Raw genomic sequence first — 71837 nt, forward strand, 5'->3', positions numbered from 1 at the left:
CTAATAGTAATAGCAATGTTTTTGATAGGACATAACTAGTGGGAAGCAAAATGTGTGATCAGGAGAGCAGGCTGTGCAACTTAAACATCACGTTTGCTCTAAAGAGCATAAAAATGCTTTAAAGGAGGTGAAGTCATCTGCAGAAGTGACAGAGTACTCAGCAATGCTAGCTTTATTATATTTCAAAAAATATTTCAATCTCCAAAAATTGAACAATGCAAACTTCTAGGTTAGAATGTATGTGGCGATCTTCATTTCTACTTCAGATGTATGCTAAAAGCAACTTTTAACCTTTTAAGGGCTCTGCAAGTCCTTCAGTGGTTTACTAAGTAATTATACTTACTAAATAAATGTTTAAAATTATTTAATTTTTTGATTAGAAACATTTATAAAGATCTATTGTATATGAAGGCGTATGTCAAGTTTTGATTATATACATGCCACTTTTAAAAACAAAATTGGCCACCCTTTTATAGATAAATACTGCTCTGGTGTGCGTAGTATTTAAATATTCAAAACAAGAATTTAAGTATGCACAATTAATTTCCACATCACCAAGATGCAAAGAAATCTCAGTACAGCAGATCACATCAATAACCCTGAACTAGGAAGGTAACTCAGTACAGATATGAAGTAAAGGGTAAAAGCAGCAGCTCTCTAACCAGTAATCGTAATTTTGCACATTTTCTACAAGCTAGTATGCATGTGTACCATTGTGCCTGGAATGATTCTTTATAAAACTCAGATTAAAAAAAAAACTTTACAGTGAAGCCATATTGATTATATTAACAAAATTTTATATATAAACTTATTTTTCAAGAATTTTCTCAAACAAAACTTTATATATAAACTTATTTTTCAATAATTTTCTCAGACTTTCATCAATGTTCTTACCATTTGCTCAGCACTATAGGACTAAAACCAACTTGCCAGCATCAGCTCACTACTATTACATTTTTTAATCCAGTGCTACAAAAAAAAAAAAAAAAAAGTGAGTTAGGTCCCACAGGAATACAGACCTATATTCTACAGCACCAATACAGTCCATTGAAGAGCAGAAGAACGAAGAGCTGAAAATAAGGGCTTTCAAAACTACTCTTTACTTCAGGTACCAAAAGTGTAAAACCTCTAGTGCCATACTGCTTTAAAAATTGATTTTTTTGGTACTTTTTCAGTACCAGAATACCACAAAACCCTAATTTTGTGGTAAGTGAAGTTCATCCTTTGGTTGCTGTTTTTAAAAATGGGGCATCACTCTGCTCTGACATTCTCAAGGAACTGCCCCGATCTTCCATGTAATGCTGAAGTACAGTATGTGTTCACCAGGATTCATCACAATATGTTGTAATTTCAACCTTTATGGTGGGATCTTACAGCTGCCTCACACCTGATCTCTTAAACTGATTCGACTCTGACTGCATGTCCCTTACCTCTTGCAAGGCACAGGAAAAGCTTTTAGGATGTCATAGTTGAACTCATCCCACATCTCTATTGCTTCTGTTAGTCATTCCCAGTACAAAGTGATCGGTCTGCAACAATGAAAGGTTCTCCTGAAAGATATAGGTCTTTACATTTAAAATTTAACAGCGAAGAACTGCTTGAACAGCATGCTCAAGTTGACTTAATTATAGTATATACTAAGTACAGAAATAGAAATCAATCAAAAAGAGAATGACTTTTAAAATCAGAGAATATTATTGGCCAGGTTTGTCACTAAATTAGCTACACTCTCCCCCTATCTCATCTAGTCACTTTTTAAACAACAATGCAATATCTGATTCATATTGTAAGGTTTCTAAACTCTTTTGGGACTCCCCCAATGGGATGACACGCTGAAGTGCGTCCCGAATTGTAACATAGTTTATCATTTGTCGGGGTAACCACGAGCTTCCAATGCTGTGGCAGCTTGCAGCTAAAGCAGTTCCAAGTCTATTGCCAACTCGCTATAAGCGCTTGCCATCGATGGATGATGGAAGAAACATTATAAATGCAGGGAACAGGATTATTTGGCCAATAACCTGGCCACGACCCTGCCTGATTGATATGTCTCTGTATAGGAGAGCGGTAGATCCCATTACAATAAATAACCGTGCTGTTCCTGTTTCAAGCTGAATAAAGTTGCTTTTGCTAAAGTACTTAGACTCAGCCTCTTGTTTTGGGGTGCAAGACAGGGACTCGCACATCACAATATGTATAATTTTAAATGTTGTTTGTATCCCAGTACCCATTTCATTATGTTTATTCATGCTTTGGGAAGTTTTGTTACCTTTCATCAAGTCTATACCTTGTCTTTTTTGTTCAAGATTGACATTAAGCATCTTTGCTTTCTGTAGAGTATATTAGGCTCTTTAGATCAGCATCTTCATTCTCTTCATGGAGAGATAAATAGTGTAAAATACTGTCTCTTGGCCACATATTTTTTAAATACTTGAGTCATCATATGTAGACATAAAAACACTGGCATAGAATGAATAAAAAATATCTAAGCATAGTTCAAAACAAGCAAACCCCAGTAGAATAAGTACGTACGACACATAGACAAATGCAGGTTAAATTATGAAAATCTAAATGCTGATGTGATCTAATAGATGAGCTCATTATCCAGTCTTTTTGCATTTGCACCCCCTCGTGACTAATCATTCACTTTTTTTGTACTGCAGCCAAGACCCACTTTGACTTTGTCACAAGGTGGTCAGCCTTCCAGTACTTCAAGGACTCCTAGCATCATCAAAATGCCAAACTCCATCACTCTACCCATGCAGACACTTGTCTCTGCTCGACCGTCAACTTCTACCCAGCCATCTCCCCCACCCACCAAGTTTATTGTGATGTCATCAAGTTCGGGTAGTTCATCCACCCAGCAGGTAAGGATAATGCTGCGCACTGAAGGGGTTAAAGTAGGTGTCTTGACTCACTAGCTCTTTGAGAGAAGAATCAATCATTACCATGCTAACCATTGACTCACCCATATTTGTCTCTTTGCAGGTTATCACGTTAAGCAGTGCGCAGTCTGCACCAACCAGCACATCCCCTGTAACCACAACTGTGCCCAGTCTACAGCCGCTAGTCAAACTGGAGCCTGGAGGGTCACAAGGAACTGGAAATGCTGTGACAGTAGGGAGTGGGGTCTCCCGCACAGTACAAAAATACATTGTTGTTTCTTTGCCATCTGCTGCTGATGGCAAATCTCAGAACACAATGGGTCAACACCAGCTGTCACCATCATCCAGTGCTGCACTGGAGGCAAATGCTGTGGGATCTTTGAACAATGCAGTCACAGTCAAGCTGGAAAGACCAGAAAGCCCAAGCAATGGAAACCAGTCTCCACAGCCTTCTCATTGACAGGCGGACATTGATTTTGAGTAGAGGGCTAACGTGACTTCCTTAAAGCATCAAAGCTTTGCATTCTATTTCTCGCTTTTTTTTTTTTTATTAAAGTATGCTGTGTTTTTATTTGCCTTGCATCTTTCTACCTCCTGCATGAATATGACAAATGTCTTAACATGATGTTTTAAAGTATAAAGGCTCCAGCTCCCAGTTACAATAGAACAGAAAATGCTTATTGAAAAGGGTGGTTGATATGTTGAGCACCAGTAACTAAATTAATCCAAGACCATCACCGTCAACGATATGTTTTTTTTGGAAGTGGGCATGTGCTGTATGTGAGTTAAAGCGTTTAAATACTATGATATCTATTTATTAACTTCCCAGATTTCAGTGAGTTGAAAATTTTAATCAAGTGCAAAAGTATAGGCACTTGCTTCAATAATTTAGTTCAAGTTCAGTCTAATCTGGAGGTTGTGTTGCTTGAACAAACAACTTAACTAATATATGCCTTCAGGTTGGATATAACATTCTGAAAAATCAAAGGAAATAATTTGACCACAAGAAAAGGTAAGGATGACAAAACTGTTTCATTCCTGGTAAAAAAAAAAATGAAAAATCGTAACTACACTTCTTAATACTAGACAAAACTAGAATACTAGAACTAGAATTGTCCTCATATACAGTGTTATGCTGCAGGTTTACGGGGGTACCTTGCATTGAAGTGTTGTTAGAATCTGAGACTAGGAAGTTAAATGTGAATGACTGTCTTAATTTGGAATTACAAGGTAGAAATACTTATTGTGACATTTCATAATTGGCTTCTTGAATTACTTCAGTGCAGCATAGGTGCTAATGATATAATGGTCTATTTTAAAGGGAATCAAACATTTACTGTATTAATGTGGCTTATTTCCTCTTTATTATCACATGTAAAGTGATAGAAACCTAGTGAAATACCCTTTTGAAGCATAAAGAAGAAAAAATATATATTTTTTGATTCCTTATTTATATGTATAGTAATTCTGAGCACAAAGATGCCATTCTAACAAACACAAAAACACTGTAGTAGTCTCCTCTCTAAATTAGTATAGTATAAAAATTAGGTTCCTCAGCTTAGCCAAAGCAGATTTCACAATAAAGTAAAAAATTACCAATAATCATGCAGTGTTACAATGTAAAAGGCCAAGTAACACTGTTTTTTCCTTCAGTATTTTGTGCAAATTATAGCTGTGTCTTAGCATATACAGTATTGTGTTGTTTAGAAGTTCAATAATAAATACCTGATTGTACTATAAAGACCGTTTTTGACAAAGGTGTTGTCCAGAAAAGCCTTTCAAAAAGATACTAAGGGAGTTTGGTGAGCCAGAAACACGATGGGAGAGTATTTATTTATTTTTAAGTACATGTAAAAACAAATCTTTTAAAATGACTGCATCTCCTCATCAAGCAGAGTGGAATGTTGACAACCACAAAACTTGTAGGATCAGCTTGTTGTCATTTTAAAATGTCTGTAGACTCTTTGAAACACAATCCCTCTAAACTGGGACAGAAAAAAAATCAGAATTGACTATTTGGGTTGTAGAACTATGGGGACGTGGGGCTTCTGACTACGGTCAGGTAGTCCTAGGACATACTGCTTCCTAGGTAAAAGCAGCTCCATCAGTATGTCCGCATTAATAACTGCACTTTGTAATGGCAGTCCACTACAGTGGGTTTCATACAACTTGGAGGACGCTGCCGCCATTTTACTAGTTTCCTGTGGGGGTTTGGTAGGTTTTAGGTGGTTCCACAGAGTGGATTGGATTTCCACTTCACAAATATTCATAGTGTCAGCCAGGCCAGTATGCATCTTGCATAATCTCTGCGCACTTTCCCGATCAGACCTTTGAATTGTGTGCTTGTTTGGCTTCTTACCTGGCATCAGCTGGGTCATGGTGCTTTTTTTCTGTATGGGATAGGCTGACAGTGTCCTTTGTCTTTAGCTCTCCAGTTGTTGTCACCATCTTGCTTAAACCTCTTGGTTTGTAAACGCATAAAAGATAACTGATTTTTGTACAGTACAGATGTTCTACTGTTAACTCATTCATTTCATGTAATATAATATTACATAACACCCCTCACTTAACCTATTACCATTTTACAAAAGCATACCAATAATCAAGCCTGGTGTTTGTACAGTGCATGTTATACCATCATTGGCTCAGAACATTTTATGTAGCAGTACTGTATATGACACAAAACATATTGTTTACTATCACAAAGAGCTTTTCAAATGAACAGAAATGGTCTATAGTGCCTTTTACACAACATGTGTGTAATAAACAAATGAGGAATGAAACACAATTTACCGTTCATCCTGAGCCCTTCAGCAAAGCACAAAGTGTGTGATAAAGTTTTATAACAGAATAAGAAATGTCATTCACAGTAGTCTTCCTGTTTCATATACACGTAAAGTGCTCTGACTCTTTGAGCACCCCGACACTGACTGTGCTGGTGCCTTTTACATTCTTGTAAACATTCTTGTTGTTGTTGTAATGTAAATTTGGATTTCATGGAGACTGCTTGAGCTTCATTTGATCAGAAAATCGTATTTTCTAGGAGTAGCAGCTCTTCATACAATAGTTCTTGAACTCTCTCTGTTTGTATGGTATCCATTACAATACAGAATGATTGATTTTAAAACACATGGGCAGTGGGCTTGTTTGGCATAACACACTACTACTCATCTTTTTATTTCTGGGTCAAACTAATACAAATTTGGGCTAATAACACTGGATGATATTTTTTTTTCCCCCCAAAGGTTTTGCTTCCTGAAAAATTGTTGATTATAATAGACCCGAACCACCCAAACACGGTCCAGGGGACCCACTGTGGCTGCAGGTTTTTGTTCCAACCAGCTTCTGTTATTAATTGGACTCCTGGGCTAATTAAGTCATGTGTTATTTCCCAAGTTCTGTGTTTTGGGAACGTTTTGGGAACAATACAGAAATTAGAAAAAAGTTTGGTAAAATAAAATATTAAAATGTACTAACCAGTTATATGGGAATAATGGGGTTTTTTTTCTTTTTAACAATAGTATTTTCATCTTAATTTTCATTTTATTTTTGTTTAATCCAATTTTTTTCTAATAAGTGAGCCTAATGCTGAAGTAGCTGCAGCCTTTGATTATTCAGTGTTGTTTGCCTGGGTGTCTGCTCTGCTCTGCTCGTTTTTAATTGTCATTATTAAGATACAATGAAGGGTGCAAACTGCACAGAGAAAGGGTAAAATATAATGAAATTAACAAAAGAGTTGAGCATTTAAATCTATAGCGAAAGCAGGAATATTTCTTAATGTCTTATAAATGTAAAAATCACGCTGCTGTGCTTTTCTGAATGTAGAATAAGAGAAAAAAAATCCCAGCTAATTAACTGAGATCCGTGTTATCAGGTGTTGTCACTGATTAGGAATCTGGTTGGAACAAAAACCTGCAGTCACGGGGGTCCCCAGGACCACGTTTGGGAGGCACGGTGATAGACTGTATCATGTAAGAATTTTGAGAAAAATGAAGTTAACTTTTATTGAATTTAGTGTTTTTAACCACTTAATGATGCTGGCACATTGTATTGTTTTAGCTGAGTTAAGAATGTGGCGCAGGCCACCACCACAAAGAAACCGGAAAAAGAAACAGAAAAGAGAGTAGGGGTCAGTACAGATTTTAGAGCCACCATGAATAGTTATTATGATGAATTGAACATACAGAGTATCAGGATTAAGTTAAATTAAGTTAAAGTGAAGTTATAAAAAGGCCATGTTAAAGTAATGTGTTTTCAGCAGTGTTTTAAAGTGCTCCACTGTATCAGCCTGGCGAATTCCAATTGGCAGGCTATTCCAGATTTTAGGTGTATAGCAGCTAAACCATATAGCACACACAACCATATAGCAAGACAGGAAGCACCAGGATGCTAAAGACTTGGACCTTCGTTCTTTTTTATAGATATCCGGAGCACCACACACCCCTTTCCAGCGACCTCATGACCCCCCATGCTCTCCTAATCTATCTACTGACTTCATAGGGAGAGTCACCAGAGACATGAATGTCACTGCCAAGGTAAGTAAACCTCTCAACAAGGTCGACACTGACTCCGCAGACAGACACACTGCTGATGGCTGTGCCCAAGATGTCATTAAAGCCCGTGATCTTGGTTTTTAGTCAGGACACACGCAAGCCCAGACACTCAGACTCCTCACTCAGTCTCTCGAGTGCCCTGATCAGAGCCTCCATTGACTCCGCGAAGATCACAGCATCGTCAGCAAAGTCAAGATCCGTGAATCTTTCTTCACCAACAGATGCCCCACAGATGTTGGTGGGGTCGAGATACTGGAAAAAAAAATGTGCAGGGGCTCCAAGGCTTAAAGACCTCCAGCCCCCACTGGGAATTCTACCTAACATCAATGTACTTAGTTTGTTCCTTATGGTTTTTTAGGCTCCGTCTTAGAGGATTTGATGCAGTGGGTCTCATCGACAGTTGGATTATCTGCTGTCATTCAAGCAGCACAGGCAGCTGCACGGTGCTTTGATCAGTCGGCGTCGTCACCACAGAAAAACTGCAAAAGAAAGCAAAGAAAAGTAGAGGAGATTAATAATGAAGATTATATTGAGTATATGCATGTATATTCTACTAGAAGTAGAATTAAAATGTAGCTACAAAAATAAAAAATAAATAAAAAGTGGATTTTTAGGAGTTTTTGAAAAAGTTCCCCTGTGTTAGCCTGGCATATGTCAGATTTTTGGTGCATAACAGCAAAAGGCCGTCTCAACACTTACTCTATGCTTAACTCGTGGAATAACAAGCAACACAACTGTTAGACACTCCATAATATAGGAAGGAGTTAGATTATTTAAGGCTTTTAGACCATTAGAAGTATTTTAAAATCAATTCAAAAGGCCATGGCTAACCAATATAATGATACTAAAATGGATGGATGGATGAAAACTGGTGAGAGGTGCTCAATTTTTTTTTCTGGTTAAGTTTCTGAACACACTGCAAACGGTTCATTTCTTTAATAGTAGTTCTGTTAGGAGTGCGTTATAGTATCTAGCTGACTAAAAACAAAACAGAATTGTATAGTTTCTCAGACAAGTTAAAAATAAGAGATCTTAGAAAAACCTTCTGCACCTTCAAAGATGCTTTCATGAGAGTTTGTCTCCAGTAGCGAAGGGGCTGCACTGCTCCTCCATGATGATCTAAAAGACAAAAGGATCCCAGCCAGGAAAGACTTCTTGTATTAGATACGCAAGCAGTTCTAGAGATTTTTATTAATTTGTGCTGACATGATTTGAATATTGCTGCATCTGATCCAGCATTACTTTGATTTATTTTAATGAGAAAACATCCCTTGAAATGAAACTGCTGCCTCGCTCATCACACTCTTTATCCGTGTGCTGCAAACACAAAGTTATTCACTGAGCTTTCAAAGAAAGTGTTCTGGTAACAGGTTTGTGTTGAGACATGGCGTTCATTGTACATTAGCACATTATCTCATTATTCATCAGTGAGATTCAATCAAGTAGATCATTCTTCTTCCTCATCACACCCTTTCAGGTGTCTGCGTCTTTGTTTGAGAGTTAAAGTCTTCCAACAGGATGACAGAGTCAGTAGGCGGCGTCCATTAGAGCACCACACCCACGGCTTCTAAGAATGCCTTGATGAGTTGCTGGGCACGTACATATAGACAACAAAGTTTTCCTGTTTGTAAATTACTTTTGTGGTGAGGCAGTCCTTTCACCTGCTAGAACAAACTGACTCTGTACAACACCCAAGCGGGCACTTCAGAGGATCCTTGGACACCTGCCTAGGACTTTCATTTTGGGAAATAACACCAGATTAAAAGGATGACAATCTCACTATAAAGTAGCCTGCTTCTGGAGTCAAAGCTGTACTTTGAGGTGAGTCCAACTAAATTTGGCCTGTACCTTCAGCCTGACATTCACAGTCTGGTTATTATTTCCTTGTCAATAAGGCATCATCTAATGGTTCCAGATCTGTTCTACCGTCTCTGCTAACTGGAAAGTATAAGATGATGCTTTTCTGATCCCTCTCATGGTCAGCCACCATTACAGCTTTATTTGGCTTTATCTATCTATCTATCTATCTATCTATCTATCTATCTATCTATCTATCTATCTATCTATCTATCTGCCTGCCTGCCTGCCTGCCTGCCTGCCTGCCTGCCTGCCTGCCTGCCTGCCTGCCTGCCTGCCTGCCTGCCTGCCTGCCTGCCTGCCTGCCTGCCTGCCTGCCTGCCTGCCTGCCTGCCTGCCTGCCTGCCTGCCTGCCTGCCTGCCTGCCTGCCTGCCCTGCCTGCCTGCCTGCCTGCCTGCCTGCCTGCTTCTTAAGAATGGAGATATATCTAGCAAGGGAAGTATTCTATTGTGCAATGTGTCCTTTTAAAATTGTAGCCATGCTCAAGGCAACATATCCCTGTCATTAATAACCATCATGGCAGAGATATTAAGACAAGGAAATTATGTTACAAAAGAAATGATGTTTAATTTGCTTTTAAATGCTGCATTTAGTACTATTAAGAAAACAAGCCTTTACGACTATACAATTGTTTTACAGAGTTTCAAATTTTGTACCTTAATTTCCATTTCTTGATATGTTTGCAGTGGTTACTGAGGAGGATATACTGTATTGTCTTGAGTACGAGTATAATTTTAAATGAACAAATTCCAAGGGAACTATGTGCTTCTTGCTGGATATAATTTTCATGGTTGTCGAATTGTAGCCACATATTGAGACACTGGCTAAATGTTAACAAAGGAGGGTCCAGCCAAAGTACATGGTGGTTTCACACTAGTCTATGGACCAATGGCTAAATGATTTAGTAAACGTGACACGTCTACATCCTGGTGACAGCTAGAAGAGGAAAGTTACTCCTCTGAAATTTCAAATCAGCGCTATTGAGGCTAGGTGGGAAATGTCGGGAGAAAAGAGCAGAAAACAGCAGGATAACTGGGATGTTCCTGTTGACTACATTACGTGTGTTGGATATAAAAGGTCCAATGGATTTGTAAATCATGGGAAATTAAAGTGAGTTAAAGGGAAAAAAAGTTGCCACTTGAAGAAATTATGTAAAAATGTTTTCTAAAGAATTTGTTAAATTTTAAATGCATTTTAGCATTTGATATCCATAATATAGTGCTGAGCGCACAATCTATCTATTATATAGTGCCTTCTCTAAATATCTATTGTGGAAGACAGCCCGGACACAGACAGGTAGACATCGTGAAATGCACCACAACACGTTTATTTACAAATATATACGATGATGAAACGCACAAACCCAGTGCCACAGCACCAATCACCCCAAAGTCCAGGCCCTCTCACACCCAATGCCTCTTTTCTGGTCCGCCTCCACTCCTCTTCTCCAAGCTCTGTCCTCTTCCACCCGACTCCAGCCATCGAATGGAAAGAGGCAGCCCCTTTTATGCTCACCCAGACATGCTCCACGTGCCTCCCAATAACCTTCCACCAGCTCTCCCCAGTGTGGCAGAAGTACCAGCTGCGCCTCCGGATGCATTCCGGGTGTCCCTGGTCTTCTTCCCCCCAGCACTTCCGGGTGTGGCGGAAGTGCTGAGGACCAGGGCTCCTCAGGCATTTGGGCGCCCCCTGGCGGTGACTACGGACCCCTATAGGGTTGAGCTTCTAAGCTCCGTTCCCATGGTCCCCAAAGCCAGCAGGGCGGTCACCCCCACATGGTCTGGAGGAGATGTAAGTCCTCCTCTGGTCCTCCTGGGTGTCCCGGCTGGGTACAACTCCCAGACACTATCTACTGTGTAATGCTTTTCCTATGTGTAATTCTATTGGTCTACCTCCTGATCTATTATACAGTGCCTTTCATATCTATCTATCTATCTATCTATCTATCTATCTATCTATCTATCTATCTATCTATCATTAAAAGATTTTTCCAAATACATGCAAAGAGTCCGGTATGACTTTATGCAGGGTCTTTAGGATAATTAAACATCATATTATAGGATAAGATTAAAGTATACACTTCATAAATATGATTGTTGTGAGAGGCAGGAGACGGTTCCATCACTGTCAAGCCCAAGGCAAGAATCCATCCTGGTTGGGGTGTCAGTCCATCACAGGATATTTTCACACTCATACCACCACACCATGCACTCACCCATGGAAGGCAGTTAATGTAGCATACAGCTCACTTTATTATTATTATTATCCATCCATTTTCCAACCCGCTGAATCTTAACACAGGGTCACGGGGGTCTGCTGGAGCCAATCCCACTCAACACAGGGTGCAAGGCAGGAACCAATCCCGGGCAGGGCACCAACCCACCGCAGATTATTATTACTATTATTATTATTATTATTATTACTTAGCTGTGTAAGCCTCTGCTGTAAAAGGCCCAGGGTCCTAGAAACTATTGAAATTGTCAGAAAAAAAACTGAAATGTAGAGATATCAGGTAATTGTAAGGAACTACTCTGGGCATCTCTCCCTTTGGAGGATTAATTTTTCCGACGTACTCACTTCGCTTCTGTATTAGCGGCAGGAGGAAAAGTAAAAGGTATACCGTTTTGCTGATGTTAGCGGCTAAGAGACTTTGTCTTTCTTCTGAGGTTTCGTTTTGCCGATGCGCTCGCCTCACTTGTGTTATTAGCGGCTAAGCGAGTTTTCTGTTTCCTCGTAGGTGGAGCCCTTACCCCGACTCCACCTCTCACTTCCGAGCCTGACAGACACACACACTTCCACGTGTAGACGTTTACATATAAGATTATTATTATTATTATGTAACTGATGCCTTTATCCAAGGTGACCTGAAACATTTAAAATACAATCGGTTACATTTCTTTTGGTTTTCCAGGGAAGTGGTTTGCTCATGGTCACACAGTGTCAGTACCAAGATTTGAACTCACAACCTCTTGAAGCACAAACCCTTAACCGTTTCACCACACTGCCTGCATAATTAAGTTGAAAAACCAGAAAAGCCCCTGTACTCTCAGGATGAATGTACAAAATGCTCAGAGGCAGTGACCTGAACTTGGGGGTCAGTAAAGCAGCAATACTAACCGCTACACCACCAGGCCACTGCAACGCCAGCTTAGTTTTATGGGGTACCTTTTTATATGAGTGTCATTAAAAGCAGTATAGTGAAAACAGAGCGTTTCATACTGAAAACCTGCACAGTGCACTCCATAAAAAAAACCCAAAAACATAACAAAGACTCACATTTGTTTTATATCGCACCTTTACACTGAAAAATTTTAAAAAACATTTTTGTAAAACACTGTAAAAATAAACATTTGTGAAAGGACAATTTAGCTTTCTATTCTAATTTAACAAGCATGAAAATGACTTTTCCAAAGGCACACAAAGAATCAGTGCTGACTTCTTGCAGTGTCTTTATGCTGATTAATCATTAAATTACAGTATAAGATGAAACAGGGCACTTCATAAACATACGTATGAGGCTGAGTCAGTAGTCTGCTTCAGGAAATCCATAAGAGTGTAAGTAAGATTAGGCTAACTTAAGCTGAGGGGCTTGAGTCTTTAAGGTTTGTGAGGTTAGTGTGCGTTATAGAAGTGAGGTAACTTCACTTTTCTCGTGAAACTGCTTCTCATTATATTCAGTGACTTCTGGCAAGAAACTGCAATGGCATATGGCTCTGCAGCTCTGCAGCTGGATTCTTCTCAAGGTACTTGCTGTCATGTACAGTACAGCATGTTGTACACTGGCACCCTCTGTAATTAGAAGTGTGTCCAAACAGGTAGTGCAGACATCTTTGGCACAGTGAGATACCTTCTGTATGAACAGGTCAGTGGCTATTGGAATGGCCAAGCTGATATGGCGTTACAATGGGGCTTGTCATCATCATCATCATATCTTATCATGATAATAAGAGTGGCATCATTAACATCCTTAAGATCTTCATTGGTGCATGTAGGGCCTTGGGAACATTCACAGAGAATGTGGTCCATTGTTTGGGTGGGCTCACCACAGGGTGAGGCCCCATCTAAATAGGTTGTCCCTTGTTTTGGCCACCTTTGACCTAGCTCAGTTAAGTGCGACCCAGTCGTTCCTAGAGAGGGTTTCTCCATTCAGTAGGCACTCTTGATGCATTGAAATGACTCGTGTGTTTCTCACGTAACCTGACGCACATGAATGTGGATATTTATGCAGATATACTAGATCTACCTAAGGTGTGACATGAGCTTCAAGTTACAAAGGGTCAGAAACGTCATGGTCCTGTCTAGTTAATTTGAGAAAACCAATGTTAAACTTCTTTCTCTTACACAGTGCCTCCCATACAAGAAGCATCACACTGAAAATCGCGTCATTACACTTGTTTATTAAAGCCAAGTTTTATATTCCAGTTGCTTTAAAATAACTTCTGATGTCAGTATGGTTTTCGGATAAAACAAGCAGTTAAAATATGTGTGCCACAGAATGAAAGGGTTAACATGAAGCCCTGGCATTCAGCAACAAGGTAAACAGTTCTCAGTGCCCTCCGCATCAGGTGTCATTGACACCGAGAGCTGAGCCCTGCCTTCGGCTGCCACAGGAGGCCAGGCTGCAGGCCGCACTTGCAACTGGTGAGCAGAAATGGAGTGCAGAACCAGAGACATCAGGCCCGGCCTAGTCCAGTTTCACAGGCTCTAGCAGTCAGAGGGAAGAGGTAAAGGACAAGGAAAGGAAGATTAAAGATAACAGAGTGACCGGAGAAGCAAACAAACGTGTCTGAAACGTCTCCATGACAGAGACACAGGAGTTGGAAGACAATCCAGAGAAAAGCCATGATCTCCGACAGCCTGACTTGCCTTCTCTCTGCTGTAGGCTGAGACTGTCAGCAGGTGTAATCGCGCACTTTTTATATATAAATGAAAGGTGAAACTGGAGGAAGTGTCACACTAGCCCCCCTCCCATCCCCCACAGGGCTGTGAATAGAGCGTATACTTCAGCTGGGAGGTACAATCAGGAATGACCAGCACCCAAGGTATGCTTCCTAGGTGTGAACAGTATGTGGGTGGGACAAACAGCGAGAGATCCCAGCGAAGCTCTGTGCTGACTGCAAGCCAGTCCTCTCCCAGGGTTCTCTACCATAACAGCCTACATCCCCTCATCCCAAACATTCTCCTGTTTCTCCTGGTAGAATGCGAATCCTGAGACGTGTGGGATCAGGTGAGCTTCTTGAATACATCTTCTCATGGTGGGGAGGGCAGGGATTAGCTGATTTTCATAGTTATGCCTGATGTTCCTGTCCAACCAGTCAGGCAGCAGGTGAGGCTTTGCTGCAAATGAGACTAGTTGAATGCTTTTGCCCATGAACAAGGTACTCTCTTGGAAGCCCCAGTGGATGCTGCCAGTTTGCAAATAAGGGCTTGGCCAGCTCGGGTGACAGCCAGCCAGCAGAGCTGAGGAGCCCAATAATAAATCCTGCAGCGGGGGATGGTAATTATAGTGATAAGATCTGGTGTCAGGCGGCGCGTGGCCGGCCCCACTGCTAAATTAGCCCCTGCATGCCACTGCCCTACTGTGTTTTCTAACTGGTTTAGCATACATTTCACTGATTCCCATCCTGCCCTCCAACAAGTGGCCTACGAGTCCAGAACATCACACTTCAGAATCGCAGTGCCACTCTGAGGCTTGAGGCAATGAACTACAAAAGGTCATGCGGCTGGAAGGTAAGTACATAGACTGAAATGGTTTGGCTAAGGAGTTACAAGGACACAGGAGCTATGGGTATATAGCATAAGTAACCAATAGCATTAATTGGGATGAAACATGAATCCCATCTACATGTTGGAAAGGCCTTAGACGGTAAGAGTTTGTCAAAACTGGTTAAGGTGGGCAAGTGGATAATTGTACTTTTCTTGCACAGCGGTGAGAAAATGCAAGAGCGTGTAAGGCCGTTCAGAAAGCAGAGCTACTACAAGCTAAAGCGCAACTGCCTGAAACATGGGGAGCTGTTTGAAGATCCTCTTTTTCCACCCACTTTGGAGTCCCTGTACTACAAAAGAACTCCACCTAGTGATATCGAGTGGAAACGGCCTTCGGTAAGTCTCTCTGGCTTCTCCCAAAGCTGATTGGTTCTGTCAGCCTAGCAAGGGTCTGTATCGGTCAAGGTAGGCAATGCTGTCTCTTCTATAAGTGGAAGGTCCCTCTGTGATATGGATAACGTGGTTAAGGTGGACATCTGGTTCAGTGGCTTTTTGTTAAAATTAGTGGACAGAAGAAACCTGATCGTGTGAAATCCGGCTGTTTATTTCAGTCCATTGAGTACAAAAACAAATGGGAGTTTTCATTATAATCAGTCTCTTAATCGGGACACACTCGGCATTTCTACTTGTGCACTCTAATTTGTGAATTCTCAATTAGGTGTATGGAACTTAGAAAAGCTCTGCATGAATGTTGTAACAAGCTGCTCTGCACAGATGTGCTTACTCTTAGGGAGGTTAATTTAGTATTTTACTATTCTTATTCTTAACAGCTAGTAGTTTTGTTGAATATGTAGTTCATTTGAAGGGCTCGTTACCTATAAAATTAAATTACGCAGAAAGAGAAAATGACAAGTGCATCAAAATAAAAAAAGAATATATAATTTTGTGAATTTAAAACTCTCTAATAGAACTCAGGTTTTCTAAATGTATAAAATCAAAGCCCAAAGTGTGAACTCTATTAGAGTTTTTAGTCTGAAATCAGAACAAGAAGAACAATTAATCAACAAATTCAGTAAGACTTATTGTGATGCCACAGACTTGGCATCAGCTGTTCCCGGGACATCAATAGTCATGAAGTTGAGACGGACTGATCAGTGTAATGAGGATACACAACAACAAGACAGTGCAGAAGTGCATAGTGCAGTTTATTTAACAAAGTAATGTTCAAGCAAATGCAATGGATATTCTTCTTCAATAAATAAATAATCCATAAAACAAGTGCTCAGTGTGAGTCTAAATCAATTAATAAATAATCCAGAAAAAATGTTAAAATCAAGGTTAAAAACACAGAGATATAAATTGGGATACTTTTCTTTGATTCTCCTGTGAGCTTCAGTACACTCCTCTTGGTTGCCTCCCTGCTTAACCATCAAGTCTTCTCAGTGGGTCGGAGACACGGGCAAGTGCCATCATCCATTGTCCATCTTTTCTCCCAGCCACCTTAGCTGGTCACCCCTGGGCCATCTGAAGTTTGACCCACAAAGCCAATTAGCCTCTGTGATCAACAGGAGCGACCCACCCCTGGAGCTCCATACACCTTGCTCTCCACAGGGCCTCCCAACCACCAAGCCTCCTATTCTCCTGAATCATTCGTTGTTTCTACACAGCCATTTCTCTCTCTCTCTCTCTCGATTTATCCCTGTTTTGATCCCTTTTCATTTTCAGTCCTTCCTCCAATCTTTTCTTATTCTCCTTAAGTTTTTTCTTTTCTTTCTCATTCACTCGTCAGACCTACTCACACTTTTCATATAATGTGTGGGTACAGGTGCTTTGCTTAACAACCTGTGGAGCATCAATGAGGAAGCAGGCTGAGATGACCACATGAACACACAATCAGCCAGTTTCCCCATTGCTCACGCCATGGCCACACAGCCTTGCAGTAGCATTAATTCACACTCAGTAAGTCATAGCCACACTGTTTTTATTTTAAAAATCCTGCACCACCACCGTCCCCTAACATGCTTAACCATGCTCAAGGGTTCTGATGGATTAGTGTTTTGATTAAAAAAAAGAATGATTGCAAGGCTAAGCAGCATCAATGCTTACTTCCTTGGACTTAGTGTAGGGCCCAGGTTCTTAACCCTAATTTGAGGTGTGCACCCAGCTTATGATTTATATTAAATTATATCATCCATTCATTCTTCAGTGATTCATCATGGATATGGCACTCTGGGTTCAAATTCTGTTTGTGCATGTTGCCCATGTAGAGCTTGCATGTTTTCCCCATGTCTATTTGTGCTCTACTTCATGTATTCTTGTTTTCCTCCCACATCCTTAAAAACATGAAGGTTAGGGTTAACTGCTGATTCCAAACTGAGCCTTGCATGAACGTGGGTGTGTGCCCTACAATGGACTGGCACCTCATACAGGGCTGCTTACTGCCTTACATCCAGTGATCTAGCCCTCATGGCGCAGAATTGACTGATGGTATCTGACTAACTTTGATCAACTCCGTGAATTAAAACCAGACAGTTCACAGAGAATATCACCAAATAAGTAAAACTGCAGAGGCATTTTAAGAATTATTAGGAGAGTGGTGAGCAACTACCCAACTTGGACATTGCAAGCATCAAGTGTGATGTCAGAATTTAACCCTGGAAATGCGTCTTCTGTGTAGCCCTGGTTATTTTGTACTTGATCAGTGGAAATTTGGTCCACAAAGTGTTTTTCACTGCATCATTTTAAGAGCACAGATAATGTTTTACACCCGTCTGCTAGAAAGCACTATATAGTGTTAGAAATACATAACATTTCATAGTCCAGAGGTTTTCAAGCTAAGGTCCACTGCCATATTGTACTTAAGGGGTTGATAGTTAAAACTAAAACAAGTTTGTAAATATTGTCTTTAAATGATCGTATATAGTTTTTAAATAAGTATAACTGTAAATGTTCTTAAAGTAGTCCTATATTGATGTAGTTAGAGCTACGGGTTTGCAACCAGTGCAATATACAAGCAGCTCTCAGATGACACACCTACACAAAAAATGAAAACCCTGGTGCAAAATGGCCCTAAGAACACACAGCGGCTAAAGTCATGTCTTGGTGTTTGGCTTTGATTCAGTTCCACCGCTCTGCATCATCTCACAGTGCATCTTCTGCAAGACATCTCGTCCAAGAAACCTCCTCTTCTGTGGTGGGCTATTTCAGGCAAAATTAAATAAATATATATGAGAATAAATAAATGTACTGTGAAGTGTAACAATAAATAAATAATAATGACATAAAATGTGTGTATAATCCATCCATCCTCTTCCGCTTATCCGGGGTCGGGTCGCAGGGGTAGCAGCTTAAGCAGAGAGGCCCAGACTTCCCTCTCCCCGGCCACTTCTTCCAGCTCTTCCGGGAGAATCCCAAGGCGTTCCCAGGCCAGCCGGGAGACATAGTCCCTCCAGCGTGTCCTGGGTCTTCCCCGGGGCCTCCTCCCGGTTGGACGTGCCCAGAACACCTCACCAGGGAGGCGTCCAGGAGACATCCTGATCAGATGCCCGAGCCACCTCATCTACCACTCCTCTCGATGCGGAGGAGCAGCGGCTCTACTCTGAGCCCCTCCCGGATGACTGAGCTTCTCACCCTATCTTTAAGGGAAAGCCCAGACACCCTGCGAAGGAAACTCATTTCAGCAGCTTGTATTCGCAATCTCGTTCTTTCGCTCATTACCCATAGCTCATGACCATAGGTGAGGGTAGGAGCGTAGATCGACTGGTAAATTGAGAGCTTTGCCTTACGGCTCAGCTCCTTTTTCACCACGACAGACCGATGCAGAGCCCGCATCACTGCGGATGCCGCACCAATCCGCCTGTCAATCTCACATGTGTGAGTGTGTATAATTACGCCTCAAAATATATTTTGTGTTGCTTATTTCTTTATGCATTTATAGAATTATTTCTTCACTTATTTATTTATTTCAGTGACTCACATGCTACATAAAGTAAGCCCTGAAATGAAAACTGCCACTTTTACTCATCAAAGTTGGGTCCCCGAAACTACTGCCTTTTAATTGGTGAATCGTTGGTAGTGTGGATGTAGACCATCAAGTGCCATATTTACGGCCAACGCTGAAAATGCAAACTTCAAAAGATACATTTGGAGTTTCTTGAATTAAAGTAGCATCATCTCACAGTAATTCTGGACAACATTCCCTATACTTGCATCCGAAGCGCACAGTCACAACTTTGAGGATGGGCGTGAGCCACAGGATTCCCAAATAAAGTGAAGAACTTGGGTCCACTCTGTCAATGATTCCAATTAAAAAGCCCACCATCTCACCTTTGACAAGTAAAAACGACCATTTTCATTACAGAGTTATTTCACGTTTTGTGCAATATCATTAAAATAAATAAATAAATGTGAAATTTATTTAATAAAGACATAAAGAAATAAGCAAACAATATATATATTTCTTAACACGCAATTATTTAAACTCATATTTCATGTTAGGGCAGTATGGTGGCGCAGTGGTAGCGCTGCTGCCTCAAAGTTAGGAGACCCGGGTTTGCTTCCCGGGTCCTCCCTGTGTGGAGTTTGCATGTTCTCCCCGTGTCTGTGTGGGTTTCCTCCCACAGTCCAAAGACATGCAGGTTAGGTGGTTTGGCGATTCTAAATTGGCCCTAGTGTGTGCTTGGTATGTGGGTGTGTTTAGTGTGTGTCCTGCGGTGGGTTGGCACCCTGCCCAGGATTGGTTCCTGCCCTGTGTTGGCTGGAATTGGCTACAGCAGACCCCCTGTGTTTGGATTCAGCGGGTTGGAAAATGGATGGATATTTCATGTTATTGTTTATTTCTGTGTTGCATTTCACTGTACTTTTATTTATTTGAATATTTATTTCATCTTGTCCAAAATATTCCTCTATCTGGAGTACTTGAGGTGTGACTTAACCCCATACTGTTTGAGTTGATTCATGCTAGGAATGAGACTGGGCTGAAACCATCCATCAAAACCAAGGGATTTTTGTGAAAAAGATCTAGTGCTGTCTTTTTCACCCTCTTCACTCCCCAACAAGAAGTCTGTGCAGTGTGTTCATGTCTCTCTCTCTCTGTCTGATCAGTTCATCAAATATTACAATATTTTTAGTTCTGGACTTTTTTTTAGTATACCTTCAGTTTTGATAAGAGTTGTAGAAATTTTCAGACTAATATATAAGAATATACAATGAGGAATAAAGAGGAATGTTGGCATTTATTAGTAATAAATGTATCTAACAGTTCATTGTACTGTTTCCTAATTTTAATCAACAGTACTAAGACATAGTTGCCAATGTTCAGAAATTTTTTGCCTTTAAAAGTAAATATATGAGCAGGGATAACCCCAAAGTAGAGTTGTTTTTTTCACCTGAAGTAGTGTGTTACTTGTGAATATGTCTGTTGATCTTAATTAATGAAAATTTTAGGCTTTCAGTTTTTTATTGCCATATCCAAACTTTTGTCTTATGTAGGAAAAATTAAAAGACACACACCCACACAAACAAAAAAAATCAGTTTGTTAAAATCTCAAAATACAATATTAGGGATGGGGAATTGTAGAAAGATTGTAGGTGTTTGTGCTTAATACGAGTTCAGAACTTGATCACATTTGTGTTAAAAGTCTTCAGTGGTTACTTTGATCAAGAGGTCTGCTATTACCCAAAGTCATGCAGTCTGAGTCCTATTAGCAGTAACCAAGAATCCAAGACTGTGCACTACAGCAGAGCATTGGCTTTATATTAGTGGTGGTCCTTAACAGATGGTACAACATGTTGGGGGCCTCAGCTTAAAATGCTTGTGAGCAATGACTTAGTCAATTAGGCCTTGTCTCATTTATGGCTTAATCAGTGTAATGTACCTGACAAGACCTTGGTAATATTAAAAATGGTAACTTTTTATTTTGGTCAGTAAAAATCTTGCCCTTTGGGCCTCGCTAATAATTGCTAATATTTGAAATGATGAGATTTGTTCTGATCTTTAAGGCCTTGGTTTGTGTAACCCTTATTATTTTAAACTTGCTCTGTAATACTTTTATTGACTATGCAATGTGAAATTTAGACTTGTAAGTTTTAACTTTGGTCAAAGAGGCCTGGTTATTTGAACACAGTCCACGAGTGAGAAGCTTTGGTTAATGTAAGCCTTATCCACTGTGCCCTGGTAAGTGCCTGTGTTGGTCATTTTAGGCTTGGTCAGAGTTGTGACACGGTAGATTTGTTCATGAAATGGCTAATGTAAAGTCTCCTGCATTTAATAAAGTAAGGGGTGCTGAGTAATGGCTTTTCCTGGACAATATACAGGTGCTTTATTACACATTGCATAAGGCTAACCTTACTGGTTTAGGGTATGACTAGTCTAAAAAAACATTACTCAAATAATTGGTACGTTATTATAGAAATAAAAACAAAAACATTGCATCATTCAATGTAATTAAAAATTATTACAACTATATACAGTATTAAACAATTATTTCTTCATTGGCTCAGATACGTTTTCAGATTGTCATCGATTCATCTGTTCTTAAAAAAAAGAATTATAAGCATCCTATAATAAAATCTCAAATATGATTTTCAGTCCTTCATTAATGGATTGGAGTCCGCCAAAAGGCAAACAGGAACAATCCATAAAAATGAACATCTTCACCACCACAGTTTTATAGAAATATTGTTTAAAGTAATTCTTCACATGCTGAGTTTGATATAAAAGCAACTGGAATGCATTTCAGAATTCCTCAATCCCTTCTTCAGGGCCTAACATTTAGAACTTTATAAATACTTATTAATACTAACAGTCAAATACATTAAGGAAATAACTTTCAAGAGCACAAAGTTAGATGATCCAACCCCTTTAATCCTACAGATCTCACTGTCTTTAATTTGATCGAGAGCTCTTTTTATAGAAAACTGGCTACTTAGATAACCACATTAAGACTGAACTGGGCATGAATTGTTTTATTACTTTGGTGGTCTTAACTGTCCTGAGATGTTTCAGGGAAGGAAGACAGATATTTAAAGTTAAAGTCGTTATACTTGCTAATCTCGTGTTGTGTGTTGATCAACACATGCAAGTTAGAATTTCACTTATCTCTGTAAACCTGACAATAATGTCCCTATCAACCTTTGTATCCTTAAAGTTTCTCTTATATGAAAAAGAGGAAACTCTTCCAACATTGGAGAAAGTGGAGTACTTTTCTTCTAATATAATGTGTTCAATTATGGTTAAACAAGTGGAATATATGAGAGTGAACAGAGTGAGGGACTATTCTGTTCAACTTCCTACTTTTGTGTTTTCTATAAAATATCCCCATGTGATTGTAACACTATTCTTTGCTCTTGTTTTTGTCTAATTTTGTTCATCCACTTTCCAGAAATTACATTTGCATCTTATATGTGTGTATGAAATAGAATGAAATAGAAGAGTGAAAGAACAAACTACCGAACTAATAAACCTAAGTATCATTACAGCAAACAGCAACATTGCAACTCAAATACACACAAGAAATACAAAAAAGAAGAAAGCCTCTGATTTGGCTAAACAGAAGAGAGCAGTCGCAGTGAGGCGATATAAAGGCATAGCACTGTGGGAATGAAGGAACCCCAGTAGTGTTTCTTGACATGCTTCTGTTGAATAATATGTTGCTTCAAAGTACTTAATGATAGTGCGTCAGAGAGAGGACATGCAGCATTGGTCTTCATTGTCTCCTCTCTTACTATCTGCAGCAGGTCCAGAATGCATCCCATATCTGAGTCTGCCTTTATAATCAGCTTGTTGATTTGGGGTGCTTATCTTGAAGTAACATTACAAGCCCAGCACAACATAGTATAAAAAATAAAAAATATCGCCCTTACCCTCACAAAGGTGTAGAATACGTTTAGATGTCACTACCCACATTAGAGGAATGCAGTCCCATAAGATAGGAGGCCCTGCTCTGCCCTTTCCGGCATGTCCCTGATGTGGACTCCCATTATCTGGTGCAGTGAACTACCTCCACACCCACTCTGTGAATAGTGACCAGAAACAGCAGCTCTTTGGTGCAGCGAAATTCAACAATCAGTTCCTTGGTTTTGCTAATGCTAAGCTGCAGATGGGTTTTTTGCACCAAGAAACCAAGTTCCCTATGTGAGTCCTATATTTTGTCTCATCCGAAATATCAATAAACCTCATAAGTTCAGAATCATCAGAGAATTTCTGCAAGTGCCATGACCTGGTGTTATATTTATAATTTGAAGTATTTAAGCTAAACAGAAAACAACCCTCCCTCTTTGAACCTTCTGACATGTATGGACACATTGCAGTACAGTGAGATTATTAACAAGATATTAAGAATGGAAGTTGACGGCATATAATAAAATATTGTTATTTAGTTTCGAAAAGAGTTTAAAATGAAAACCTTAAAATGACGTACCATTACATGTAGGAATTTAACCTGGTCAGGAGAATAATTCAATGCAATTTTTAAATGAACATCCTAGTACAGGGGTCCTCAAACCCAGTCCTGGAGAGCCGCAGTGGCTGCAGGTTTTTGTTCTGACCTGGTTGCTTAATTAGAAAGCAATTCTTGCCAATAAAGCACTAACAAACTATGAAATGAAATTAACTCTGCTATGTCAGGTCATTCTCATATCCTAGATTTTCTTTCCCTTTCTGTCATGCAAATGATTTGAAGACTAAAATGGACGAGTAATTCTCAGTCCTTCACTTTTTTCTCTTCATTTTTCTTCCAAGTATTTAATTAAACCCAATAGTGCAGATAAATACACACAGGTGTAAATGTAAATAAGCTAAATGGAGAAATGCTGCTCTCTCTTGTCATTTGCATGTTATTGATAATAAGGAGCAATTAAAATAGCTGTTTAAGACAAAATTAAGCAATAAGGGCTCAAAATCACTAAAGTGAAGCAGAAGTGTTACTTTAGCAATAAGTGCTTTTTATTAAGCAACTGGGTTGGAGCAAAAACCTGCAGCCACTGCGGCTCTCCAGGACCGTGATTGAGGACCCCTGTCCTAGTAAAATCTGTTGACTGTCCATTTCTTCTTCTTTCGGCTGCCCCCATTTAGTGGTTACCACAGCAGATTATCCGTCTCCATCTAACCCTGTCTTTTATATCATTTTCTGCCACACCATATCCATAGGCCTCCTCTTTGGCTTTACTCTTTCCCTCTGGCCTGGTGGTTCCATCCTCACCATTCTTTTCCTGATGTACCCCCTCACCTCTCCTCTGCATGTGCCCAAAGCATCTCAAGCAAGCCTCTCTCATTTGGTCACCAAACCGTCATGCATGTGTTGCCCCCTAATATCCTCATGTCTAATCCTGCCTACCCTCGTTATTCTGAGTGAAAAATCCCAGCATCTTCAACTCTCCCACTCCAGCTCGGCCTGTCTTTTCATTAGTGCCTCCATCTCCATACCACACAACAGTACCTTTATATAGACCCTCCCTTTCACTCTGGCAGTTTCCCTTCTATCACAAATCACTCCTGTCACTCTTCTTCACCCTGTCCAACCTGTCTGCACCCTCTTCTTCACCTCTCTGCTGCACTCTCCGTTGCTTTGGACTGTTGACAATTCATCTACCTTGCAGTTAATTATTCCTTTGTTCCTTGCCAAATGGAAAAAAAATCACATACAGATTTCACCAAAAAAGGAAATATTTTATTTCAGAAAAAATAAAGTGTTCCATTTATACAGTTACGTAATTTGCAATGCTAAGGATTAGAGCTGCCACTTTCATAACTCACTTTCATTGTTGATAAAATTATTTCTCAAACATAAAGAAGTTTCATTTCAGGGCTAACTCTGATTTTATTCAGTGTGATAGAAATCCAGACCTCAACAAAATATTTGCAATATTTAAAACCACCTCATTTTGAGGAATATCATCATTCAAGGATTCAATATTCATAACAGTAAAAATACAGTATATTGTCATAATTCATAGATTCTAACTTTAAAATCTGCAGTTTCCTTTGACACTGCCTATGCTCATACAGATGCCAACACATGTTTAATGTTAAAATCAATAAACAGTGTTAGCAGCTGCAACATCGTGTCAATCACTGATACATTAGGTCATCACAGGGGATTAATAAAGTTCTTATCTGCATTCAGTAATCAACTAATCACTGGGAAATTTGAAAATCTTACTTTAAGGAAATCTAAAATACTTTTGCCTCTTATATTGGACTGATAAGCATGTTGAACCGTGGATTTTAATTATTTAGAGATGTCGCCATTGTGGTTATTTTTCAATAGCTCATAGCAACTGGAGTCAGAAAGTTGATGGAGATCTTCTTGGACATATTGGTGATGTTAGAACGTGTTGGACACTGAATTTAGGCTTAGCCTTATTCCCAAGAATTTGACATTGAATTTATCATAAGACGTATTTCTTCAAGAATGCTTTTATGTAACTGTTATAATGAAGGTGTTTATTCTTAGGGACTGTCTGGTTCATTATTTTCTTTTGGAGGACTTTAGCCCATGAATGAGTGACCAAATTAAAAGCTGTTTATATTTTAAGATGTTTATAGAAAGGCTTGCTGTTATGATATGCTTATGATACTTGTTTACATGCAGTTGATGATGAGCCAGATTGGTCATCCCAAAAGACCCAGTAGCTTATCCAAGTTAATAAAGGAATGTTGTTTAATATATACTGGTGTAATGAATTTGGCTGCCTTAGCGTTTTTGTTTTAGCTAAAAATACTAACTTAGGTACTGGAAAGTGTGAAATAGATCCTTGGAGCTTACTTTAATCAGTTGGGGATTATTAATGGGACTGGTCTGCTGCACTACTGAAACCACAGTTATTTTAAGAGTGCATATGTTGAGAGTTAAATTATAGTGCGACATGTGTCACCTCTGTATTGACACTGGACCTTAACCAGGGCATTCCATGGCAGCAATGTCAGCTGACTGGGGCAACCCATACAGTATGTACAGACGCTGGTGTAGACTCTCACTCCGCAGTGGTCTGTCTGAATTCTTCCCTTCATTAGATAATTTGGACAATCCCTGTTAGCATACCTGTCTTTTAATATCCAAACTGTCCAAGCGTTTTGAGGATTTCAGGAATCCCTTAGGTCAGGGGTCCTCAATCACGGTCCTGGAGAGCCGCAGTGGCTGCAGGTTTTTGCTCCAACCCAGTTGCTTAATAAAAAGCACTTATTGCTAAAGTAACACTTCTGCTTCACTTTAGTGATTTTGAGCCCTTATTGCTTAATTTTGTTTTAAACAGCTACTTTAATTGCTCCTTATTATCAATAACATGCACATGACAAGAGAGAGCAGCATTTCTCCATTTAGCTTATTTACATTTACACCTGTGTGTATTTATCTGCACTATTGGGTTTAATTAAATACTTGAAAGAAAAATGAAGAGAAAAAAGTGAAGGACTGAGAATTACTCGTCCATTTTAGCCTTCAAATCATTTGCATGATAGAAAGGGAAAGAAAATCTAGGATATGAGAATGACCTGACATAGCAGAGTTAATTTAATTTCATAGCTTGTTAGTGCTTTATTGGCAAGAATTGCTTTCTAATTAAGCAACCAGGTCAGAACAAAAACCTGCAGCCACTGCAGCTCTCCAGGAATGGGATTGAGGACCCCTGCCTTAGGGCAGTTTAAGAGTTCATCTAGAGCAGAAAAAGCTCCTAACAGTAGATTTTTGTTACAATCCAAATTCCACAATAAAATTATCTAAATATCAGCTAAAAAGGGTTTAATACGGTATCTTCCTCTTTTTTCAGCTGCTCCCATTTGTGCAAATCTTAGCATCTTTAACTCTGCTACCTCCAGCTCTGTCTCCTGCTTTCTGGTCAGTGCCACCATCTCCAACCCATATAACTACCGTCTGGTAGATCTTCCATTTCACTTTTGCTGATACCCGTCTGTCAGAAATTACTCCTGACACTCTTCTCCACCCATTCCACTCTGCCTGCACTCTTTTTCACCGCTCTTCCACAATCCTTGTTACTTTGAATTGTTGATCCCAAGTATTTAAATCCATCCCCTTCACCAACTCTACTCTCTGCATCCTCACCATTCCACTGACCTTCCTCTCATTTACACACATGTATTCTATCTTGTTCCTACTGACCTTCATTCCTCTCTTCTCTAGAGCATATCTCCACCTCTCCAGGGTCTCCTCAACCTGCTCCCTACTATCGCTACAGATCACAATGTCATCACCACCTCCATGTCGAATGCATCTGTCACTCCCACCGCAGACCTCACCACTGTCACACTTCCCTCGTACATATCCTATACAACTCTTACATGCTTCTCTGCCACTTCATACAATACCACAGCTCCTCTCGAGGCATCCTGTCATATGCTTTCTCCAGGTCCACAAAGACGCAATGCAACTCCTGCTGGCCTTCTCTATACTTCTCAATCAACACCCTCAGAGTAAACATTGCATCTGTGGTGCTCTTTCTTGGCATGAAACCATACTGCTGCTCACTAATCATCACTTCACTTCTCAACCTAGCTTCCACTACTCTTTCCTATAACTTCATGCTGTGGCTCATCAATTTTATCCTCCCAGTAGTTACTACAGTCCTGCACATCCCCCTTATTCTTAAATATCAACACTTCTTCTCCACTCCTCAGACATCCTCTCACTTTCCATTAAACAATCCGGTTAAAAACTCCACTGCCATCTCTCCTAAACACCTCCATGCTTCCACAGGTATGTCATCTGGACCAACGGCCTTTCCATTCTTCATCCTCTTCATAGCTGTCTTTACGTCCTCCTTGCTAGTCCTTAGCACTTCCTGATTCACTATCTCCACATCATCCAACCTCCTTTCTCTCTCTCTCTCATTCTCTTCATTTGTCAGCCTCTGAAAGTATTCTTTCCATCTGCTAAACACACCCTCCTCACTTGTGAGTATGTTTCCATCTTCATACTTTATCACCCTAACCTGCTGCACATTTTTCCCAGCTCAGTCGCTCTGTCTAGCCAATCGGTACAGATCCTTTACTCCCTCCTTAGTGTCCAACCTCTCATACAACTCATCATATGCCTTTTCTTTAGCCTTCGTCACCTCTCTCTTCACCTTGTGCCTTATCTCCTTGTAGTCTTCTCTACTTTCTGCATCTCTCTGACTATCCCACTTCTTCTTTGCCATTCTCTTCCTCTGTATACTCTCCTGTACTTCCCCATTCCACCACCAGGTTTCATTTTCCTCCATCCTCTCTCAAGATGTCACGCCAAGCACCCTCTTGCTGTCACTTCTGCTGTAGTTGCCCAGCTGTCTGGTAACTCTTCACTCTTCACAGGCCACCCAGTGCCTGTTGTATCTCCTCCCTAAACTCAACCTTGCAGCCTTCCTTTTTCAACATCCATCATGTGTTCCTTTGCTCTGCCCTCCCTCTCCTCCTCTTCTTCTTGATCTCCAATGTCATCCTACAGACCACCAAACTATGCTGTCTAACTACACTTTCCCCCGCCACCACTTTGTAGTCTTTAATCTCCTTCTACATGTGTGCAACTTCCTCCACTCTTGTATGTTACCCTGTGTTCCTCCCTCTTCTTAAAATATGTATTCACCACAGCCATGTCCATCCTTTTGGCAAAATCCACTATCCTCTGACCTTCTTCATTCCTCTCCTTGACACCATACCTACTCTTCACCTCCTCGTCTCCTCTGTTCCCTTCACCAACATTTCCATTGAAACCCGTTCCAATCAACACTTTCTGTCCCTTGGGTACACTGTCCATCACTTTATGCAACTCACTCCAGAAATCTTCTTTCTCATCCATCGAACACCCAACTTATGGGGCATATGCACTAACAACATTCATCATCACCCCTTCAATTTCCAGCTTCATAATCATTACTCTGTCTGACACTCTTTTCACCTCCAAAACGCTCTTGACACACTGCTCCTTTAGAATAATCCCTAACCCATTTCTCCTTCCATCCACACCATGACTGAACAATCAGAATCCACCTCCGATCTACCTGGCCTTACTCCCCTTCCATTTAGTCTCTTGTACGCACAATATATCAACCTTTCTTTTTTCCATCATATTGGCTAACTCTCTACCCTTACCAGTCACACTGCTAACATTCAAAATTCCTACCCTCAGTTCCACTGTCTTAACCTTCCTCCTGTCCTTCTGCCTCCGGACACATCTCCCTCCCTCTCCCTTCTTCTCCTTCCTCGGCCAACAGTAGCCCAATTTCAGCCAGCACCCTGTTGGCTAACAGTACTGGTGGTGGCTGTTAACCCAGGCCTCGACCGATCCAGTATGGAAATTTGTATCATTGTCCACATATTGATCTGGCAAAATTTTACACCCGTTGCCCTTCCTGATATAATCCCTCCCCATTTTTCCAGGGCTTGGGACCAATGCAAAGAAACACACTGGTTTGTGCATCCCCTGTTGGTTGGTTGTTTGAGTACAGTATAATAGTTTAAAATTAACAGCAAGTAAAATAGTTTGATAATTATGCTTTTCTTCCAGGAGATCTGCAGGGATCCAAGGCTTTTTGTGGATGGCATCAGCTCCCGAGATCTACATCAGGGCAGCCTTGGAAACTGTTGGATGGTTGCTGCCACCTCCTGTCTTGCCACAGAACCCGCTGTCTGGAAAAAGGTGAGTGATTGATGTAGACTTACATGAATGGTTCATTTGCTGGAGAGCAATTTGAAGGTTCCAGGGTTGAGCAGGTAATTGTGCTGCTCCAGTGTGTCCAGTAGTCCTGGAGATTGTCAAGTGTCAGGGACAGGTATTACTTTTTTTAGCTTTAAGACAATATTGCTTTGTTACAAAAAGATACAATCAGTGTTTAACTAGGACCTTCGCCCCTTTTTGCAAGAAATGTCTGGAAACAAAGGACTTTCTCCTTCTGATCAGGGACGCGCGGTCAGGGGAGGCAGAGCCTCACCTGTTTACAAGAAAAGTAAAAAAAACTAATAATGATAATATAAAATAAATATGTCCACTGGCCTGTACTATAAATTTGTTTTCTGTATGATTCCAATAATTTTGATAATTTTTATAGTCAAAATCGCTGAATTTGCATATTTTCTGTTGAAATACTTGGGAGAAATGTGAGGTGCAGCAGCAAAGAGCCTCACCTCACCTCGGTCTGCACTCTCCCTCACACATGGGGTTTGATGCATGAAATTGGCGTGTGCCTGTTGCTGCCTCTCTGTATGTCACTAATCTAATGTTTGCAGACACATTTATTATTCACCCTGACTTTCTAATATCTTTAATGAATGTCTGTGACATATTCATTCTTGCTGATCGGACATAAAACCCCAGTGAAAAGGCACAAGGTGAGACAGACAGTACCGTGCCGCTCCGAAGGGGGTGCAAGTGAGCCCAACAGGTGCTTGTTGCTGCTGTTCTTCTACACAGAGGCTCTAAGTGCCAATACGCCAATACTGCAGAGGCCCACTTATTTTTATTTCTTTGTTCTGACTGACTGCCAAAATGGAAGATTAAGACAAAACTAAAGGAAAATAAGGAGGACTTTTACAAGAAAGTGACAGAGATTTTCATGGAGAAGGATAGGCGCATGGACTTTATTGATAAATAAAGGTAAGACCATGAACAGTTCTCAATATTATAAAAAATGGGATCAGACTAAGAAAAAAAATCCAATATTTAAAACAAAATTTTGACCTTAAAATATTTTTGTTTAACTTGCTTTCCTTTTGTCAAACTAAAAATTTCAATTAAGGTCAAAATTGAAATCCGTTTTTCTCGTACACTTCTCTATACTTTCATTTGTATTGAATTAGTATAAATTGTGAAATTGCAACGGCAAACTTAGGACACATGGATGGTGCTGAGCAAATGCGCTTGCTCCGCTCTATCTTACCTCTATAAATGTAATGTTCTTTCTTATCCAAATATGTGCCTTACCGATGTGTGTGTAAAGAATGCTGATGAGATATGAAACATACAGTAGTTAATGTGCATGCTGCCAATTGAATAGTGAATAAGCTAGTCTTTTGGGTTCATATATTTGTAAATTTCACTCTAAAGGAGTCAGTGCCTCCCCAGCCATGAACTTCACCGCACATCACTGCTTCTGTCAGACCCCAAGGAATGCTTTTTCTAAGACTGATACAGACTAATAGTGAAAAAAAAGCAAGAATTATAATAAAAGGAAAACATGGGCATTGTAGTAGTAGTAGTAGTAATACGAGGGACATTCAAAAAGTGTCCGCATTTTTTTTTAATTCTATTAAGAATTTCTAAAACAAATGACATCACTTTTCTATATAGTCACCTTCATTTTGAATGGAATTTTCTCAGTGTCATACCAACTTGATAATTACAATTACTACTCCTCCCACCTTCACCATTTCCAACGAAAATACAAAAGTGCTGAAACTTTTTGAACGTCCCTCATAATAATAACAATAATAATAATAATAAATAAATAACATATGGTATATAGGCACAGTGGTTGCGCTGCTGCCTCACAGTAAGGAGACCCGGGTTCACTTCCTGGCTCCTCCCTGAGTGGAGTTTGAATGTTCTCCCCGTGTCCGCGTGGGTTTCCTCCGGGTACTCCGGTTTCCTCCCACAGTCCAAAGACATGCAGGTTAGGTGCATTGGTGACCTTAAATTGTCCTTAGTGTGTACTTGGTGTGTAGGTGTGTATGTGTGCCCTGCGGTGTGCTGGCACCCTGCCAAGGGTTTGCTTCCTGCCTTGCGTCCTGTGTTGGCTGGGATTGGCTCCAGCAGACCCCCATGACCCTGTAGCTAGGATATAGCGGGTTGGGTAATGGATGGATGGACGGATGGAGAAGGCATATACCAAGGATACTTCATAAGCAGGTTATGCAGATGAGTGCAAAGCTCTTTAAATACGCAGGACACAGTGATATATTTCATTTTGATCGAACTTAATAGCTGCCTTCAGAGAGTAGGCAAAGCAGAACCCTCAGAGTTGAAAATAGAGGGTATAGGGAGGAGTTTTTGTTATGTAAAGGTATTGATATCCACACACTGTACCTACAATACTTAATTTATCTAAAAAAGTGTTTTGGGGAAATGATGGCAAAGTGGGTAGTACAGCTGTCTTGCCTTTCCAGGGTCCTCAGTTCAAGACTCAGCTTAGTTATTGTTTCTTTAAGCCAGTGGTTCCCAACCTTTTCTATGCCCTGCACCCCTAGAAAATGTATGATTTAAGTCTGTATCCCCTACAAAAATAATATCACATTTGAAAATGAAGAAGTCAAATTTCAAAATTTTGAAACAAATTGAGCAACATACAATACCGCAGGTAAACAAATTGAACTACAAAAATAAGCTTTTAACTCATAAAATGTAAATGTAAATTGAGCAATTTCCCATTATGAATCACAGTAATGTTGCAAATATGTCCACTGTGAAGATTAGAGGCTCAATTGACACTCCAGGGGTTGCAATATCCCGCAAAGCATTGCACGAAAATTACCCACTATTAATAATCAATGGAATTCAAACACAGTCAACGAACTTTGTCCCCTGATAACACCTGCACTGCAGTTCAAAAACAGCTATGTTGCACAGTTAAAATTGCTGCGCTACTGCCAGGACCACCAGTAGAAGAGCTGGGCTGAGTGTAAGCAGCAGCTGTTGTATTCAATTCAGTCCTCCATTAGGCAAAAATGTTAATCAAATCTCAAACTCAGTGACATTTTATGATCAGGGTTACACAGAAATCAATACTAGACCTCGGTCTTCTCTACAGATCATTGTGAGGTCCAAATTATATTCTCTTAAAAAAAGTTATTCACCTTTACAAATGCTTCAGCCAAAGCTAGGAACGCTGCATGAACATGCATTTCTGCGGTTAAAGTATAGGTGAGAATTGCGCGCCATGCTCGAGTCTTTTCATATCATAGAACAGGAGCACTACTGTAACTAATTAATGACTTACAACATAGTGCATGACACCGATTGCACCACGACACACCTCACTTGATTTTGGGTGCTGGCTTCCCAGTTTGGTATCTGCTGCTCTTAGAATCTTATTTGATTCCTCACCACTATTCTAATTCCAGAGATTTATTCAAATCTCAATTAAGTCATAGTGCATTTAAGCAATGACTTTTGGAAGCAGGCAGAACGGTAACACTATTTTAAAACACCTATTAACCTTTAAATACTTAAGCAAACAAGTCAAATCAGTTACATAATATTTTGAGAAGGCTATTCTGTGCAACACAGAACAAATCTCAAAACGTATTAATGAAAAGTATTAACAGAACAGCCAGACTGACACAGAAAACTGTAACTTTCTACTGTTTTCCTGTTTTCATTGACTCTGTTGGTTCAAACCAGCAGGCTTGATAGCCCTCCATGTTATCGAAAAGATTATGAAAGTGACCTCCCCAGGAGATTTTACACCTGTACAGAAATATGTTATTATTTCTGTTATGTTAATTTTCTTAAAGTAATATTCATCGATTTTGGAAATTATTTATTCCACAATGGTGTGGCTAAAACTGTGTATTTTCATCAACATTCCAAGATAAGAATTAATACCAAACAGATCCACCTTGGTGCATATACTCTTAGCAATCTAGTTTGGAGTCATTAATTAATTAAGTCCCAGAGGGGACTGGGTGGTCTCTTGGTCTGGAATCCCTACAGATTTTATTTTTTTTTCTCCAGCCGTCTGGAGTTTTTTTTTTTGTTTTTTCTGTCCACCCTGGCCATCGGACCTTACTTATTCTATGTTAATTAATATTGACTTATTTTATTTTCTTACTGTGTCTCTTATTTTTCAATTCTCCATTTTGTAAAGCACTTTGAGCTACATTCATTTGTATGAAAATGTGCTATATAAATAAATGTTGTTGTTGTTGTTGTTGTAATCTAACACATACGTCCAGTGGCATCAGATCATTCTTGGTTTTACTATGAATGAAGAAGTTCCTCATGTGATAAAGATGAGATATAGACATTATAAAGATTTGGGGCAGCCACCCGTATATAATTCCACGGCTGCAAACTAGGTGGTTTAGTTGAGCAGATATGTTCATTCATTTGAGTCCAAGACAGAACTGATTAGATGCAAGAAAGTTGGTGGCTTTAAAGGCCCGTACAGGAAGTGATGTCATCATGGGGGCCAGAATCGAAGTGACATCATCATGGGCCCAGGACCAGAAATTAAGTCATCATGAGGACCAGAACAGGAAGTGACATCATTGGGACTGGAAGTGTCACCATCTTTGGGGGCAGAACCAGAAGTGATGTTGTCGCGACTGGAAGCGACATCATCGAGGGTGCTGGAACCTGGCGAGATTTCCCGGTCTGCAAGGAACTGAGAAAGACAGTCAGCACACCTCACCACCCCCTGGTCTATTGTGGTATTACAATTCCTCAGGCCCTTTAGCTGCCTCCTACTCGCATGTGTGTGACACTCGGTAATGTTGCTGTTTAAGACAAAGAAGAGAGATGTTTCAATGTAACTTGTTATAATCACTAGTCATGTTAATTAGCACATAGCAAATAAGAATTTATCTGTACTCATAATGAGAATAATCCAAAGCACCCTACAAACCTATAAATACATCTACAAATTTACAAACACATTTCTTTGTTATTACAGTACAAGATTCCGAGATGCACAGTTGAATTTGTGCAGCACTCTTCTGTTTCAGGTTCATAACAGAATGCTCCATGCAACAATTTAGTATAAGTTTTGCTTTGCTTGAATGCACTGTTATGGATATATAAGAGTTCAAATAATACATTAAAAGTATATTTTTGTTTTCTGTGTAATTTCAAGTGTATTTCTAATTACATTCACTATGAAACCCAGCATGATGCACAATCTGAAATTTCATTGAAGCAGCAACCATCAACTTAGTAGCGATTTAGTCTGCACAGGCCAGGCATCTTCCAGAATTTGAATTAATGAAGATGTTTGTTTATACACAAGAAAGATCTTTGAGTTCCAATGAAATTAGCTTAAGAATAGAATGAAAAATAAGGGACAAGTCTCTATTGAATATGGTAAGGTAGATCACATGAATTCAATTTCATATTTAAGCATGATTAGACTATTAATAATTGTAGTTGTTGTACAGTATTGTTTTGTGTACAGAACACATTGAAATCCTTACCTGCATGTCCAATCAGCATGCAACATGCCACTACTCTCCAGCCTTTATAAACCTTGTGGTAAGTTAAAATGAAGGATAATATCCTCAGGTGAAAGTGATTTTATCACGCTGCAGTTAAAGGTTCAAATGGAATTAAACAACAGCCATAAGGTGCCTGGGTGAAATGGTGGAGGGAGATTGGGTATTGCCTGTCCCAGCACAAATGAACCAACCTCGATGATTAGTTGATCAGATGTGTTCGGCCCTGCAGCACAAACCATTCAGGCCAGTGGGACCTGACGACACCGACCTGTCTATGTGAAAGGATTGGCCCGTGTCTTTTAAAGCAGCACTGAGTATTATTAAGCTGGGTCACTAGTGGAAATCTGAAACAAAGATGTTCTATCAAAACTATTTCTGGCTTTCAATGAAAAGCTGGAAATGTTTTTATTAACACAAACTGTTAAAACTGAATGAAATGATGAAGGCAGTTGTTTAATATTAAGACAATCAGACCATGTAGCTGGCAACAGTAGCATAATGGTAAAATAGCATAACTCATTTATGCTTCAATAGCTTTATCAATAATATATCATTTACTTGAACATTTTTTTTAATCACCTTAATATTCACAGCAGATTCAGAAAGTATTCAGACCCCTTCACTTTTTTCGCATTTTGTTATGTTGTAGCTTTGTGCTAAAATTATTGAAATTCATTTTTCTCTCATCAAACAACATGCTATACTGCAGCATTACAAAGAAAAAAACAGAATTGTAGAAATTTTTGAAAACCTTATAAAAATAAAAAACTGAAATATCACATTCACACAAGTATTCAGACTGTTTGCAATGACACTTGAAATTTGGCAGAGGAGCATCCCATTCTCTCGGTCATCACTGAGATGTTTGAGATGTGGTCATTTCAGCTGATTGCACATAATTAGGAAAGACACACACCCATCTATACGAGGCCCTCCAATGGACGATGTGTATCAGAGCAAAAACCACGCTATGAGGTTCAAGGAATTGTATCAAGGCATAGATCTGGGGAAGGTTACCAAAACTTCCTGCAGCATTGATGGTTCCCAAGGGCACAGGTGCCTTCAGAATTATTAAATGGAAGAAGTCTGCAAAAACCACAACTCATCTTGCAGCTGGCCACTCAGCCAAACTACGCAATTGTGGAATAAGGGCCTTAGTATAAAAGGTGACCAAGAACCTATTGGTCAATCTGGCCGAGCTCCAGGGAACCTGTGTGGAGATGGGAGAAACTTCCAGAAGGACTGTGTTTTATGACAAATTGACCAGCCAGAACCTTGTCCTCAGTAAACACACATAGAAGCCAGCTTGGAGTTTTCAAAAAGGCACCTAACAAACTCTTGGACTGTGAGAAAAAAGATTCTCTGATCTGATGAAACTAAGATTAACATCATGTCTGGAGGAAACCTGGCCCCCCTCTCATCACCTGTGCAATACCATCCCAACAGTGAAGCATGGTGGTAGCAGTATCATGCCATGGGGTTGTTTTTCTGTGGCAGGGACTGGGAGACTAGACAGGGTTGAGGGAGGGCTGAACAGAACAAAGTACAGAGATATCCTTAATGAAGACCTTCTCTAGCTCACATTGGACCTCAGATTGGGTTAAGGGTTCAAATTCCAACAGGACAATGACCCTAAGCACAAAGTAGTGACAACTCTGGGAATGCCCTTGAGTTGCCCCACCAGTGCCTGCACTTGAATTCATTGAAACATCTCTGGAGAGAACCAAAATTAAATGTCCATCAGTGATCTCCATCCAACCTAATAAAGCTTAAGAAGATCTGCAGAGAATGTGTGAAGCTTGTCACGTCATACCCAGGAAGACTTTAGGCTGGAGTCGCCACCAAAGGTGATTCAACAAAGTACTAACTAAAGGGTATGAGTACTTATATCAATGGGATGTTTCAGTTTGTTTAATTTTAAATCCATTTGCAAAAAAATTCTACAATTCTGCTCTTGCTTTCTCATTTTTGAGTATTGCTTGATGAAGGAAAACAATGAAAAAAATGATTTTGGTACAAGGCTGCAACACAGAAAAATGTGAAAAAACTTAAGAGATCTGAATGCTTTCTGAATGCACATTGTGTGTTGATAAAATGCAGAAGTAAATCTAACGCATTTTCAAAAACAATAATCATTTCTACAGACTAATTAGAATAACAGTATAAGCAGTAATGTATGCAAGATCATATTCTGTATGTGATTTCACTATTTATTGAAAACGTCAGCTGTACATTTCAATTTTCAAAGTTCAGTTAAAAAAATAAATATTTATAAGAGTGACTGAAATATAAAGCCATAAGAAATTGATACTGCTATATTATTTTAGAAAGAAATGGCAATGGCTGGATCAAGTTCACTGTTCCACTCACTTCAGCTTTGCACATATCTGATATCAGTAGCAGATGCTGATCTTATTTTGTGGGACGCAAATTTTTAGCCTTCCATCCATACAGCCATCTGTGTTCTAAGCAGCCCATCCAGGTCCAGATTAAGAGGAGATGGTGACTTTCATGCAGTGCCAGTGCTTAGGTATTTTGTGCCATAGGCCAAGCTCATTAGTGGGCCTACCAACTGTTCGGTAGCTAACCTGTATGGCTGGGTTGCCCACCCCCCTAATTTGCCTTAATGGTTGCACTGGCCCTGCTCTCATAGCACAGGAGGAAGCAGGCCTGATTATGCATTACTCTTTTATTTAAACCAAAATTATACAGATACAGAGGGGTGTTTTGTCACCCTCACTGCCACTATTGAATTTGAGCTGCTGGATTCTTCTTAGACAAACAGGGTAGAAGTAAAAGGAAGGATGGTGGGGACTGAAAGTTAGCATCACTCTATTATTAAGCATGGGGAATTAAGGTTGGTGCTCCCAGCCAGGGGGAAAACTTGGAGGTTGGTGGCATGATTGGCACTCCAGTCACTGTAAAAACTTCACTCTGTTCCACTCCATTTAAACTAGTGTGGTGCTGAGGTGTCACCTGTTGCACGGCTGCACTCGGGTCCTAATTTGGCATCCTAAGGTGGCTCGTGGTGTGGTGTGGTGAGTGTGTCAACATGCTGTACCAGTGCATGCTCACAAAAACATTGCTGAAGTCCTCCTTCAAAACAAATGCGACACACCACTTTAAAAAGCATTGGAAGCAGCAACATTCTTCCCTATTCACTTTCCAACCTAAACCTTAATCCCTCACATGTCAGCCTCTTTAATGCCCTCAAAGATGTCATCCATGGCAAGAGGTTTGGAAAGTTATTTTAGAGGTTTACAAAGTTATTTTAATAGTGAAGGAATGACCACGAGAGTAGGATACAGGCTGATTCAAGAAGGGTATTCAACCTTTTGTTTCTCATTGGCTAAAAAGGAATTGCTCCAGGACTACTTTGTTTATGTAAATTGGGAAAATGTTTAGAAACTCCTTATCAGGTCTAGACAAGTATGTGGATGTCATAATGGGGTTCATAAAAAATGAACAATGTGCCTGTTAAAACAATCCACTTATGTTTTGTGTTATACTAGGGGATTTTTGCCCTCTGCTCGCTTCGTTTGCCCACCCCCTCCCCCTGGGGGCACGCTACGCACCAGCCACCTTGCATCTCTGCCGCTCGCATTGTGAAGGGGGTGGAGGCTGAATGCACGCTAAGGAGATGCAGTCGGATCAGCTGCTGGCTTGCTGTTAATGCTGCCGAGCATCGTGTTCTGCTTGTCGTGCTGCACGTTGATCATTTAAAAGCCTGTACTGCAGCTGTCCTTGTCTCACGTGACACTAAAATCTCACCGAGAAAATCACGTATCGTCTCCTTCCAGGCCTTCCAAGATTTTTTTGTATACAGTAATGGAGAGATGTCTTAATGTTCTTCTGTGTCCCTTGGGCGTTGTTGGTGGAACCCCAAGGCAAGGCCATTAAATCAGGCATCTGGGGAGCCACCCCAGCAGGTATTTAAACTGATATGGCTGTTATAGAGTTGTTGGATGGTGAATTATGTTTTGTGTTCTTAGGAATTTTACATCAGATCTCTTTCTTTTGAACTCTAGTTTTTGAATTAAGGTATGGTCTGTTATCATTAGATTATTTTTTCAAACTTCCTGAAGCTTTCTATGGCCCTTACCTGCAAAATATACATTATTTCTGGGCTTTCTTATCCAAATATTTTAAAATTGGCATTAATAAAAAAAATTTGAATTACCATTTGAAAGTTTTATATTTTTTCACACTGTTCTGCCACGGTATGTTTGTTTTGTTGCATTCATCACCTTCTTTAGGGAACAGTGTTCCTCTTACTATGATGACATTCCCATCGTCCCTCAGGGTCACAATTGCTGATGTCATCAGCGTGACGGTGTTTAGATCACCACATGAGATTCCTGTCTAACCAACATTTGGATTCCAAGAGCATCTCGTGTAGTTCTTTTTATTTATAGTGAATCTCTGCTTGTTATTTCGTACCTTGATTTTCTGATTAGCATTTAGGATTTAGTGAATGATTAGCTTGACTTTTTGCTTATCGACCCATATTTTTTGACCATGTATCATTCTCCCAGTCCTTTTACATAAAATCTTAGGTTTGTACTTGGGAACAGAACACTGTCTCAGTTTTCTATTTGCTTTAGGTTTCTACCCTTAAGGTAAAACTTATTTTCATTCTTTTATACTTTAATAAATTCTTTAAAAACTTTAAAGTACTTTGTTTTTTTGGCCAAAGTTTTTGAGAGTTTTCTCTCTCCCCTTTTGGATAGTGTGGACACTTGAAGTAATTTTTTTAGTATTAAAATATATATTCATGACCTGCTTTGGCTGGAGTAGCCTGCCTGTTGCCTGGGTTTGGGTTGAGTTTGAGTTCTGTTTAAGATTTCCTAATATGGCTAACTCAAATACAGTACTTATTTTTAGGTTTAGAGCATTTTTATTAAAAATATAAATATGTTCGGTCTTACCATTGTTGTTTCTCCATGTACACTGTCATTTTCTTTTATCATTGCCAAGGCATTGCTTAGTCTGGCGGATGACATCAACCATGCTAGAGTATAAAGCAGGGGCGTCAACTCTGATCCTGGAGGGCCGCAGTGGCTGCAGGTTTTCATTCTAAACATCTTCTTAATTAGTGAGCCATTTCTGCTGTTGATTAACTTGTTTTGCCTTGGTTTTGACTGACGTGACTCAAACTCCTTAGTTGTTTTTATTTTTCTTCAATGAGCAGCCAAAAATAAAATGAGACAAAAAATGAGCCGCCACATGGCCAGCTAACCTGAAAACAAAGAAAGGTGAAGTCATGTTGGTCTGTTCAGGCCAACAAAACATCTTGACGGTGGTCTTAGAAACAACAGAAAATCAACAGTCTGCTATGGCAGAATGAGAGCAGCAGCAACAAGTCCTGATATTCAATAAAAGCTTTAATTAACAGCAAGAATTGACTTCTCATTAAGAAAGTGGTTGGAGTGAAATTGGCTGGAGTTTGATGGTCATCTGTTGGCTCGTTTCACATCTCATTTCCATTTGGCTGCCATTTAATGAAGAAACAAATCGATTCAGAGGGCTGAATCCTTAAAACAGGGCTATGAAAATGAAGGGAAAAGGAGTTAACTAGCAGTAAAAACTGCTTGCTGATTAAGAAAATTGTTAGAATAAAATCCTGCAGCCACTGCAGCCCTCCAGGACTGGAGCTGAAAACCCCTGGTATAAAGGGTAGCAACGTGTAACTCCTGCTTATCCAATATTGTAGATAAGAACAGTTTTACTCATTGGTGACTATCAGTTTCAAGACTATTTGTTCCAAATGGATAGCTAGAATTTCTAGGGTTTTTAATGAAAGATAGGGCAAATTCTATACAAAAAAATCCATCCTATCTTTTGACTATGTCTCATCTTCTGGTCAATTTAAATCTCTCCTTCCAAAGGCATAACAATTGATACCCCACTACTTTCCTCCTTTGAGAAAACTTCTCATTTTTCTGAGCTTAAAAGGTTTAACATCACTTTAAAATGGATGTTGTCATTGAAGTTTTCAACATGTGATTGCATTATGCACAAGAACTCACATCCACCTATCATTCCTGTAATAAATCCAAACATAATGTGATACACATGCAATATGTTGCAGTTTTAAAAGATTGCATTGTGACGCAGTCTCAAGCAAAATTCGGTTAAGCCCAGTTAACCTCAATATAAATTGTATTTTACTTTGAATTCACTTAAGTGTCATTAGCACTATTAACATGGCTGCCATTGTATTTCTATCATCTGAAAGTAAACTCATTCCAAGAGGTCTAAATGTTTCACAAAAATGGTCAGCTGTTTAATGGTCTTTGACTGGAGAATTGTATTCATAATTTTTCAGAACATTTATGAAGGACCATAAATTGGACAGTGAAAACAGAACGATACTTGTTCTTCTCTCCATTTTTTTCAGGTGATTCCAAATTACAGAGAACAGGACTGGAATCCTAAGCACCCAGAAAAATATGCTGGAATTTTTCACTTTCGTTTCTGGAGGTTTGGATTCTGGATTGATGTGGTCATTGATGATCGCCTACCCACAAGCAAAGGAGGAGGATTGTTGTTCTGCCGATCTAACAATGAAAATGAGTTCTGGTGTGCACTACTGGAGAAAGCATATGCCAAGTAAGAACAACAAAGGTCGCGCATGTGGATTTTAGGAAATTATGACTGGGTACTGGTCTTTTGTCATTTTTTAAGACAAGTCATCTGTATATGCTGCACAATCCGTGAGGTACAACAGAATGGAGTGGACTTTGGATTAGTTTGTGAGTCTTGCTATGATATAATAGCTTTGGGAGCAAACATTCTGGTAGAAACCAGTGCCATGCAAGAGAGGTGTTTGGTTTAACGCCATTCTGTACATAATTTTTGGGGCAGAAGTATTCAAGAACTTGGGCAATAGTTTGAGGAATACTAACACCCCATCTTCATACAAAAAACCCTGCTTAGGGAGCAGGAACAAGGAAAAATAAATACCTTCTTTGCTTTGCTTCTATTTGATCGCAGTAGAAATTATCATAAAAAGTATGACATCAGTACTCTTAATTGGTATAAAATAATGAGATGTGGCGCCAAATCCCATAGATGCAGAGAAAAAAAACAATAATTTGGTAGTATTTAACCCACGTGAGCTTGGATCATCACCATCATTTGCTCCCCATCTACTGTCTCTCTTAGCATTCTCCACAAGGAACAATTTTGGTGTTCTGCATCCTGGTTGTTCCAGTAAAATTCCTGATCACTTCTTTTGATTTTGAATTTGGCTGCTCCCTTGGCGAGTTGAATGTGGTGAGGAGGTTCCTGGGGATTTCATTTATGATCGTTATTGAATCTTTTGCAATTTCTACTACATCTTCCTTTATTAACCTTTATTACTAATGGACAAATGGGACAGACATTTATGCACATCAAATGGTAATTTCCAATCTCTATTATGGTTGCTAAACAAAGCTAGGTGGGTCTGATCAGAATATGGATGATAGACCTCAAGGAAACCCAAGCTGTTGCAGGTGGTGATAACAGCAGACCAGTAGCAGGTAGACTCACATATCATTAATTGTACCATTCAATTGAAAATCCATTCAACAGAGACACCAAGAGCTCATACATAGTCATCACAGATCCCTTTGCTTTCAAGTTGCTCTGTTTTTCTCAATTTGCGATTCCTGCCCGCTGTCGGCCCCACCCTAGGGCTGTCAGCTTCAGTTGTAAAAAAAACACACACTACAGAAGAGGTTGTGGGTGGGACAGTGGGCAGAAACCAGAAAACGTAGTTATCAAAAATGGAGTTCAATGCTCTAACATCTGCCAACAACAGCAAAGTAAATTAAGATCATGTTTGGATCCCTGTTCGATTGTATGCCGTCCTCATTTACTTAGTCTGCATGTCTCTCAGCAGGGACCAGCTTCTCACATGTATTGTGTGGAGTTGGTGAACAACAGTTATAGATAGATAGATAGATAGATAGATAGATAGATAGATAGATAGATAGATAGATAGATAGATAGATAGATAGATAGATAGATAGGAAAGGCACCATATGATTGATAGATAGATAGATAGATAGATAGATAGATAGATAGATAGATAGATAGAAAATAAAAAAAACAAAATAAAAATTGCTTAGAAAGTATTCTTTTACAATTTTGAACTTAACTTTGGTCTGGTTTCTGGTTAAAAATGTCCATATAAATGCAATGACAGTGCACAGAAAGTGCAAGAAGACTGGAGGCATTACCTGCAGCATTGTTAATGATTCTATTTAATTAAAGTTCTTTCAGTACCATAACTATAACAAAGTGAGATTATTTTTTTATTTTATTGGTTAAACAGGGTTTATCTAAAGTTATTATAGTTCAGGTGTTATTTCTTGAGAATTGATCTAAAACTGGAACTGTGCAAAAATTCAGGGACAAAGGCTGTTAGGGAAGGCCTTGGTACGTAGTGTTCTTTAGCAATTTCATTGAAATTGGATCTAAGCAAGAAGTTAATTTTTAACAATTATCCTTAATTAATTGAAAGTTACACATATCGCTGAGGTCTCCTTCTATTTAATCCAGAGGATGACTGCTTTATTTTCAGTCTTATATTTACTTTGATAATTTGGTGAAGGATACATTTAAGTAAGATTTGAGAATATTCACCCTACAATGTCATGGAGGGATCAAAAGAATGTTGCTGAGGGTACCCATTTGCACATAATGTGTATTTTGTGTACCCTTAGCTCTTTATTTACTGATATTTCATTTTTTTTCACTTCTAGATTAAATGGTTGCTATGAAGCTTTGGAAGGTGGTAACACAGCAGAAGCCCTGGTTGACTTCACTGGTGGGATATCTGAACCAGTCTGCCTTGACCAAGGCAAAATTTTAGAAGGTCAAGATGAAAGAAAACATCTCTACAAGAGTCTGATGAAAGCTTACACTAGAGGTTCTCTAATCAGCTGCTCCATTCGAGTGAGGATTCATGTCTCGTGTTCTTGCCAGATTCCGCTGTCAAGTGCCCACAATTATTCTCTCTCTCTCTCTCTCTCTCTCTCTCTCTCTCTCTCTCTCTCTCTCTCTCTCCATGTCTTTGTAGCCAGCACAAGGGGAAGCCCTTGAATCCCAGATGGGTTGTGGCCTGGTCAAAGGTCACGCATATGGTGTTACAGATGTTAGGAAATTACGACTCGGTACTGGTCTGTTGTCATTTTTTAGGACAAGTCGTCTGTATATGATTCGCATGCGCAATCCTTGGGGGACAACAGAATGGAGTGGAGCATGGAGTGATGGGTGAGTCCTACTATGATATACAAGAACTAGCATCATCGAAAAGAGATATTTGATTTAAGGACACCCTGTACATAATTTTGGGGAGACAATTCTTAGAGAATCTAATCACTAGTTTGAGTAATACTTAACACTCAACCTTCATACAAAGACACCCTCCTTAGGGAGCAGGTACAAGCAAAAATACATGCTAATGGATCGTAGTAGACATTAATGCGATTTTTGATTGGTATAAAATCATGAGACAAGGCTTCAGAACCCATAGGTGTAGAGTGAAAAAAGCAACCAATTTTGGCAGTAATTAACCCACATGACCTTCCATAATAATCATCATCATCATTTGCAACCTTCAGCTGTTTACTACTGGATGAAGGTCTCTCCAAGTTTTCTCTACAAGGAACAAAATATGTTCTTCTGTCTCCAGGTTCTTATAGTAAAATTGCTTATCTCTTCCACCCATGTTGAATTTGGTCGCCTCCTTGGTCTCTTCTTGTCTCTAAGAATCCAGTTTAAAACTTCTGTAATCCATCTAATGCCCAACCATAGTATTAACACCTGAGATACTGGTTTTGTCAAGTTCTCAAATTGAAAGATACAAGAGATGACAAGTGAGTTTTTGAACCCTGAATCATAGGCAGTGTTTCTTAAGTGATTTCTTTAGTGGCGCCTGGAGAAGGAGGAGGGATTGTATTTTCAGAATTTCAAGTGCAATCACTGAAGATTGATTACATCTGATGACCATAAACAGAAATAATGCAGATGTTAAAGGTCACAAAGGAAAGTCCTCAGAAGCCTAAATGTATAAAGGCAGTTTTACACAATAATATTACAGTACTTTAGCATGGTTGGAAGACAATCTCCATTTAAATAGTCATGTCCATTTTCTGAACAAAAGGTGAAGGGGCCCATCATATTCTGCCATTCCCGCCAAAGAAGTGTCACATTTCATCCCTCTAGATGGGTCTAGCAATGCCCAGAGGTTACCTGTCCCCCTGTTTTTTTTTTTTGAGTGACTGATAATTTGTTTTGAATCATCACTTTAGGTCACAAGAATGGAATCAAGTCAGCAAACATGAGAGAGAAAAGCTGGGTGTGACCGTCAGCGATGATGGAGAGTTCTGGTAAATAAAAACTCACTTTCTTGAGTGTTCGCAAGGGTTACTGAGAAAAATCAAAAGAAAATTGTCTTCTGTTTTATAGGATGAACTTCGATGATTTCTGCTCTTACTTCACTGACTTGGTGATTTGCCGTCGGATCAATACCTCTTTGCTCAGTTTCCACAAGACATGGCTGGAGGCATGTCTCTTTGGGGAGTGGGTTCCTGGCCAGGGTCTCGACAACCGGAGTGGGGGTTGCATAAACAACCGTGATACTTTTTTACAGAACCCGCAGGTGAGGAAATGAGAGAAGTAACCAAACTTTGAAGCCCCCAAAATAAAATGCTAGACACACAGGAGAAGGTGTGTGAAGGGAGAGTGCAACAGAGTAATTCATTCCCTCATATTTTTCTTAATTTCCAGAACCTGCTGATTCCAGTACACGGTATTTGTGAGCCATTTCTCACAACATAGTGAGCAAGCAAAGAACCAAATGCACCTGCTCTAAGTACCATGACATTAGGTAGAAAATAACATCAGATTTGCAAATTTGGAAGAAAAATGATCCAGTCTCAATAAAACAGAGAAACTGGAACTAACACATAACACAATATTCTCAAACCTTCTTAATCAAAGTCAGTGTTTAGAGTGGCTGGAGCTTATTTGTGCAGCATTGAGTACACATCCAGGATTGGTTTTGGATGGGGTGCCAGTCCACTGCAGGGCACAATGATAACACAAAGGCACACCCGCACTCACACTCACTCAGAGACCATTGTGTAATTACCAATTGGTCTGAAAAGCACAAACATCAATAGGATGTGCAGTCTCTATGTAAACAATGACTGCGTGTAGGACGCTGGATCCTTGAGGTAGCAGCACTAAACACTGTGCCACCATTCTGCCCAACAAGAAGGGTAAATTACCAGTAAAGTAGGTTTATGCGTCTGCCATCTACAGAGCAAAAATGACTGGAGACATTTTTCAACATCTTGTTTTACTCATCTTTGTTTATTTATGGACAATCATTATTATATAACAAATATTTTGTCAACACAAAGCTTACAGTTGCATCAGTCAATATTTTAGCATTCTCACTAATGAGGGATTCAAGAATATCATGTAAAGCCTTGAGCTTATTGCAATTTATGGAGGTTTTGCCAAAAAACAACTTGATTTTTAGGCCATTGTGACTTTCTGGCTTTTGTCTATAAATTCTTTTTTGGAACACTTTAAATTAAAAGATAAATGGAAAACAAAATAAAAAAAATAGAAAAAGGATTACCCCATTCCTGTGCTGAAGCCGATGATGAGAATAATGTGTTTCTTCTGTGTCCAAGTTTATGTTTGAGGTGGTCCACAAGGAAGACATTTTGTTCTGCCTGCAGCAGGAAGACAGACGAGCAATGAGGAAGGAAGGGACAGGAGAGAACCTGGCCATTGGCTTTGAAGTCTTCCAAGTGAGTCAACAAACCACAGAGCAGAGAAAGGGGAACACAATAAGGTGGCATCTCAGCAAGTTAGAGAACATACAACTTACAACATACAAGCGCCCGGAGGAAACCCACGGGGAGAACATGCAAACTCCACGCAGGGAGGACCCGGGAAGCGAGCCCAGGTCTCCTTACTGCAAGGCAGCAGTGCTACCACTGCGCCGCCTTCATTACTAAACAGTTTAAATGAAAAACTGCCTGAATTATATTGATATTTAGTAATTCATCATTGTGACATCCATCCATCCATTTTCTAAACCCACTCTATCATAAGCAGGGTTGTGGGCAAGCTGCAGCCTAACCCAGCAAGCATAGGGTGCAATGCAGGAACTAACCCTGGACAGTGCACCAGTCCATCCGAGGGTGAAAACACACACACTGGGACTTATAGAACATCACCAGTCCAATGAACCTGCATGTCTTTGGACCATAGGTGGAAGCTGGAGAACTTGGAGGAAACTCACACAGACATGGAGAACATGCAGGATCTATACAGGGAGGACATGAGGCATAAACCCAGACTTGCTCTGATCACAATGATCAGATCATTCGTTATACACCCAACACCCCCCAAGTCAATAAAATCCTCCTCATTTGTTAATACATTTGGGGGAAATCACCTTTTCTGTCTCAAATGAAATTCAGGCCCTAGAAGGGATTTAGAAGGCAGATACAAGACTAGAGGAGGAGTAGAATTAAAAGATGGTTATAGCATTAGAGTAAACCATCGGCTGGGGGAACTTTGGTACAGAATTATCCTCAGTTTACAGAGATAGATATGAGATTGGGAGAGTTAATGGGTTGTGCTGCGAGGACAGGGGAGTATTGGATGTGATGTGCTCTTCTGAGAAAAGGTGTGAATAACAGAAGACCTCTCACAGTCACTCTGTGGCATCTGTGTGCTTTAGGTGGAAGTGAACCGCAAGTACCGGCTCCACACCATTCCACCAAAGGCTGCAAGTTCTGTCTACATTGACTCGAGGAGTGTGTTTCTGAGAACAGAACTGAAGCAGGGCAGATACATAGTCATTCCAACCACTTTTTCAGCTGGGGAAAAGACCAAATTCCTACTGAGGATGTTTACAGAGACAAAAAGCAATTTCAGGTAAGTGGAATGAGAGCAGGAGCATGGAGTTCACAAAGTTGATACTGTATAGGGCTAAATAAGAACAAAAAGATAAAGGTCTTTAAGGGCATGGTGTCCATTGCACTTGAGACTATATTCTACCCCAACTTGGAAATGTCAAATGCCAAGATATCTGACTGAATGTTTCATGAGGATAGAAGGGAGATGGGAGAATTCAGAAAGGTGGTTTAAAGGGAGAGCAGCAGATTTGGAATAATTAATATTAAAACTAGCCAAACAATGAAATATATGAGGAAGATCTGAGGTGCATTACCTCAGAAAAGCAGGATATTGTTAGTATATAAATAGTGTTTTTGAGGAATGCCATGTGTACAGTATATATGTAGATGTAATTAAGTCTGCTTTGCGGAGAGAAATGGCTAAAGGTCCTGGGGAGAGGCTGAAAAGGACTCCATCGCCTAGCACCTCTGTGAATTTGAAAGGGCCGAGATATGTTTGAATTGATAAAAAATTGCCACGATAAAGGCGTGACATATATAATACTTTAAAAACCACACTTATATTAAGTTAAAAAGTATACTAAAAAGTAAAAAATAAGTCCCTCATACTTCACTCATAAAATAAAAGGTGGGCGCTTTTGCTAAGATTTTAAGAAGTGTTTTTTGAATCTTGATTGATGAAAAGTGCCCACACTTATTTTATGAGTGATGTATGAGACTTGTTTTTTTACTTTTTAGTACACTTTTTAACTTAATATAAGTGTGGTTTTTAAAATATATATATATATTATTTTCAACTTTTTAGTCTTGGGTTTGTTTTAGTTCTATCTGTTACTAGCGCCATCTATTGGTGAAATCTTGAACTATTCTTCATATGAAAATGTAATTTCTTAACATGGATTAATTGATCAATTAGCAAAACAGATTATTGATTCATGTATTATTATCGGAAGTGAGGAAGTGTGCAAAATTTCAAGTCATTCGGACAATAGAAAGTGGGTTAAATATCGATTACAAGATTTGTACCAGACAACAGGTAAAGTTAATATAAAGCGTGGTAAAATAATAATAATAATAATAATAAAAAGGGTTGTAATCATATTAAATAATTCAGCTGTAAACTCAATCTGCCTCAGGATATGTCAGAGAAAAGCCCAATTCATTTGTTGTCTTGTTGACTTTATTCTGTACTGAGAACTTCTCAAGAGTGACGACCTTTGATCACAAAGGACATAAAATCAATCCTGAAAATCCAAAGAAGAGCTACTAGATTGTGGGATATGAAGTATGAGGAAGTACTGAAGAAGTTGAATCTTTCCGTCCTTGTAAAGAGCTTTTTGTTAGTGAGCTCTGTGGAAGAAACCACATAAAAGACTGAAGGAAATGTAAGCAAGTGTATATTAATAATTGACTCTTAATTTCTGGTTTCAGTAAAAAGAGTAGACACAGATCAAAACTGGTTTAAAGTTAATTCTGCGCACATATCAGGAATTATTTCCGTACACTGAATAGACACCTAAAACAAGTTTACCCAGTGTTATACTTAAAAGTTGTACAATAAGAACTCTTCTAAATAGTATTGTGAATAACATAAATCAAAAAAGTTCTGAAAACTTGCTCTTTTCCTGTAAAATTACCCAACTTCCTGTTAAATTGCCCTCAGCTCACAGAGGTTCAGTCAGACGTATTTAACAAGAGGGCTGATGACCTTTGCTCGACATACACGTATGGTAGAAATGTATTCTATCATTTTATTTAGCTTTTATAACTACGTTGATAGAGGTTCATCATCTTCTGTAACTTTGTTTCAATACAGGCCAGGCCAGGCCTGGCCTCTGGTACCCAAGGTAATGAATCTAAATTCTCAAAAGTGCAAGTTAAAACATTGTTTTTGGCTCATTATGTTTCCTCAAGGAATTTTGAATGGTTAAGCCATAAACCCCAAACGTCTTGGAATAATGTGCTAAAGTCGAAGTGTTCAGTATATAAATTAGAACTAAATGGAGGGAAGTGAGGCCTGTTGGCAATGGGGCTAGACTGTAAACTGCAAGTTTGCAGATTCAATTCCTTGTAAACGAAGGTAGAGATAGACTGACTTCCTGACCAGGAGAAATGGCTCCTTCCTTAGACGAAGTACTTGTGTATTGGACTGAGGGTGCCGATGAATGAATATGCTGACAGATATCAATGGTGTTCCCTTTTCTGGACAGGACTACGAAATAGAAGTAAAGGGGGAGACTGCCTATCATGGTTGTATACTCCCATGCTCTAGGTGGCTTCAGACCTCGTCTGGATCAACCATGTGCACACCCGCAGGGCAACCTGGGAATTGTAATCCTCCAGAATAAAAGGAATTTGGGAAGTTGGAGAGGAGGAGAACAATACTTTCCTGATGAGAAAAAGGAAAATAAGAAGAATTGTGCTTTTGTGGAAGAAACGTAGTTATCAGAAGTTATTTTGTTAAAATGAAAGGTCTTTTGAGGCCAAGATTTGACATGTGCTCCGTTGTGTCTAGGGTTTTGTATTGTGAGATGCCCCCTACAGGCCACACTCTGTACATATAAAATTTCTTGGAAAATCCATGTTGGATTTAGGAAGTTGCAAGTGCCGTTACAGTTGCTTGAACATTTTCCTCTTCTTACAGGGAGGTGACCCTGGATCAGCCAAAACCTTCCATTTGGCGCTGCTGTTGGGGCTCTTATTGCCGTGTCACGTCCATTCACCTTCAAAGTGCTGTTGGATTGGTGCTACGAGGAGCGAGCAGAGGTAAGAAACTAATAGACGACTATGCATTTAATCTGGAGCATTTTTTTACAGGTAATACTGTTTGCCACACGCTCTTCAAGCAGTTACAGATGGTTCCTCTTTGTCTTCTTATTGTAATGCATGGTGACAAACAACTGTGATGCATCACTCATATATGATGCTGGTTTCTTTCATGCTGCAATGCAACAGGACAGTAAAGATGCCAAGGGAGACATAGGGAGAAAAATAAGCAATCTTAAAAGATATTTAAAAGAAATGTGTATAATATAATCAAAACTGCAATGGCCTAGCAGCCTCTCTAAGAGGATTGTTCCTGCCCAGTGCTTGCTAGAATAGGCTGCCAACCTACTTGGGATTAAGCAGGTTTAGAATATACAGTAATATGGTATGGTATAGTATGGCATAATCAAAAATTAAAATAAGACAAATAACTTATAAAATGTTATGCATTACTGTTAGGCTTTGGGTTTTTTTGTTCTTTTTTTCGCCTTATACAATTTCTGGTATTAGGAATTTGTTAGTTTTCACATACCCCTTGGGGTCAGAGCGCAGGGTCAGCCATTGTACAGAGCCCCGGAGCAATTACTGGTTAAGGGTCTTGCTCAAGGGCCCAGCAGAGTAGTTCAGCAGTCAGCTCCAGACCAGTAAGCCTTCTGATTACATACAGTATATTGGCACCAGGACCAGGCCAATTGTGTGATTGTAGATTTCAACCACCAGGAGGCTGTGAGCCCACTGACTGTAGATAAGAGCCAACATGAAGTGGTGACATCTATGCATGTCGCAAGTGACCCAGGTGGAGATTCTACAGGGGCACCTGCTTGTTGAAGTGATGTGGGTGTGGCAAGGAATCATCCAGCATGGTAACTGCTAGCATAAGTGCCTCATTTCAGATCCTGTTTCCCAATAGTGAAGTTGAGGGGGTATTTAAAAATTGCTAAGGGCGCTTATCCCTTTAAAGAAAATGGTTGGCTCAAGACCTTGGTAATTGCACTCTGACCTGGCAGCCCAGAGGTAACGTACTGCACCGGCATACCACTACAAGCATTTGAAAGACAATCATTGGAGGATAAATTAGGGGAGAACTGAATTGGTTTGAAAGAACGGTGTCTACCAAAGACTAGAGGGGTATAGAGCTGATGGGTGGTACAGGACAGAAACGGAACTGGCAGGGAGTTAGTCGAACCAGAAATCTGCAGAGGAAGGAGGGAGAATTGATTTCTGTAATTGTAAAGTGGAAGAGCCACTCAGTTCAGGGACAAATTGTGCTGTTACACCTAGCTGGGCAGGAAGACATTTTACAATTTCCTTATTAGGTCTGTTGTTTCTCCACGTACTCATCCTAAATTTCTATTTCGACTAGATTTTTAATAAAATTTCCACTTATCTTTGGCATTCTGAATCGGGGTTAGGCCGTTTGGTTAAAATACTATTTTTAAAAAAAGCTATATGTATAGACAAATATTGACTTTAATATTGAAGTATTTAAAACACTAAAATTGATTTGACTTTATTACTTAAATTGGGCAATATGACAAATTTTTACTAAATAAAAATTGCCTAATATGTATAGTTATGATGTAGTGTAAATGTAAGAAGGCAATCTGGTAAATGAGACAGAAAGAGTTTCAAATAAGACTGCGTAATTGTGAAGTATAAATAATCTACAATGGAGTAGTAAGGACCTTTGTGTTACCTGTCAAGTAACTTGGTTTGCAGATTAACAATCACCTGTACCTTTATGTTGTAATGAAGCACAATATTTCAGATGTTTAGCGTTCATCAGTAATATAAGAAAGCCGATGAAGGCCCAGCAGCCAACAATGCAAGTGTGCAGCTAGAAATGAGCTTTTACTTACCGGTTTCTGTAATGGCAGAAACTCCACATGGATGCCACCATGGTGCACAAGTGCTTTAAGGCATCAACACTAATGATTGCACTGTTCTAATGTGTTTTATTACAAAACATATCACTTTTGTGATTAGCTGTTTAGAGTTTCAACATCAGTAATAAACAAAAAAATAAAAAAATTCAAGATTCTCATATAATAAAAATCCATAGGAGACCATTATTACAGCTAACACTAAAAATTACTTTCTAAGACGTCCTATTCAAAACAATGAATTGCACCCAGTTATATTAGTCTTATCTGGGAAGTCTGTTGTAATGCATTTATTGAAATATACCATCTTATAGAAATGTTCTTCAATGTATTGCATGTCAAATATGTTTTTTGGTATGTTGGTTCCTACCATCTATCTTGCAAAAGCTCCTTGTGATCCTGGACTGGGAAAGTGGGTTAGAAAAACACATGGATGGATGGAGTATCCAAGAAAATGTTATTTTTTTCTGAGAAAATAAAACAAAAAGTTTGGAAAAGCAACATTTGGTCTATCGGTTGAAAGCTGAGATACAAGACAGTGGACAGTAAGAGTGAACTTAGTCTGGTATAACTGTGATCAATGCAGAACAGCAGACATGTTTTCACAGACAATGATGCTAGACAATGCACTGCACTGCACCATAAAATCATCTGCATATCTGATTTGTGAAGGAGAATTGCATGTGACCATGATGTCTTCACTGGATCACCAATGGTAGACAAGTGTTGATGGGATATTGTAACCCACATTGATAATGTCAGAATAAACGTATCAGCAAAACCTGCTCCATCAATCCGGACACACTGAAAGCTGTTATGGAAAAAGTGGATGGTGGCCAAATTGGATGCCATGATGAAAAATCCGCTCCAGGGGGCGCTGCCTTGGAGCACTTTAAGCCACAGGCTTATTCGCTACTTCCTCCTAACGCTCCAGACTAAATGCAGATACTCAAAGTTCATTTTTCAAAGTCTGAACAATACACATGTATTAATTGATTGATTGGTTGGTTGGTTGTATTATTGGTCCTGTTATTCTGCATCTTTGTTTCGTATGTTTCTGCTGCTGTATGCATCTATGTAAAATTTTCTTTTCAATTAATAAGATTACAACTATATCTAATAAGTGAACCCATTATGCAGGTGGTCCTCTTTCGCTCATTATATCGTGTCACGTGTGTAACAAGCTGTGAATGTGAGGTTCTAGGAGTGAATCTGATCTTGGTTAGAATGCAGAGAGTCAATTCAGACAGTAGTCAGACCCCTTTGCTTTCTGCTCACTTTATTGTGTTGTTGATTTAATTTTAAATGGATAAATTTGCCACTTATGTGAAAGAGAAATTTCAGTTTTTGATTTTTAATCAACTTGCAAGCCTTTCTGTAAGCATGTTTTCACTTTGTCATTTTGGGTTATTGAGTGTAGATTGATTGGCAAAAATGGCAAATTATCCATTTCAAATTAAATCAAGACAATAACGTAAAGTATCTATCTATCTAAAGTGTGCAGAACGTGAAGGAGTCTGAGTACTTTCTGAATCCAATGAATATCTAAATACTCTTTAATCAGTCTAATTTTGAAATGTTTGCCATACAATGTCACACATTACTTTCTGCTAATACAACACTTGCTTCGCTTGTGATTTGCAGACCCAGACGTGTTTGCCATGATCAAGTGTGAAGGAACCTCAGTAAGGTCAAACGTATTTAAATCTTCAAGCAGCCCGGATTTCAACCTTAAAGCCATCTTTTACCGAAGAAGCCCCCGTCGATCAATCAAGATTGAGGTGAGTGTGGTTTCAAATGAGCTACCCATTTAAGGACTTGTCAAAGCACTGGGAGACAGCGTCACTTTAACCCGTCTTGTTACACACAGGTCTATTCCAAAGGTTTCTTCAGGAACATCCTACTGGGATGTGTTTCAGTGGACGCTGCTGTTAACGAAATGGGGAAGAGCCAAGTGCTGAGTCTGCAGGACAGCAAAAGAGGTAGCCGAGCAACGGGCTCCGTCCTCATCGAGACGTCTTCCAGTGACTGTCTGACGGACTTATAAAGTGCCTCCCCTTGTGAGCTGGACCAAGATCTACCCTGGAATAGAATATGGGAGCTCATTCTGATGGACGTGTGACTTATGCATCCAAGCTGGATTGGACAAGAGGCCCAGTTTGTTAGCGATGCTTCTTCCAAGCAGATGCCATGAACGATGGTATTAATCCAGGGTGGTGGGGTGGTGGACTCTCATACTCTTTTTTTTTTTTTACCTGAATGACATCAAATGTGCCATAATAAATCAATTGAATTTGTATACTTAGACTTATTTATACTTAAATTGAGGTGCTGGGCATCCCAATGGATTTAACAGGACCCAAAGAAGAGTCTCCTCAGCAATCATTTGAACTTTGGGGGCAACAGCATATTGTGCTCCACAAGATAACTCCAGTTTGAGACAGATAATTGGGAAACAGGAAGAGGCCAAATATGTTACAAAATGTAGAGTTTACATACTGTAGTAGCAGACAAAATAAATTGATACGCAGCACCGCAAAGCCGCCATCACTAAGGTAGACACAGAAAAGACTGTCAGTCAGCTGGTTAGTTATTTTCTTACCCACTTAGTCCTGAACAGGGTCACAGGGGTCTGCAGTAGCCTAGCCTCGCTGGCATAGGGCACAAGGATGGGACAAACCCTGGGCAGGGCACCAGTCCAACGAAAAGCAGTTAGAGCAGAAAATAAGCACAGCCACTGTGAGACAAACTTAAAATGCAAAAGAGAAAAGGTAGATTTATAAACTAAACATTAACTGTGACAGTGACACATAGACAAGCTTGAGTAGTGAAAATCTGGAGAAAAACAAATAGACTTTGGAATAAGATGTTCCTGGAAGGCTTCCACTGTCTTGATATGAGGTACAGAATGAGAATACAAGGGTCAATTAGCAGGAAAATAAAGCTTTGCTAATCCCTAGCCGAGTTCTGGGGATGACAGAGTTAAAGACTGGAAAGCCACGTGGAAGGTGGTGTTCAGGCATCTGAGGGCAGCATCTCAAGACTGTTTTAAATGGTTACTGGTTCAGAAAGAGAGAGACAGTTGCAAAGTAACTCCTGTAATAGAATAAAAGTTTGCAAAGGTGTGATGTGATGTTTCTGAATGAAGAGAGGAGGAGAAACGTTCCCTTCTTACAAAGTTTCTCCAGTGATTTTAAGATCTCAGACTTCTTTGAGATACGACATTGGAAGCTGTCAGTGCTGTCATGGCTGTCTGAGAAATTCATTTTGCAAAAGCTGGGATCTTGTGAAGAAGAAGGAGAAGAATTCAGGCTCCTTGAGTGCTGGAGGTGGTCCTACAAGCAGCTGCTTAGTCTTGTTTGTTTTCACCTGTACATTGTTAGCAAATGTCCATGCACTGATGTCATGGAGGCTGGCACTGAGCTTAAGTGACATTCATGTAGGGCTTGGTATCATCTTCATACAAGTGTAATTTGGGGTCATGGTGACCGGTCAGACATCTCAGTGCTAACATTAGGAAAAAAGCACACCAAGAATTAAAGCTTGTGAACCAAGAGAGGCTAGGGGTCTACGTCTCCACCAAAGACCAGACAAGTAAAATCCAGAAGGTAAAGCACAGCTCTTCAGTTTATTTTGGAGAATGTGGAGGTCAACAGTATCAATGGTTGCAGGATCACAGAGGGAGATCCATCATAAGTGAGGAGGAGAATTTTCGTAAAGAATGTAGTGGTGAAGCTCAAACCCGACTGGAAAATTTCAAAGAGATGGTTCATGTCTGTTAGGTGCCAAGTAAGCTGAACAGAAACAATGAAGTGAAAAGGAAGACTCAGTTGGTGGGGAAGTTCATAAGAATGAAAGTTAGGATTTGATGAAGGCAACACATTATGTTGTAATCATGGTAGTTATCAAAAAGAGCTTACTGAATCTTGATAAATACAAAGTGATTTGGACATAAAAATGTAATTTTAGTGCAGTATATTAATTTCAATTAATGTATCTGTAATGAAACAATATCCCTAGACATAAGTACTGTGCTGTATTTCCCAGTTAGAGCTGTCCAGGTGTACTCCCAGTAAAACTCACAACAGTTTATTATTTTTTTTATTATTATTATGCCGTTTCTCTCTAATATTTATTTCCTCGGACTGTACCTCTCCTGGGTGTTAGGTGAACAGCAGGAACAAACCTTTACCCACAGACTCAACAAAGACACCCCAATGTGACACACATTTGACAATGTGGGAGGAAAACTGGAATAGCGGGCGGCCCACAGCACAAACATGCCAACTTGAGAGAGAGGGTGCCCAGCAATTTGGGGAAACTTCACAAGTCTTTGATGTTGCAAGTTAATCGTTTGTGAAACCACCAGACAAAGCAACTCCTAGGCATACTTTTACTAGAAAGTGCATCTCTAGGACTATCAGATCTTTAAAGGGGGTTGGCACTCAGTAAGTCATTGGCACTCAGCTGATAAGATTTCCCATTATCTTTCTTTTAGGTTTGAAATTTTTAGGCTCTCTCACTCTATGCAGCCATAAATGGAAATGACCGAGAAGATGAATGTTGTTCTAGGCAGAAGAGAGAGGATTAAATGGGAAATGCAAAAAATAAAAAAGTTGAACTGATAAACATGTGAAGGAAAGTGAAATCAGAATTTAGTGAGGAATTAAAGGGACTTTCCAACTTACCTAAAAAAATCAAGCTGGGACTCTCATAGCTGTGTTTTAGTGGCCACCTGATGTTACCAGTGAGACCAAGTAATAAACTTTCTCATTCAATTTATTAATATTATTAACACGTATGAATTAGCTGCTGCCTTCTGCTCACTGTTGCCAGAATAGGCTCTGGTTCTCATGCCCTTAAACGGGTCAAACACGGTTATAAAATGGACGCATAGAAATTTATTTGGACAAGTCTTATCCATCCTCCCTTACGAAAATGCTTCAGATCCATTATGCTCTGTATGCAGAGCAGCTATTTTATTAAGTTTTAATATACACTGTAAAACAGTAAAGCTAAGAAACTCTTTATATTGTGGGTTGTCATGCTAATAAATAAATAGAGAAATTCTCTGCCTGTTTTAGTTTTGTCCTGGAGGAGACCTCTGGGAGCACCAGGTGATATCTGCTGCCATTTTTTTTCTTCATGTTCAACTGCATCCCCTTAAGTTTTCTCCTTTAGTGTCGGGCTGTTTCAAACATTACATGAGTTATTAAATTCCTTTATGTGCAGCCCAATTTTTACCTGCTTTATGAAAATATAAAACCTTTACTGATGTACGATTATTCTTGAAAGTTTATAGAACTGCAGTAAAATTGTGATAGCCTCTTTAGCATTATGCTTACCCCAGGAAAAACAAAAGCATTAATATTTTCTTCAACAACAAAAAAATATTACATGTAACAAAACATGTAAATACCAAAATGTCAACACCAATACAGCGAGAAAGATACACTATGTCCACTGCTGTACTGATGCAGATTTAGTCTTGTGACCCGTTTTGAAACAGCCAGCAATGCTCAGAGCGTACGTGTATTTCTTTGCCAGCTTTTCTCAGTATATTTTTTTCTGCTGCTTGAGCATGACAGGGTAGAAGATCAGCGCCTGACCTGCATGAGTGATGCAGCCTTTGTGTTATCGTAGGCTTAGCGGCTGCATTGTGAGCAGTGTGGGCGAACGTCTGTCCTTCCATTTGATTACAATCATTTTGTCACATACCTGCTTGCACCACGATGAACCTTCAGGCACACAAACTCACCAGGCGGTTATACAGGTGGCATATGAATCAGTTTCACTATCCACGTCAGCATCTGATCAGCATTATTACCACTATCTCTTGACTCAACTAGTGGTTCAGTTTCAGTTTGTTCTAAAACTGGCTTTACAGCATCTTGTTTACATGCCGTTGTGCTCCGAATATTCATGAATATTGACGATTACCTTAGACTGGCAAAATGCAAAGAGAGTTTATGGTTTTCTGCAGCAGCTTATTTTATCCACAAGATGGCAACAGACTACTGTCCCAAGAGTTACTCAAGCTAAGCAGTGCACATGTGAACAATACATCCACCCCAGAAAGGCACTCTGCTTAAATCATAGCTGCCCAGGATTATGAGCTCAAGTCACACTTGGTGTTAATACTAAGGAAGTGAATTCTGCCATCTAGCACTAAACTGCTAAAGACCAACATTCATTTTTATTTCAAGATCGGACACAAATTGCTTTTCTCCATTTCATGCCTGCCTTGTCTAATTTTGTGTCATTCCCCTCTAAATCTTTACTCCACTAAGAAAGCAGATTTAGATGACATTCAGCTGCAGAAAACCTTCACTTTACATTCCAAACCACGTGATTGAACTCCAGTTTGCTTCCGGATCTGTCTGCACCTCATTTGATAACAAAGGTGTATATTAGAGGGGAATGGACATCTTTTCAGAGGCCACTCTGCACACGTCTTGAGCTTGAAGGTGTGAAATGGACTCCACCACCTATAACTCAAAGGCCGATAATTCAAGGGATGACATCTAGAATGGACAGAAAAAAAATTGCCTATGAAGAGATCCTGATTTTTAACTGGAATTAACTGAATTCAATCAGAAGTTATACACTCTGCACCATCCTAAAGAGACAATCTCAGGTGGCTCTCTGAGGGGACTCCCATGTGAACTCTATGTGACAGTGCGGCTACACTACCGTCACATATGGTGGCAGTGGTGGGATGAGCGCAGCGGTGAGGAGCGAAGACTCGAAGGAATAAGCAAGTGGGAATCAAGCCAGAGGGAGAAAAATGAGCGTTTAAATGGACATTTATTTATTGCCAATGTTATTGTCATTTTCAAGTTCTTGTTCTTTTACTGCCTACATTTTACAGAGGGGGCTTGGGTAAGTTTTTAAAAGGGTTGTTTTAGTGCTTTTATTGGTTTTAGTGCAGTGTAGGGAAATGCTGTGGACCTAGGCACCAGTTGCACAGGGCAGAGAGTAGTGGGAGCCTTCCCATGCAACTGGAGCTTAAGGGGAAGGTAATGTGGTAAGTGGGTTCCTCAGCTTAACATCTTGGTGGTCCGTTTAAAATAAATGAATAACTGACCAGCTGGTTTCATATCCATGGGTGTGCATGCTTGCGCAGCTGCGGGAGGTTGGTAATGTGATTGAGCACACCTGCACGTGAGGGTCTGTCTTGATTGCTTCACCACCTTTCTGCCGTGAGCGATTGAGGTGCTGCACCTACAGTATGAAGGCATATAAGGTGGAATCGGCATGACTGGACGGGAGGGAAAGAGAAACAAGAAAGAATGAAGGAGGTTAAAGTAAGGAGAGAGAGAGAGAGAGAGATCAAGTGTGAAAGGAGACAGACAGCCGAAGAGGAGAGTGTGTGACTGACAATCAGGGCTGCTGATGGGGTGTAGTTTGGCTGAGCATCTCACTGCATGAATCTGGAAAGGCAGCAGAAGTTGACAAGAGGAGGCTCGGATTGTGAGTCTTGCTGAGGTCCATGGACAGTAAGGACCCAAGCCTGGTTTTGGATCTGTAGGGTTCTGGACTTGCAGTTGGAAAGAAGGCCGTGTCTGTCAGAGGTGCATCTCCACTGCTACGAGGCTTCAAGAGAGGTGAGGAGTTGTTAGAAGGCTGCACTAAGGCTCATGCGTTTATGGACAGCTTCCTGGATAGTTTTTTCAGCTTCGTTTTTAAAGGAATATTTATTGGATTTCTTATTTTTAACCTCCACGAGCACTCGATTTTAAAAGGATTATGGATTTATTGGATTGGATCACCGCCCTGTTTTGACTGTTCATTAAAACACTTTGGGCACCTTTATGAACCTACCCTTTGTCTGGCTATGTGTGTCCTCGTCTGCTAGGCTCATCCCTTGGGTGCGTTTTCAGCCATGGCGGGTTCAAGAGGGTCCTGAAGAACCTGGTAGCATGGAGCACCATCACACTCTGCTCTTACTCTCCAAATAATTGAAAACCTCAGAAATCTGCTCTCTGAAACTAAAAAGCTATAAGCTGCTCTTCATTGGAAAGCCAAAGTCAGCAAGCTCTTCTCTTTGTGAAACTGAGAATGGAGACTCACTTTTTCAAGCTAAACCCTGAGCCGATCTGAAGCCTGAGAAGCAGCCATCACTTCCAGAAGGGAATTTCAGCATCTAAACTCGTTCCAGAAAGAGTAATACCCTTTCCTACGAGGATGAAGATGACAGATCAAAGAGCTTAAATAAGACCACAGACAAAGAATCAAGAAGCAAACAGAGAGAGTGCAAGTGAACCCAAAGCAACGAGTCCGCACAACATCACATTCAAAGACTTTGTTTCACCTTTCAGACAGCCTTGGCGTCACAGTCCCTCCTAATCCACTGACAGCTGTGTTTGGTGAACTTCCAGATGGGCTTAAAGTGGAGAAGGACAAACAAACTGTAATGGCCTTTACTACACTATTAGCATGTAGACTTATCTTGTTCAACTGGAAGAATCCTAACTCAGTGGTAATTGATGTTATATACGATTTGAAACTGGAAAAATCAAAATCGCATTTAGAGGATCACATTTAGAATAAGCATTGTGACAGGCGGCCGACGCCCCTTCTGTATATGTTCCGGGGGAGCAGCTATGGACATTTTACTACCTCCCCCGGGACGCTTGGTGGCAGCCTCCCTGGCTGAAGATGGTGCCTCAGTTTCCCACAGGGTTTCATGGGAGATGGAGTTCTCCACAACCCTGTGGGGAGCTGGGGTGGCCGCCAGGGGGTGCTGCATGGAGCCAGGAACCCACCTGGACATCTCTGCAGCCCCACCCGGAGGTGCAATTAGCCACAGGTGATCAAGCACCTGGAGCACTTCCGGGTGGGCTATAAAAAGGGCCAGCATCCACCACTCAGGAGCCAGAATCGGGAGGAAGAGGACGAGGTTACCTGGGAGGAGTGGTGGTGCCAAGGTGGAGAGAAAAGAGTGTTTGTGCGGTATTAAGTACTTATGGGACTATGTTGTGGCTGGAGGGATTACGGGGAAGACCTGCCCTCCACCTGAAGAAAAATAAAAAGACTGTTTATTTTACACGTGCCTCTGCATAAGTCTGTGCCGGGTCGGGCGCTATATAGCGCCTTTCACAGCATTTAAATTGAAGAAGCAGGTTCTCTCCCATCTTTTACTCCATTTATCTTTATTCATCTATTAATTTATCTATTCATTTAACTTTACTAGTATAAAGTCTTATTCTGCTGGCCTAGCTCTCTTTCTCAGGGGTGGGGGTTGATTTGTTTCGAAACTTTTTTTTTTATTTTTGTAAAACTTGAGTTATTTGTATGGAATGTTATTCGATTTTAATAAAATCGATAAAATTAAAAAAAAAAAGTCTTAGTTTCACAACACCATTTATCTGTGTCAAGATAAATTTCTCCTCTAAACAGAGAGCCAGCCTATTCTGTGTTTGACTCTCTAGTGCACCTCACCCAGTCTTGTATGTAGTTAGGCTTCAGTTACCTTGATATAAGCAACTGGAAACCTGCCTCCTACAACAGAGAAAGGTGAGGGAAATAAAGTAGGAGCCTTACCGGATTATTGGATTAAATCATCAATATTGAAGGTGAGAGTGATAATTAACCAAGTTCAAATTCATCTTCCCAATCCTACACCACTCCAGTCTACTCACTTTATCACTCAGTCCAGTTCATGAATCAGCTGTCGGACGTCAGTGTGTGTTCCTGAAGCGCCTGAAGAAAGCAGGAACCACTACTGGACATGGTGCTAATCCATAGGAGTCACGCTCAAACACATCAGGCCAGTTCTTAGCCATCAATTAACCAGTATGGGAGATTTCAGAATATGAAAAAAAAACAAAAACATGCATCTACGATGGCTGGAGACAGCAATCGGCTAAGAGGAGCTTCTTATACCCAGCCCTGGAGAGCCCCTGTGGCTCCAACCAGTTTATCAGTTACCGTGCGGTATTGTTACCTTGCATTCAGCAATTCCCAAAGTGGGCAGTACTGGACAGTAAGGGGGTGAAAAAGCATAAAACACAACATTTAAGTGCTGAACTTTTTTTTTTTTTAAGTACTTCTGCACTTAACTACACACAGAATCATCTCAATCGGCATTCAAAGCAGACGACTGGCTTAAGGAGCAAAGAGTTGACTTTGGGGGGCTTTGCAAACTTTCAGGGAATCAGGATTTTTAGTCTAGTACACATGGGTAGGAACTCGTGTGCATCATGACTATACTGTACATGACAATACTATAAATACACGATGTGTATTAAATCAAATTTAGTTTCTGAATTGTGACATGCAGCTCATAATTTGATTCAGTAGTACAAGTACAATCAGTACCTAAACATTTTAGGTACAAGTGTAGTCGCACCTAATCTACACGGATCATTTAGAAAACAACTTATTGTTCTAATAAAACAGCACTTTACACAGAAGTACTTTTATTTTTAAAAATAGTTTATGAATTGCATTTTAGCAATTTTGTAAATGTCACTGTTTTTACACAGAACATGGCTGAACCCAGAAAGAAACAGACAATATCAAATATTTGAAAGACAGCTTTATTCAGTCGCCTACAAACAAAACATTACCAATGTGGCTAATTTACCAAAACTTTTCTTTTAAAATGAATCTATGAAGACTAGCAGAACATTTAACAAAAGTTCATTCTGATAAAAACAGACGGATTAATCGAATTTTTGAAACAACCAACTTTACCAGGTATGTCTTCGGCAGCATCCAAACAAGACGGTGATGGCTTGTGCGCCTCTTACAGCATTTCCTTACCGATTGCCAAATTGCGAAAGCCGCACAGCATTGGTGATGAGCTACTTGTACAGCTGTTAGTGACGTCATGGACACTTCACAAGTCGGCCTCCGCTATCGTCAAGAAGATTCCTTTAAGCAAATTCACAGCTCAACGACCAATTGGTGAAGTGCCCAGTGTGGTGAAGACTCGTGGTGGGCCTACTTAAAAACAAGCCAGTTCTCACTACAGCTTGAAGAGTCTACTTTAGCAGAAAGTGAAGCCTTAGGCCGGGGTTATTCTTCACGCGACGCATATTCCAGATCGTAATGACACGATACTTTAAAAGTCTCACGTACCGTCTTCTGTGACGTCTTTTCTTCTAGGGCTTCTTCTGGTACTGACAGCAGCTGCAAACAGCTATAGATTGCCACACTGAGCATATTAAATATATGATATTCCAACTCTCTGCACATTTAGAATCCTTAGATTTATACTTGATATCACTTTCATGATGAAATGCATTGAAGTATGTATGTTACATTTTACAGGTAAATCGGTAATTTCATTTAAATAATGAATAATAATTACACGGTGGCGGAGCAGTAGCCCTGCTGTCTCACAGGGAGTCACGTCACTGGTATTCCCTGCCTGGAGTTTGCATGTTTTCCTGCTGGGTTTCCTCACTGTGCTCCGGTTTCCTTCCAAAGATATGCAGATTTGGGGACAAATAAAATAACTCCAGTGTATGTGAGTACTTGTATTCACCTTGGATTAGCGGATGCCTCATCCAGGGATTGTTTCTGCCTCGTGCCCAATGCTATCTGAAATGGAGAAATCCCTGGACTGATGGATTTAATCATTAAACATCCTTTTCAGAGATACTACGGTAAGGTGTCATCAGAATTTAATGGGTGTTCCAGGCAATTCACAACACAGAGAAGCTGAACCTGTTCTCACCGTGATGATTACTCACACTGCCACCTGCTGGATTCTTCCAGATTTACGTAAAGTACGCGCGCAAGTATAAACAGTACAACACTTGCGTAGCAGGAGCGTGAAATATCACCCCGGCCTAACTGGTATTCTATGTACGATACAAACAAACCGTTTGCCAAGAATTATTTGCCGAAAAATTACTATGGAGAAATCGACACTTCAGGCATTGGAAGAGTTTTTTTAATATTATACTGTATACAAGAAAAAGAAATCCCTTTGAATAACGCGTCACTTGTTACAAGTGGTACTAAGGAGTTTAATTGTACATTTATAAAACTTGTAAATTACCAAACACCTGTGTCATCGTCCACAGGGGATATCATGTAATTACAGCAGTTAAAAAAAAAAATCAGACGCCATTCATTGACTGGCAGACTGGAGAACTTTGTGTAGCACAAGTCTGGCATTTAATAATAAATGCTTCTGCCTTTATGGAGTCATCAATAAAATGTAATACAAATATATAAATTTAACACAGCTCATCAAGGATTTCATTAAAGCATGAATACAAATAAACTTCGTAACGTAAAAACCCATAAACCTCCCAGGAACTAGCAAAATAAATAAAAACTATAAACGGTGTAAAAAATAACGCATGGCATATCAATCTAACAATTTTGTGAAGAGTAATGAAAGACACGACAAGCCCCACTGTCCCAACAAAACTTACAATTAGTTAAAATACCTTGACTGCTAAAAATATATACAAAAATACTTTAAATCGCCTTTAAGGTAATTAAAGCCCACCATGCAAAAATTAACTTTTGATTTCACTTCCTTACCACATTCCCCAGCTAGCCGCTGATCTCCTCACACACCAGGGACCTCGTGTATAAACGGTGCGTACACACAGAAATCTTGCGTAAGAACTTTTCCACGTTCAAATCGCGATGTATAAAACCTACACTTAGCGTAAAGCCACGCACTTTTCCACGGTACCTCATACATTGTCATATGCAAGTTCTCCGCTCGGTTTTGCAGACTGGTGGCACCCAGCGTCAAAGCAATGCTACTGTTCCTGTGTGGTTACACCTTATTTTCCTGACGCGGCTTTATAAATACACTGAAACTAACCACATATTGTTTATTAGTGTAATGCATCTGATTGTAATTATAACAATATAATGGTTCAGGGAACAGCCATAGTATTCCAAATGCCATAACTGCTTTAGCGTTGTTACTCTCACTTCTTCTTCTTCTTCTTCTTTCAGCTCCTCCCGTTAGGAGTTGCCACAGCGGATCATCTTTTTCCATATTTCTCTCACTGCAGCACTCGGAGTATTTATATCACAGCAGCAGCTGATCGGAAAGAGAATTATCGGTATACAGCATCAAGCACACGCTGTCTCAGCCACTGCAAAACGTTTCAAAGCCTTTCCTGTACGGACCTCGCAGTTCAGAAACAGTTTCATCCCAAGAACTTTAAACGCATTCAATCATTTGCACCTTGTAGAACTGTTTGTACTTATAAGTACAATCACCTCACTGTAAACTTGTACTACAGTTATAATATTACACAACGTGCGTCACTTTATAAAGCACGTATTTACATATGATGACAATATCATTTTAAGATGAAATGCAACAAAATATGTTTATTATATTATACAGATAAAACTTTAACTTCATTTAAATAATCTATATTCTTCACTGGGAGTGTCGTGAAGGATAGAATAATTAAACATGTACTACGAAGATATTTCAATGTTCCTTAAACGTTTTGAAGAATCGGCGCTCCAAGCTTACAGATGGCTTAATTTCTATTACAGAGCTGATTGTGTGGCGATCGGTTACTTGGAGAAAGAAAAGCAAGGACTGCAGTGACGGCTACGTCAATATATATTGAATATAAAACAGAAAGAGAAAATAACAACACAGCTAAAAGCAGCAACAAATTTCGGCAAAAGTTAAATGCTTGTGTCATGAGCACGAGGCGGCTATGCAGTGTCTGCAACGGACGTGGCCATCCACCGTGCATAAGCTACTTTACTGACATTGGCGGCGAAGGAGCCACCGATTCTTCCTCTGCCCAGTGCCACCACAAGCCTAGAGCCGCCCCTTATTGTACTGCTGCAATAAATTATTTCATCGAAGTGAAACCCATGTTTAATAACGTGCTTTAACTATCATCATGAAAATGATATCACGTATACATCTCAGTATTTTAGTTATTCAGAGAACTGTAATATCACGAATGTAATGGACTCTGTGTCCAGTTGGAGGAAGAGAGCCGGTTTAAGAAGCAAGTAGTGATTCACACACATAGAGCACATAGAAGATCAAATACAAAACAAAGCATTTAACGTGCTACTTTAATTACGATGTGATTTGAGAAACTGGTTAATTAAACGATTTTAAGATGACGTTTATGATGTTCTACTTTAATGACAAAATAAACTACGTGATTAAAGTGGAAATGTCGAGATTGAAGTTGACATTTCGTGCTTTTTCCCAACTGTGTGCCTTTTTTCTCTGTACCCTAATAAGCTTTCATATGACACTCAGACAGTGGGCTACAACTTTTCACGGCGACTTTGATATGTGACTTCTTTTTTGTTTCCGGCACTGTGCGATTTTGTGAATGTGAGCTTTCAAGTTTCTCCAACACGCTATGTCACTCAATCAACTTCCTTTTGTTGATTATACCGCGGTTTAAATCAACAAATAGTATGTTTTTCCTTTGCCTCCACTTGGTATTCGCTGAAATTCTTATATTTTGGAGCGTTACATAAAGCGCGTGCACGAGCGTTACTTTTCACGCTGATCGGGATTTATGTAGCGGAAGAACGTGGAAGTTGGAGTACGCACAGATTCCTGCATCTGGATTTTTCTGTGCGTAAGCACATTTCGGCTTTTGTACTTACGCCATGTTATAGTGCAAGTTCTACGCACGGCGTTATACATGAGGCCCCTGGCCTGTGACCGTTTCCAGGCCAATCTACACAGGTGGGTGAATTAGCCTCTTAACGGGGCAACGCCCACCTTATTCACAAACCACGTGTTACTATTTGGGCTGTCCTTCCATTTTTAATCAATCGTACATTGGTATTGAATACGATGAAGAATTCCATCGCTTGCTGCTCCACACCCAAGTTTGATGGCTATCAAAGGATTCCTCTGGGAATCAACTTCACAAACTCTTTGACTAGGTAATAGCGTTTCCAAAAAAACCCAGATTATTCAAACTCGGGCAGCACGGTGGCGCAGTGGGTAGCGCTGCTGCCTCGCAGTTAGGGGACCCGGGTTCACTTACCGGGTCCTACCCGCATGGAGTTTGCATGTTCTCCCTGTGTTTCCTCCGGGTGCTCCGGTTCCCCAATCCAAAGACATGCAGGCTGCCTTGAGGCTCCAGCAGACCCCGTGACCCTGTAGTTAGGATATAGCAGGTTGGATAATGGATGGATGGATTATTCCAACTCGATTAATTTCAAAAGTGACACAGTTTTTTGCCGATTTGTTTAACAAATTTAATCAAACAAATCTACCGCTCCAAGGAGATGAGTTGAATTTAATAAAAACAAAAGCCGTTTGTGTAAAAACTTCACTTGTACAAATGAAACTTGGGACGAGGGGAATTCAGCCAGTTACCAAATCCATCAACAGTTGAAAAAAGTGACGAAGGGGAGCTCAGCACTTGGAGGCTCTCCATTGCGATTTCAACCAATGGTTTGAAGATATTCTTAAAATGAGCCTACCCGATTGGGTTTGGGACCCGTTTTCAAGTACAAACCCCGAATAATCTTTATAATTGCAAGGAGAAGAGATAGAAACAACAACAAATGAGGAAATGAAATTCGAATTCAAAAGCGAATAGCAACAGTTCTGGTTGCAAAAGTGGGCTGTAGTTAAAGAAAAAAAAAGTTTTGAATCGCGTTTCCATCATCATATTTGGTGAAAATTGGGTTCATTGCCGGTACAGATCTTTTAAGTAAAAAAGGAACCAACTGCTAATAGTTGATCGCAGTGACTTAAGGATGCTGCTGACAAATAAAGAGCCGAATATCAATAGTCTGAATAGACTGGTAGCATCGCAACTGATCATTATTTACAATGTTTAATAGTTTTATTACATCTTCAGTTTCAACTTGTGCTGTGTTTACAGTACGTACAATTTGTTCTTTTGTTGATTTTAATAATTTTAAAATTTCAGTCTCAATGTATCTTATTCCTAAACATCAAAATTCTCTACTGCATGCAGAATAAAACGCAGATTTGTGCCTTGGTCTGTCTGCTCCGATTCCCATACTCTTTTCTGTTTAATGTATCCATCACGTAGAGCTGCTCGGGGCGTAGAAAGTAGACTACGTCAAAAACGTCTTTTGAAAAGGGTACGGCAAATGAAATAAGTTTGGGAACCGCTGCACTAATTGATCTCTTCTCTTATTTTGCATTTAAAAAGGCACAGCTGTGTGATTTTTATAGCTTTAGATCCTTTTGTTATTTTGTTATTAATCTGCCTTTCTGAGTGTAGTTTTATCCTTTAATTGCACCCTAAAAATGAAAATTCCCAATGTATAAAGCAGATACCTACAACTACACGCTCATTCAGGAAGTGGTCCCCTGAGGCAGAGCAGGCCCTGAGAGACTGCTTGGGAACTACAGACTGGGATATACTGCAGGGGTCACATAGTGAGAACACTGAAGAGGCTGTTGACTGCACAACCGATTACATCAACTTCTGTATGGACATTGTAGTTCCAGTAAGAACAGTACGCTGCTATGCTAACAACAAGCCATGGGTTACAAGTGACATCAAGGGCCTTTTGAACCAGAAGAAAAGGGCTTTTAAAGGTGGTGATCAGCATGAGCTCAAGCGTGCAGAAGGAACTCTGAGTCCAGCTCAGGGCGAAATAGCAGTACAGGAGAAAGCTGGAGCAGAAGTTGCAGAACAACAGCATGAAGGAAGTGTGGGATGGGATGAAGATCATCACTGGCTGCAGCTCGAAGCGGGGTGCCGCCATCGAGACAGACATGGAGAGATCAAACCAAATGAACAACTTCTTTAATAGGTTTGATCACAGTAACCCACTCTCACCTCAGAGTACTGCATCCTCCAACCATCCTGCTGATACCAGCATAGGTGAGACATCCCCACCCACAATTACAGCAACCCAGGTGAGCAGAGAGCTGAGGAGACTTTCTGCCAGCAAAGCAGTGGGTCCAGATGGAGTATCGCCACGACTGCTGAAGGCTTGTGCGTTGGAACTGGGGAGTCCTCTACAGCGCATCTTCAACCTGAGCCTGGAACAGGGAGAGTCCCAAGGCTTTGGAAAACATCTTGTATCACCCCTGTCCCAAAGGTATCACGTCCTAGTGAGCTGAATGACTTCCGGCCTGTTGCTCTGACGTCACATCTGATGAAGACCATGGAGCGGCTGCTGCTTCACCACCTGAGGCCACAGGTCTGTCACGCCCTCGACCCTCTGCAGTTCGCATACCAGGAGAAGGTGGGAGCGGAGGATGCCATCATCTATATGCTTCACCGATCCCTCTCCCACCTGGACAGAGGCAGTGGTGCTGTAAGAATTATGCTTTTGGACTTCTCTAGCGCCTTCAACACCATCCAACCTCTGCTCCTTAGAGACAAGCTGACTGAGATGGGAGTAGACTCACACCTGGTGGCATGGATTGTGGACTATCTTACAGACAGACCTCAATATGTGCGTCTTGGGAACTGCAGGTCTGACATTGTGTGCAGCAATACAGGCGCCGAGGGACTGTACTTTCTCCGGTCCTGTTCAATCTATATACATCAGACTTCCAATATGACTCGAGTCCTGCCACGTGCAAAAGTTCGCTGATGACACTGCTATTGTGGGCTGCATCAGGAGTGGGCAGGAGGAGGAGTACAGAAAGTTAATCAAAGACTTTGTTAAATGGTGCGACTCAAACCACTTACACCTTAACACCAGCAAGACCAAGGAGCTGGTGGTGGATTTTAGGAGGCCCAGGCCCCTCATGGACCCTGTGATCATCAGAGGTGACTGTGTGCAGAGGGTGCAGACCTTTAAATATCTGGGAGTGCAGCTGGATGACAAATTGGACTGGACTGCCAATACTGATGCTCTATGTAAGAAAGGTCAGAGCAGACTATACTTTCTGAGAAGGTTGGCATCCTTCAACATCTGCAGTAAGATGCTGCAGATGTTCTACCAGACGGTTGTGGCGAGTGCCCTCTTCTACGTGGTGTGCTGGGGTGGCAGCATAAAGATGAAAGATGCCTCACGCCTGGACAAACTTGTTAAGAAGGCAGGCTGTATTGTAGGATTAAAGTTGGACAGTTTAACATCTGTGGCAGAGCGACGGGCACTAAGCAAACTCCTGTCAATCATGAAGAATCCACTGCATCCACTGAACAGTGTCATCTCCAGGCAGAGGAGTAGCTTCAGTGACAGACTTTTGTCACTGTCCTGCTCCACTGACAGACTGAGGAGATCGTTCCTCCCCCACACTATGCGACTCTTCAATTCCACCGGGGAGTAAATGCAAACATTAATTGTATTTTTATTTTTTTAATTTTTTAATTTTTTTTTTATATTTAATTTAATATTGTTTCTTTGTATCAGTATACTGCTGCTGGATTATGTGAATTTCCCCTTGGGATTAATAAAGTATCTATCTATCTATCTCTATCTAGATACCCCACCAAATGGCACACTGAATGCTGAAAGGCAGCAAACTCCTTCGGCGCGACAACTCACTGAGGTGCTCATTAGAAAAAAAAAAGAAAAAAGGTCTTAAATAACCAGAAGAAGTAAAACACACACACGCGCAATTATCCCCATGTAACAATCTATACTAATAAAAGGCAAAGCCCTCACTGACTGACTGACTGAGTCACTGATTGAATGACTCACTCACTGACTCATCACTAATTCTCCAACTTTCCGTGTAGGTAGAAGGCTGAAATTTGGCAGGCTCATTCCTTACAGCTTACTTACAAAAGTTGGGCAGTTCTACACGTAATGGTCATAACTAGAAGCTATTTTTCTCCATTTACTGTAATGGAGTTGAGCTCGAAAGTCGTGGGGGGGGCGGGGTTTCGTGTGACATCATCACGCCTCTCACGTAATCACGCAGTACGTAGAAAACCAGGAAGACCTCCAAAAAGCGCTGAAGAAAACATACATTATATAATTAAGAAGGCAGCGAAACAATTAGAAGCGAGCGAGTGACATATAAAACCATATTCAGCGCTAACGCGTGAACTGACGCAGTGCGCAGACAAAAAGCAACAGTTCCAAAGAGTGCTGAACAAAAACTAAATTACACTGCTACGCTCAAATAGACAAACCACACGCGGTGGTGCAATAGTAGAGGCTTCGCCTATAGCGCCGGCTTAGGAGGTTCAATTCCCGAGAGGGGATGCACTGAGTATGTGTGCCTGCT

At 40.1% G+C, this 71837-nt stretch overlaps 2 protein-coding genes across 7 annotated transcripts in view; both read left to right on the top strand.

The window, feature by feature from the left end:
- Positions 1-4314, top strand: part of taf6 (TAF6 RNA polymerase II, TATA box binding protein (TBP)-associated factor) — a 37340-nt gene extending 33026 nt beyond the window's left edge. For both annotated transcript variants that reach the window (XM_039747427.1, XM_039747428.1), the window contains exons 14-15: positions 2661-2864; positions 2986-4314. In XM_039747427.1, coding sequence (XP_039603361.1) covers positions 2661-2864; positions 2986-3342 — 561 coding nt within the window. In that variant the 3' untranslated portion in view covers positions 3343-4314. The remainder of the gene's footprint in view (positions 1-2660; positions 2865-2985) is intronic.
- Positions 4315-9047: 4733 nt separating this feature from the next.
- Positions 9048-55098, top strand: LOC120525284 (calpain-5-like). Of its 5 annotated transcripts, none has more exons than XM_039747431.1 (13): positions 9048-9256; positions 15221-15395; positions 29495-29626; positions 41534-41745; positions 43887-44079; positions 44204-44397; positions 45438-45515; positions 45595-45787; positions 46833-46952; positions 47894-48090; positions 50716-50837; positions 54365-54501; positions 54591-55098. In XM_039747431.1, the coding sequence occupies exons 2-13, from the start codon at positions 15231-15233 to the stop codon at positions 54765-54767; spliced, it is 1920 nt and encodes a 639-aa protein (XP_039603365.1). In that variant the 5' UTR covers positions 9048-9256; positions 15221-15230; the 3' UTR covers positions 54768-55098. The 5 variants fall into 5 exon arrangements, with proteins under 5 accessions (XP_039603365.1, XP_039603368.1, XP_039603367.1 ...); XM_039747433.1 differs by lacking the exon at positions 9048-9256 and adding an exon at positions 13900-14335; XM_039747430.1 differs by lacking the exon at positions 9048-9256 and adding an exon at positions 14350-14520.
- Positions 55099-71837: the final 16739 nt, after the last annotated feature.

Source organism: Polypterus senegalus, chromosome 3, assembly GCF_016835505.1.
Source record: "Polypterus senegalus isolate Bchr_013 chromosome 3, ASM1683550v1, whole genome shotgun sequence".
NCBI lineage: Eukaryota > Metazoa > Chordata > Cladistia > Polypteriformes > Polypteridae > Polypterus > Polypterus senegalus.

Excerpts from the sequence above, each read along its gene's own strand:
- LOC120525284 (XM_039747431.1), top strand. The coding sequence starts at position 15,231 with ATGCAAGAGCGTGTAAGGCCGTTCAGAAAGCAGAGCTACTACAAGCTA. Across the intron at positions 45,516-45,594 it reads AGCGATGATGGAGAGTTCTG|GATGAACTTCGATGATTTCT; the intron begins GTAAATAAAAAC and ends TCTGTTTTATAG. Across the intron at positions 50,838-54,364 it reads GCTACGAGGAGCGAGCAGAG|ACCCAGACGTGTTTGCCATG; the intron begins GTAAGAAACTAA and ends TGTGATTTGCAG.